Below are 70937 nucleotides of genomic sequence, written 5' to 3' on the forward strand. Positions count from 1 at the left end.
CGGCGAATATCTTTGAAACTCAACAAGTTTCTCAGAGACTTGGTAGATAATAGTGCATTATTTATTATAAATTTTGTTCCTCCAGGAAACAAAATTATAGCTCTTCCGGAGCCTTCTATCACATTGCCTGAGCCAATAATAGTGTTAACATATTCCTCTTTTGGCACAAGATGGGTAAAATATATATCACTTTTGAGAATAGTGTGTGAACTTGCACTATCCGCAAGGCATACATCTTCATTACATATCCTTGCCATTCTTCAAAAACAAATAATAATAAAATGAGTAGTATACATAGTTAAATTGAATACTTGATCAGAATTATTTTTCTAAGAAACACTGTACATAAAATAATGTCATATACTGAAATTTTATTTTAAAATTTGACACAATTAATAATTTCGAAATTCATAAATATTAATATTTCATTATTTATGTACATCACATTTGAAACTTAAATACATAGAAAATAAAACTTAACAATAAGTTCTTTACATTATTTATTTACATATATACTTCACAATCCCACATATTAAACTATTCCATCATTGATCAAATGACCAATATTTCCTTCAGGGTCCTCAAAGAAATCAGATACATCATAATGAGTGGTGGAGTTCTCAGCATCATTTGAAACAAAATTTGTTTCCTTTCCTTTGTCGTTCTTTTTCAAAGATGCCTGGTAAAGATCGACTAGGTGCCTTGGGGTACGACAGGTACGTGACCAATGGCCCTTTCCACCACAACGGAAACACTTCTCCTCGGTTGATTTATTCTGCCCGATATTCCTTTCTTTGTCCCACTTCTGGTGAGATCCTCTCTTTTGAACATAATTCTTTTTCCTTCCATAATTTTTCTTGTTATTAAAAGCTTGCCATTTACTTCTTCTGGGGTAATGATTTGTCGCATTTACTTCAGGAAATGGGGCGGCGCCAGCTGGGCGCGCTTCATGATTTTTTAATAACAACTCATTGTTGCGTTCAGCAACAAGTAGGCAAGAAATTAACTCAGAATATTTTTTAAACCCTTTCTCTCGATACTGCTGCTGCATGAGCACATTCGAGGCATGGAAGGTTGAGAAAGTTTTCTCCAACATATCATGATCAGTTATTTTTTCCCCACACAATTTCATTCGTGAGGTGATCCGAAACATTGCAGAATTATATTCATTTATAGATTTAAAATCTTGTAAACGCAAATGCGTCCATTCATATCGAGCCTGAGGAAGTATCACCGTTTTCTGATAATTATACCTTTCTTCAAGGTCTTTCCAAAGATCTGCAGGATCTTTTAATGTGAGATATTCATTTTTCAATCCCTCGTCAAGGTGACGACGGAGAAAAATCATGGCTTTAGCTTTATCCTTCTGGGATGCATTATTTTCAGCCTTAATGGTATCTCCAAGATCCATTGAATCAAGATGGATTTCAGCATCTAATATCCATGATAAATAATTGTTTCCAGATATATCAAGAGCATTGAATTCAAGATGAGAGAGCTTCGACATAATGAAAATTTGTTACCTGAGTCTTCCTAAAAATTTGATCAGAGTCTCGTGCTGATAACGTGTTGTGAAATAGAAGATATATATATATATATAATAAAGATGTATAAATAGAAGACTCTATTATTAATATAATTAGCTCAATAATTATTATATATATATAATAATATTATATGTTGTATTGTGTATATATATACAAAGATAAGAAAAAGTATTAAAAATAAAGAGAGAGAGATTTGCATTTGATACTATCTCAATATAATAAAGATAGTTAATATTGCTATTAATATTATATGTAAAGAGTAATAGAAAATAGAATTTAAAATACTTATAAAATAAAAGAAGAGAAAGAATTGTAATAGTAATATAAGGAGAAGGGTATTTGATTGCATAAAAGAGGATTGATTTATTTGTATGAAAAGGAAGGAAGAATAATATTTTTGTTCTGTTGTTATTGTTGTTTATTCCTTTTGCTCGTACATCCTTTTATAGGCATACAGAACTAGCTTTTTCAAACCTCATTAAATCCATTCTCTCTTGAGAATGATTCCTTCAATATTGAGAAGGTGAGTCTACGTGGTCATCCATATCACAACAGTTTCACATTTATTATGTAATTACGACTTTAATACAAACTCTCTCAACAATAAATAATTTTTATGAAATTTAATAATACATTTTCACTTATTTTATTTCGCAACCGTTTTTGGTTAGTTAATAAAATGTGAGATTCATTCTATATAAATGATTATATACATCACATTTAATAATAGAAAGCATACATTATTTTGGAATATATATTTAAAATATATTTTTTTTCTAATTTATATATGCTACTTGCTCACTCACCTATGTTAGCACTAAACACTTTAGAAAACTTTCTCTGGTAACGATGATCATCAAGAAAAAAGTATAGTGCTGCTAATTAATCATATTCTTCTTCTGCAAGTTCGTTCATTACCATATCTTTTAGGTAAATGTATTGTATTCTCTTTTTTCTTTCTTACAAAACATGCATGGAACTTTAATTTATTAACCATATTTAACTATAGTTCCTTCTTAATCTATATATCTGAAATTGATTATAATATATTTCCTATATATATTTTCTCTCAATCTTAACTTTTGTAGATGTTACATATATATATTTATGCAATCATGTTTGTGATCACTACTACTTAGAAATGATAAAATAATAAAAAAAAGTGCTGCTAATTGATTTTTCATGATTTAATTAAAAAACTCATTTAAGAAAGAAAATAAATAATTTGATATTTAATTGATGCTGTTTTGCTGCACATATATTATCATGATCTTAACACTTTGATTTTAATTGTTGGTGCACCTAAAAAGAAATTAAAGGTATTTTAATTTCCACTGAAGAAAGAAGAATCAATGGACTTCTTGAAGCTTTTCATTGTTGCATTAATGTCAGTTCTGAAGCTATTGTTGCTCACCTCTGTTGGAATATTCCTTGCACTTGATAGAATTGACATACTCAATGATATTGCTATGAAGCACTTAAATTCTGTAAGTTTCAATTCATTTTATTTTATTTTATTTTCCATTATTGTTAACCGTGTAATCAGGGACGGAGCTACATATAAAGAAAGGGGGGCAATCGCCCCCCTAATTTTAATTTTTTATATGTAAATTATATGTAAATTTCAGTTTAATTCTCCTTAAAATTTTGTTTTAATCTTATTTTATTGTGTAAATATTTTTGGCCCCTTCTAATATTTTATCTAGTTCCACTCTTGCGTGTAATGTAGTGTGACATGATTAGAAGTTGATGACTGAATTAAAGAATTATATAATTTTTTATGTTTTAGTGACGAAGATTTACTCATCACTTTCACTATTAGCTAGTTATTATATTTTTTAACTTGATAAGCTCTATAATTAGCAAGAGAAATAATAATTATATTTGACCATTATTTATTTTCATCCTTCCTTTAGAACTTAGTAACATATGTTAATCTTTCTTTTCTTTCTTTTCCTTTTGGGTAGAAGTAACATGTACTAATCTTAATATATATATATATATATATTTATTTATTTATTTTAACTCCTTTTTTCCTCTTTGTATAGTTGGTATTTTATGTCTTCACTCCAGCTCTTGTTTCAAGTAGCTTAGCAAAAACTATAACTCTAAGGAGCATGATTATGTTGTAAGCTTGTTTCTTTTCTATTTTTTTAATTGACATTTTTCTCCATTAATTAATTAATTACTTCATAAGCTTGTTGAATCATTGTTGTGTAGGTGGTTCATGCCACTAAACATTGTCATTACATATATTATTGGATCAGCACTTGGATGGTTACTTAACAAAATAAGCAGAGTTCCTCATCATCTTCAAGGAGTTGTGTTAGGGTGCTGCTCTGCAGGTAAGTTCATTTAGGTACTGTGTTTAGAAACTCTTCTCTCAATACAAAATTATTACTATATCTTATTATTATTATTATTTAAATTAACCAAACAATTATTAATAATTTATAGTTTAATTATTTTGTTGCTCATTTTAGTTTTACTAAATTTTCAATTAATTTCTTATACTTTTTTTTTCTTTTCAATTGGGTCTTTACACTGTTTTTTATTTTGTAATTACGTCATTTTCATGTCAAAAACGTTAAGATTAACAAAATATTTTTCTCAAAATACATGCGGTCAAAAATTTAGTTAGATTTTTAATTATGAATACATTCAATTTGTAAAGAAATATTTAGTTAATTTTAATATTTTTTATACTAAAAAGAATTTAATTATAAAATTAAAAATAATATAAAAATTTAATTATAAATTTGATAAAAACTATAAAGACCAATTGAATAATTAAATTTTAATTTTTATATATTATAATGATTATTAAAGGATATTTTAGTAAAAATAAAAGACTAAAAATAAGTTATTTTAAGATTATAAAAAATATATATTTTATAAATAGAGAAGATAAAAGTGTTATTTTTTTTTATTTCTGAATTTATGTTTTTTGAGAAGACAAAAATATTTTGTTGGTTATATACCTGTCTCACTAGATAGCTATTAGGTAGATATGTATTCATTATCTGTATAATTGTATTTCAAAAGCAACTTTCAAACCTACTTATTCAAAGTGGTAGTCCTCTTTTAAGTTATATACTTTCATTTATTAATTTTTTATGAGATCCACCACTTTTACAACTCATGTTTAAGGGTTTACCCTATGATGCACTGACATTGATAAGAATACAAGATATGACACGATACTAGTATGCATGCAGATATATGAATTTGAAGTTTTTATAAGACAAAAGAACACTATATATATATATATATAATATAAAATATTTTTTAGATAAATTGTAATGATGTTTTGATATTTTATTTATATTAAAATATAAATTAAATTTTTTATTATTTTAATATTTTTTAATTATTTAAAATATTTTTTATTTTAATAATTAATTATATATTATTTATAAATTCATTTTAAAAATACATATTAAGAATAAAGTTGAATACTGACACATGATAGTATTTAAATGTGTCTAAACACGTATTCGAAAAAATTTATTTTTTATTAAAATATGATTGAACACAAAAAAAACACGCATGTCGTATTTAAAATATGTCGGACATATAAAAACAGCAAATAAAAAAAAGTATCCGGCACTTCATAAGTTTTACCTCTTCAAAGATCATATTCCTTCAAAGAATTGTGACTATCTTTAAATTTTTATTTTCCTTTTAATTAACTCAGATGTAATAGGCTTTTCTCATTGGACACAACACATCTCAGTAGTATTATTCATATTTCATAGTATCTTATCATACATATTTTTATAGATATAAAAAAGAGTTTAATTTTAATAGAAATATAAAAAAATTATTGTATTTTAGATAATTTTTTAAAGTAGTAAATTTAAATATTAATTATTTTTTATATTGGAATAATATACAATTAGATATACGTATAAAACTATTTCTACAATTAGCGTATAAAAATTAAATTCTATAAAAAAATTATGCAAATAAAAGTAACCAACAAAGATTCTACCAACTTCTGATAACTCTTGTTTATAAATGTGTTTAATAAAAGTGTCTTTATGGATGTATCTTATAAAAGTGTCTTTTTTTTATAACTATATCTAATGAAAGTATCTTGATGTGTCTCCTTATACATATCAATGATAATTGTAATTAAAATATAATAATTAATTATTATTAATAATAAATTATCATATAGTATATTGGTACCCTATACTTTTCTCAATAATCACGTTTATGACCATTTAATGTTAATATCAGCAGGAAATATGGGAAATTTGTTGCTTATTATAGTTCCAGCAGTGTGCAAAGAAAATGGAAACTATTTTGGAGCAAATAAGGATGTTTGCTACAGAAATGGACTAGGATATGCTTCTTTGTCACAAGCAGTATGATGATTATGATACCAAACTTCAAAAATCATTTGGAAATTCTCATGATTATTATGATCACAAAATTTCTAAAGACATTAAACTTCTCCCTTTGTTTTTTTTTTAGGTAGGTAATATTTACTTGTGGTCTTACGTATACAACATTATCCGCATATATTCGAATAAGAACTCCACCGTGGCGCAAGTAGATGATTCCGAAGAAAATGAACTAGAAAACATTTCAAGATGTTCTAATGAACAATTGGTTAATGTTGAGAGCAAATCAGAGACTACTGATCAATTTGAAATAATGGAACATGCAATGCCTATTAGAGAAGCAAAGGTTTGCTTAATTAAATTTGAGTTATGTATTAGTAGTATCTATGATCTTACTTAAACAATTCTAAACTTTTAAACACAGGTAACAAGAATGGGAAATGTTATGAAACAAATGCAAATATTGGCCAAAAAGATCGATGTGAAGACACTATTATCACCTTCAACAATTGGATCGGTACGCCAACAATTATCTATATAATATACCAAGGTTTTAAAAACGAAATCGATCTTCGAATCAGCAGAGTTAGAGATTCAACTGAATATATAATAAACTAAGATTTTTATGTATGAAATTTATATTTTTTAGAAAAACATTTTTTGTATGTTATTATTTTAAATTAATTAAGACTAGTTTACTAACAACTAATTTTTATCCTGAATTAGACCAATCTGATAATCAGTTTTCGATTAATCAGGTTGAATATATCATAGAAATTTAGGGGTGTTCATGGATCGAATTCGATCCGCATATCCGCGATATTTATCTAAATCCGATCCGCATATCCGCGGTATTTATCTAAATCCGATCCGCAAGGCTATCGGATCGGATCGGATCAGATCCGCACACTATTTGGATCGGATTGCGGATTTAGTGTAGGTATCCGCATATCCACAAAAATAAAGAAATAAATAAGTAAATATTCTTTTTATGATTTATTTTAACCAATAATTATTATATATGTTGTATTATTTTAATTTATTATTTAAAAAAAGTATGTTTAATATTATTTTAAAAGTAAACATATTTAAAAACATAGAAAAAATAAATTTTATTGATATTTTTTTAATAAAAATAAATTTTTTAAAATATTTTTGTATTTTGCGGATATATCTGATATTCGATCCGATCCTATCCGCAAATGTGTGGATCGGATCCAAGCTTAAAAACTGCAGATATTGGATCCGATCCAATCCGATTATTTTAGTGCGGATCGGATCGAAGTTTTGGCCATATCCGATCCAATCTGATCCGCGTTCACCCTACGTAGAATGTCGTAATGTTGAATTTTAAGATAAAAATTATAACAATGTCATTCCTTAAAACTTCATTCTCATTGTTATTAACATAATGTCATAGAATCATGTTTTCTCTGTTTTTCTTCAACCTGAAAATGCAGATGGTTGGTTTGGTAATCGGTGTAGTCCCTCAATTTCGAAAAGTATTAGTCGGCGACGGCGCGGCTCTCCGGGTGGTTCAAGACTCTGTAACAATGCTGGGGTAAGATTTCTAAGCCCCACAAAATAAACGAATGAATTCATAAATAAATAAACAAACAAAGGTACTAGATATGATTTTAATGTAAATAACAATAATTGTTTGAAGTTAAAACCTATTGAATTGAAGTTCTAATCTAAGTTAAAATGATGATGGATGATTTTTCAGGGATGCACTCATTCCATCATTGACTTTGGTACTTGGTGCAAATCTTCTAAAGGGTATCATTACTAATTAAGCAATAATAACATGAATTTACTAACCAAAACTTTTTGAAAAATGAATAAAATGACATAAACTAAATGATCTTGGTTTCTTCTTTCAGGCTTAAAAGGACAAAGCATGAACCTTAAAATCATTGTTGGAATTGTTGTAGTGAAGTGTATTGCAGTTCCAGCAATAGGCATAGGCATCATCAAAGGCGCGACCCGATTCGGATTGATCAACCCGGATCCGTTGTATCAGTTTGTTTTGCTTCTTCAGTATGCTGTTCCACCTGCTGTAGCCATAAGTAAGTTCTTAAGAACTTTTAATCTTCTTAAAATGTATCATAGATTTTGATTTTCCAAGAATACACACACTTCTAAGTTCACATATGAAACACTCATGATTTCTTATCATACAAGTAACATTTGTTATATATATATATGGATATCCTAAATAAGCAATATTAATTATATGCAGCATTTTTATGTATATATTCTCTGTACACCTTTTATTTTAGTTTAATTAGTTTTACTAAATTTTCAATTAGGTTCCTATATTTTTTTTTCTTCTTTCAATTGGGTTCTTATACTGTTTTTAATTTTATAATTAAGTCATTCCTAGTATAAAAAATATTAGAGTTAATTTCGTAAATTGAAGGTATTCATAATTAAAAACATATCTAAATCGTTGACCGCATATATTTTGGGAGAAATATTCTGTTAATTTTAACGTTTTTTATATGAAAAATGATCTAATTACAAAATTAAAAGCAATATAAAGACCTAATTAAAAAGAAAAAAAGTATAAAAATTTAATTGAAAATTTAATAAAACTATAGAGACCAACAGAATAATTGAACCTTTTATTTTCAGTATCAAAAGTGACTAATAAAAAATAAAAGAAGATAAAAAATTTGTCTTTTATACTATAAAAGAAAAATATACGAGACATTTACAAAAACGGATACAAATATCATTTTTTAAACGATTTTAACAATGAAAAGAATCATCAATTTCCAGTTGCTTTTACATTATGGTTTGATCTTTTCATATTATTAACATAACAGTTATTTTCACAGGTTTCTAGTAAATCTAAGTTATCAAGAATTTTTGTTTCTTGGTTTGACAGATACTATGTATGTTTTTATGTGTGGCAGGCACAGTTACTCAATTATTTGGAGCTGGTGAGGGTGAATGCTCAGTAATAATGCTAGCAACTTATGCTTGTGCCACAGTTTTCCTTACTCTTTGGTCCACATTTTTTATGTGGCTTGTACTCTAAATTCTATTTTATTTTTCTATTCAACATTTTTCTTTACACTAGAAATTAAAAACATAATTATTAGAAGAGTATATCACTTTTTTATGTAACATTCCATATTAGAAATCATGTTATATTATTGGATGAAATAAAAAAAAATAGTTTGCTCAAAAGTCTATCTGTATAACCATCAAAAAGAGCTATATATGTAATTTTAACAATTTGATTCTAACAATAATAAACATCTAAATTTTGAATGTAAAAAAATGGTTCGGCTTTTATACTTTTTTAATTGTTTATTTGGTATCTAGAATTTTGTCTGAATTGACTCGAATATGGTCCAAATCCGACAACTAACTATAATGGAGGTGTCGGCGGTTCGAATCCCGCCTTATGCATGCAGCAGTCTATTGGTCAGCGGCAGACCCTTAAATAGAGTTCAGATCTGCGACGAATTAACCCTTAACCTGTCGTGTTTGGGGATACTGTAGGAAACAAAAAAAGAAAAAACTATAATGGATGAATCTCCTAACAAAAATTACTACATTTATAAAATCTCAAAATTATTTACCACTCAAACTAACTTCTCCTTAGTCTTCTATTTTTACACTAAACATAACCAATATTACAAAAAAAATACTAAAGAGTCATCCGAATTTATTATTTTTAATTATCAGTTAGCCATCAATTTTATTTAAGCAACTCCAAATTAGTCTTCTACTTTCACTGAACATAAACAATATTACAATTTACAATATATACAAAACAACACCAAGATATGAACCCTTCTTTTGAATAATATTATCACATAGATTATGAAATATATATATATATATATATAATATTATATGGACGTCCTTGCCCCCTAAGACAATATAATTGTTAATTTGTTATAATTAATTAACCAGCACGTTATATTTAGTTATTTACATACAAACACATATTAAAAAGAATGAAATTACACTATTAAGCAAAAAAGAGTTTAATATAAGTAGTAGGACTAGCACCTTTGAAGCTTCAAAAGTGTGTATATATAAGAGGGAAACCATGCAACTTTTTCCCAATATATAGGTACTTTCCTCTCCAAGATAAGCCCATATAAGTAGCATATGCAGCCGCAGCGAACATTTTAGGCTATTTTTCTTATCAAACATGTATATGTAAAAAAAATAGCTACTAATTAGTTATTATATAAAAATACGTATTTGATGTTTATAAATTTTTTTACACAATTATGCTATATATACACACAAAAATAATTGTTAAATTAGCCCCCATATAGAATATAACTTTAAATATAAAATACATATTAAAAATAAATTAAATAACACGTATGTTGATATACAATATATCGTAGCTAATTTAGTGGTTAATTCTTTACGTGTATATTGTAAGATTTTAAATTTTTAAAAATTAAATAATAAATTATTTGTGAATTATTATACTTAATTATAATTTTATTTTCAGAAAAATATTTTCGATTTTTTTCAAAGAAAAGTCAACAAGATTTTTAGTTAAAAACTTCTATTTATTATTATATATATAAAATTTGTCACAACATCTTTGTTATCAAAGTGGCGTAGTGAAAACGTGGTGGGTCCATAACCCACAGGTCCCAGGATCAAAACCTGGCTCTGATAGCATAAATTAGATAGTTTAACACATAATGTTTTAAATTTTTTTATTATACATTTAATTATTATATTATGATACTTTTATTATTTAAGTTGTTAATTATTTTGTTAAAAATTGTTTGAAAAAATATATATTCATTTAAAAAAATATATAATGACTAATTTTTAGCGTTTAGGAGTCATTTTCTATTTTTACTTTTTTGTCCAATGAAAAACTAAATTTTTCTTCAGAATTTATAAATCTATTTATGAAAAATAATGAATTGACTATTGAGAATAATTTATTTTTATATTTATTCAAGATATAATTAATATTTCATATATATTTTCAATTTATTTTAATTGATTAGTTCTCCAAAGTATAAGCAGATAGATTAACATATACACAACAGTAAAGAACAAGGTATGTTGCTTCACAAGCTATTCCATGCCAAGAATCATTCCTTCCTTAGCTTCAACTCCAAAAGTGAAGATTCAATCTCCCACTTCTTTATTTTCCCCACAAACCTTGATCTCTTCTATGTTTGAATTTATCAAAAATATTGCATACTTGATTGCCCTTTTAATTTGATCTAGGAATTCCCAAAATACAACATCATCATCATCATAAGGAACAACATGAGTTTCTTAGGAGGAATGAGATTTAAAGGTCATTCATCTATCTCTTTTAATTTCCTTTCATTTGTTTTACTTTCTTTAATTTGTTTTGTATAATAATACATGACACCTTGAAAACTTTATACATACAATTATATAATCTAAATCAGTGATAGATATTAAATGGTTTAATTATTCTGTAAATTTTTATAGTTTTACTAAATTTGTAATTAAGTTCTATATTTTTTTTAATTGGATACTGTTTTTAATATTATAATTAAATATTTTTTATGGTACAGAATATTTTTTTAAAAAATATATGATTAAAGATCTAATTATAGATATCTTTAATTTGTGAAAAAAAATATTCAATTAACTCTAATATTTTTTATACTAGAAAAATCTAATAATAAAATTAAAAGTAGTGTAGAGGCTAAATTAAAATAAAAAAATATAAGAATCTAATTAAAAATTTGATGAAATTATAAAAACTAACATAATAATTAAACCATATTAAATTATGAAAATACTAATCAATTTGCAAAGCATGCAACATATATATATCATAAATAATGGTTTTTTGTATTATATTATACACTAAATAATAATAAATATTAGTGCTTTTCAGAGTTGTCAACAAGCCAGATATTGAGTTTGATAACAGATAGATTCTATGACCAAATTGTTGAGAGAGATATCAAGGACTTCCCTGGATTCCACCTTGCAATTCTTGATATCTTCCGGTAATATATAATTAAGCATATATAATATATACCATGCATATGTAATTCTAATAATGAAGCTTAATCCTAAAATTATAATGCATGTACTATAGTTTTGAAATAATAATACACATTAATTTCTTTCCATTGCTTGTGTTGTTTTTGCCAAAAGTTTTTTAACCCCAGAAAAGTTTTCCTTTTTTTTTTTTTACATATTACCTATATATTTGGTTAGTTTAATTTTGTAAACTCGTATATCATATACTAATTAATTAAATTTGTACGCTTTTTTATATTATTATTCTAAACATTTTATTTTATTTTTTCAGCACTATCAACGCGGCCTTACCCGGTAAACACTATGATGTTCCTCCCCAGGACCTTGTAAAGGTTAGTTCTGATCTTAGGCCATTTGTATTAGAGAAAAAAAAAAAAACTGCCCGTATATATTAAAATTAATTACTATATATTTGTATATAAATATATATTAATTTAATTTATTTTTAATATATATTTTATAATAATAATTAATTTTAGAATACAACTAGTTTCGTTGAATAAAATAATTTAAAATGAAGAGTCCAATTTAGTAAAATGAAAAAGTACAGTGACCCGTTAATTAGTATTAAATTTGTAATATTAATGTTGCGTACCAAGAAAAGGGATGATCCTTTTATTTTGAATTTCTTGAATGAAACCTTCCTTAACTTTCACTTAGCTTTCACCGACTTAAAAAGAAATTACTTTTAGAATTTAATTTTAATAAACTCAATCGTTTTATATGCGCACTCAATTATACAACGTAATATTAGTAAAAATAACTACTTTTTATATTGACAATGTAAATAATTATAAAAAAATTTTAATTATTTTGTTGGTCTATATAGTTTCGCAAAATTTTTAATTAGATCCCTATACTTTTTTTCTTTTTAATTGAGCTCCTTGCACCAATTTTTTTAATTAGATCCCTATATTTTTTTTTATTTGGGTCTCTGTACCAATTTTTTTTTAGTTGGGCCCAGTCAATTACTATCAAAAGGGACTTAATTAAAAAAAAATTTAGTACAAATACACAATTAAAAAAAAAAAAGTATAAAGGCCTAATTAAAAATTTTGCAAAACTATAGAAAATAACAGAATAATTAAACTTTATAAAAAAAATTGTAATTATAAAACGTTTTATGATGTCAGTGCATTAAAATTAAATTCATTAATAAATAATAGAAATTATGGAACTTTTTTTTTCCAGGATTTGTTCGAGAGTTGGAATGCAAAAGCAAACGAAAAAGAAAGGAAGGAAGTATTGAGTTCATTCATGAAAAAGAATGTAAACATAAACAAAGTAGATGAGTCAATGATAATAACAGCAATAGTAGCACCACCAGCAGCCATGGTTGTGAAGAGAACAGGACAAACATTGCCACAACTAAAACTCATGAAATCAGTGCCTGATGTTGTTTTTGTTCCATCATTCACCGTTGTCGCACTCATTGCTGTCAAGATCGCTAGAATGTTGTTCATGAAAAAGACAATACCACCACTACCAACAAAGGAAGAACAACCTCAAGAGGAACATCATCGTCCATCTCCAACTAGTACACAAATCTCAACTAAACCACCTGCTGATGATAAATCTCATAATAATAATAATAATAATAATAATAATAAACATGCAACTGGCTATTATTGTGAAGAGTGTGGAATTGTGCATCACTGAGTTATTTTAACATTTGAATGTGTTCTTGGTGTTATGATTTCATGTTATGAAAGGATGAGGTATAGTTTCGTGTTACAAATGGAAGAGGGTTGTGATTATTTTAATCAAGTAAAAATATCTTTTATGTAATTAAGTGCATATGCTTAGGTAAATGAATCAAATATGTGTGTAATACGTTATTGAAAATATAGCTGTTTTTCATTTATATGAAATTAAATTTTTTAAAATTGATATTAAATAAACTATATTTTTATTATTGGAAAGAGATAAATTTAAAATTAGACTATCTGATTTTAATATTTTAATTTAAAAAATTCAAAAACGCAAATTATTTACCCAGTGAAAAATCAGTGCCTCCAATTTTAGAATTTGAGTGTGGGATAAAGCATCTTTAATCACCATGTTCAGGTGATACATTCCAAGCACCACTATCCTAAATAAAATTATCGGCTTTTAAAATGATATATGTAATAAAAAAACCAATAAATAAATAAATCCATTCACTTATTTAAAAAATTATTCTTTTGTTGTGAAATAAAATTAAAGATATATATATAATAGAGATGTATAAATAGAAGACTCTAATATTAAAATAATTAGCTCAATAATAATTTTTATATATATAATAATATTATATGTTGTAATGTATATATATATATACAAAGATAGAAAGAAGTATTAAAAATAAAAAGAGAGAGAATCGCATTTTACAATCTCAATATAATAAAGATGATTAATATTGCTATTAATATTATATGTAAAGAGTAATAGAAAATAGAATTTAAAATACTTATAAAATAAAAAAAGAGAAAGAATTGTAGTAGAAATATAAAGAGAAGAGTATTTGATTGCAGCATAAAAGAGAGAAGTAATTTTATTATTACTTGCTTGTGTATGAAAAGAAAGGGAGAATGGTATTTTTGTTGTGTTACATTCACGGAGGTTCACCTCCTATTTATAGGCTTATGGAAGGAAGATTGTCAACCTTCATTTATTTCATTCTCTTTTGAGAATGTAAACTTTATATAGGAAATGGGCATCCACGTCCCATTCCTATCACAACACTTCCCCTTGGATGACCATTTAGGATTATTGCCTCGTTAAAAGTTAAAACCTTACTAAAGAAAAACCCAGTGGGAAAAAAACCTTAGTGAAGGAAAAAGAGTACAATATTCTTTAGTGATAGGGACTGCCTCATTAAAAACCTTGTCAAGAAAAAGCCAATGGAAAAAACCTGACCAAGGGAAAAAGAGTACAGTCTCCCCCTCTTGTCGACATCAGTTGATGTCTCGAAATCGGCGCATCCCAATATCATGTACCAATCTTTCAAAGGAGGATTTTGGGAGTGACTTCGTGAATAAATCTGCCAGATTGTCACTTGAACGGATCTGTTGGACATCAATTGTCCCTTGATTTTGAAGGTCATGAGTGAAGAAGAATTTAGGAGAAATATGCTTTGTTCTATCACCTTTGATGTATCCACCCTTAAGTTGAGCAATGCATGCTGTATTATCTTCAAACAGGACAGTTGGAGCTATCTTATGATCAATCAGTCCACATGATGACAGAATATATTGAATTAGACTCCTCAGCCAAAAACACTCGCGACTAGCTTCATGAATCGCCAGTATTTCAGCATGATTAGAGGAGGTTGCTGCTATTGTCTGTTTTGTGGACCTCCATGATATAGCTGTACCACCATATGTGAATAGGTATCCTGTTTGAGACCTCCCTTTATGTGGATCAGACAGGTATCCGGCATCTGCATAGCCAACTAGTTGTGACTTGGATCCATAGGGATAAAGCAATCCCATATCAACCGTCCCATGAAGATATCGAAAGATTTGTTTGATTCCACTCCAATGTCTTCTGGTTGGAGAGGAACTATATCTTGCTAGTAAATTCACAGCAAATGATATATCGGGTCGCGTATTATTAGCAAGATACATTAGCGCTCCAATGGCACTAAGATATGGTACTTCAGGACCAAGGATATCTTCATTTTCTTCTTTAGGACGGAATTGATCCTTTTTCACATCCAAAGATCTTACGATCATTGGGGTACTTAATGGATGTGACTTATCCATATAAAATCTTTTCAAGATCTTTTCTGTGTATGTTGTTTGATGAATAAAGATCCCACTTTTTATATGCTCGATCTGCAGGCCGAGACAAAATTTAGTCTTTCCAAGATCTTTCATCTCAAACTCTTCTTTTAGAATTTTTATAATTGTTGGAATCTCTTCAGGAGTCCCAATGATATTTAAATCATCAACGTACTAAGCAATTATAACGAATCCAGATGCAGATTTCTTTATAAAAATACATGGACAGATATCATCATTCTTGAATCCGTTTTTGGCCAGATACTCAGTAAGACGATTATACCACATTCGTCCAGATTGCTTTAGACCATATAAAGATCTTTGCAATTTGACTGAGTATAACCCTTGCGAATATTCATTGGATGGTTTGGATATCTTTAGCCCTTCAGGGACTTTCATATAGACATCCTGATCTAATGAGCCGTACAAATAGGCTGTTACCACATCCATTAAATGCATATGCAATTTATGATATGCAGATAAACTGACCAAATAGCGCAATGTTATCGCATCCACTACAGGGGAATACGTTTCTTCATAATCTATACCGGGCCTTTGTGAAAAACCTTGTGCCACAAGTCGAGCTTTGTAGCGCACAACTTCATTTTTCTCATTTCGTTTTCTCACAAATACCCACTTATATCCAACAGGTTTTACATCTCCAGGTGTACGGACTACAGGTCCAAAGACTTCACGTTTTGTAAGTGAGTCTAATTCAGCCTTCATGGCTTCTTTCCATTTTGGCCAATCATTCCTTTGTCGACATTCTTCGACTGATCTTGGCTCAAGATCCTTTTTTTCATGCATGATATCTAATGCCACATTATATGCAAATATTTCATTGACAATTGTCTTATTTCGGTCCCATTTCTCTCATGTAAAGACATAATTTATCGAGATCTCGTCATTTTCACAATTTTCAGGTACCTGAACGTCTTCTGGCGTTATATCGGAATTTTGGACAACTGCCGGTGTCTTTACTATGTCTTTTTCAACAGGAATATTATTTACCTCTTTTCTCTTTCGAGGATTTTTATCTTTGGAACCGACAAGCCTGCCACGCTTCTGGCGTGTATTTGCTTCCGTGGCTATTTGTCCTACTGGGACATCAATTCGAATTGGGGCATTTTCCGCCCTGCCACGCTTCTGGCGTGAATTTGCTTCAGTGGCTACTTGTCCTATTGGGACGTCAATTCGAATTGAGGCATTTTCCGCTGGTATGTAAGATTTGGTTATCCTCTTTGTATCGGAAAATGCATCAGGCAATTCATTTGCTATTCTTTGCAAATGTATAATCTTTTGAACTTCCAGTTCACATTGCCCTGATCGAGGATCTAAATGCATCAACGATGATGCATTCCAATTAAGTTCCTTTTCAGGAAGCTTATTCTCTCTCCCTAATGTTGGAAATTTTGATTCATCAAAATGACAATCCGCAAATCGGGCTTTAAACACATCACCAGTTTGTATCTCAAGATACCTCACTATAGAGGGAGAATCATATCCAACATATATTCCTAATTTTCTTTGGGGTCCCATTTTGGTGCGATTAGGTGGTGCAATAGGAACATATATCGCACACCCAAATATTCTTAAATGGGAAACATTTGGCTGCTGGCCAAAAGCTAATTGCATAGGAGAGAATTGATGATAACTCGTTGGCCTCAAACGAATAAGTGCTGCGGCATGTAAAATAGCATGCCCCCAAACCGAGGTTGGGAGATTTGTTCTCATAAGCAAGGGTCTAGCAATTAATTGGAGGCGCTTAATAAGTGATTCTGCTAACCCATTTTGCGTGTGAACATAAGCTACTGGATGTTCAACACTTATTCCATTAGCCATACAATAAGCATCAAAAGCTTGGGAAGTAAATTCACCAGCATTATCAAGACGAATTGCTTTGATTGGATTTTCTGAAAATTGTGCTTTTAATCGAATAATTTGAGCCAATAATCTCGCAAACGCCAGGTTGCGAGAAGATAATAAGCACACATGTGACCATCTCGAAGATGCGTCTATTAAGACCATAAAATATCTAAAAGATCTACATGGTGGATGAATAGGTCCACATATATCACCTTGAATCCTTTCCAGGAATTCAGGAGACTCAAATCCAATCTTTACTGGTGATGGCCTTAAAATTAACTTTCCTTGAGAACATGCAGCACAACAAAATTCACTAGTTTTAAGAATCTTCTGATTCTTTAGTGAATGTCCATGAGAGTTTTCAATAATTCTTCTCATCATGATTGTTCCCGGATGACCCAATCGGTCGTGCCAAGTTATGAATTCATTTGGGCTAATAAACTTCTGGTTTACAGTGGCATGTGATTCAATTGCACTAATCTTGGTATAATACAACCCAAATGAAAGTGAGGGTAATTTTTCTAATATAACTTTCTTATTTGAATCATGAGTTGTGATACATAAATACTCATGATTTCCCTCATTCATCGTCTCAACATTATATCCATTTCGGCGAATATCTTTGAAACTCAACAAGTTCCTCAGAGACTTGGTAGATAATAGTGCATTATTTATTATAAATTTTATTCCTCCAGGAAACAAAATTATAGCTCTTCCGGAGCCTTCTATCACATTGCCTGAGCCAATAATAGTGTTAACATATTCCTCTTTTGGCACAAGATGGGTAAAATATATATCACTTTTGAGAATAGTGTGCGAACTTGCACTATCCGCAAGGCATATATCTTCATTACATATCCTTGCCATTCTTCAAAAACAAATAATAATAAAATGAGTAGTATGCACAGTTAAATTGAATACTTGATCAGAATTATTTTTCTAAGAAACACTGTACATAAAATAATGTCATATACTAAAATTTTATTTTAAAATTTGACACATTTAATGATTTCAAAATTTATATTAATATTTCATTATTTATGTACATCACATTTGAAACTTAAATACATAGAAAATAAAACTTAACAATAAATTTTTTTTACATTATTTATTTACATAGATACTTCACAATTTCACATATTAAACTATTCTATCATTGATCAAATGACCAATATTTCCTTCAGGGTCCTCAAAGAAATCAGATACATCATAATGAGTGGTGGAGTTCTCAGCATCATTTGAAACAAAATTTGTTTCCTTTCCTTTGTCGTTCTTTTTCAAAGATGCCTGGTAAAGATTGACTAGGTGCCTTGGGGTACGACAGGTACGTGACCAATGGCCCTTTCCACCACAGCGGAAACACTTTTCCTCGGTTGATTTATTCTGCCCGATATTCCTTTCTTTGTCCCACTTCTGGTGAGATCCTCTCTTTTGAACATAATTCTTTTTCCTTCCATAATTTTTCTTGTTATTAAAAGCTTGCCATTTACCTCTTCTGGGGTAACGATTTGCCGCATTTACTTCAGGAAATGGGGCGGCACCAGCTGGGCGCGCTTCATGATTTTTCAATAACAACTCATTGTTGCGTTCGGCAATAAGAAGGCAAGAAATTAACTCAGAATATTTCTTAAACCCTTTCTCTCGATACTGCTGCTGCAGGAGCACATTCGAGGCATGGAAGGTTGAGAAAGTTTTCTCCAACATATCATGATCAGTTATTTTTTCCCCACACAATTTCATTCGTGAGGTGATTCGAAACATTGCAGAATTATATTCATTTATAGATTTAAAATCTTGTAAACGCAAATGCGTCCATTCATATCGGGCCTGAGGAAGTATCACCGTTTTCTGATGATTATACCTTTCTTCAAGGTCTTTCCAAAAATCTGCAGGATCTTTTAATGTAAGATATTCATTTTTCAATCCTTCGTCAAGATGACGACGGAGAAAAATCATGGCTTTGGCTTTATCCTTCTGGTATGCATTATTTTCAGCCTTAATGATATCTCCAAGATCCATTGAATCAAGATGGATTTCAGCATCTAGTATCCATGATAAATAATTGTTTCCAGATATATCAAGAGCATTGAATTCAAGATGAGAGAGCTTCGACATAATGAAAATTTGTTACCTGAGTCTTCCTAAAAATTTGATCAGAGTCTCGTGCTGATAACATGTTGTGAAATAAAAGATATATATATAATAGAGATGTATAAATAGAAGACTCTAGTATTAAAATAATTAGCTCAATAATAATTTATATATATATAATAATATTATATGTTGTAATGTATATATATATACAAAGATAGAAAGAAGTATTAAAAATAAAGAGAGAGAATCGCATTTTACAATCTCAATATAATAAAGATGATTAATATTGCTATTAATATTATATGTAAAGAGTAATAGAAAATAGAATTTAAAATACTTATAAAATAAAAAAAAGAGAAAGAATTGTAGTAGAAATATAAGGAGAAGAGTATTTGATTGCAGCATAAAAGAAAGAAGTAATTTTATTATTACTTGCTTGTGTATGAAAAGAAAGGGAGAATAGTATTTTTGTTGTGTTACATTCACGGAGGTTCACCTCCTATTTATAGGCTTATGGAAGAAAGATTGTCAACCTTCATTTATTTCATTCTTTTTGAGAATGTAAACTTTATATAGGAAATGGGTATCCACTTCCCATCCTTATCACAACATCTTTTACATATTTTTATTATTATTATTTTTTATATATATCAATACCATGATTCATTTATTATCATCAACTATCCACCATCGTTGCCGGCTACTGTCACGTCATCACCAATCATCACAAATTTTAAATCTTATATCATAAATTATGAACTTTAAATTATAAATTTTAAATTATAAACTATAAATTCTCTAAATTCTAAATAATTAATCTTAAATTATATACCATAATCAATTTGACCATATTTTATTTTTACATATTATTTTTACTTAAATTTTGTATTTTTATTTTTTAATTTTAAATTTTTGTTATATTCATTTCTTTTCAATTATTTACTAATTTTTAAATTAATTGACTAAATTAATATTTGTATTGACTCCCTCAAATCTTTTCAAAATCAAAATATCCATAAACTTGTGCATATAGACAGCACTTGTTTCTGTTTTCAACAGTAAACTATAAAGGGCGCAACCACCCTCTTAACTAACACACACGCAAACGATGTCGAAACAGCAACGGTTCCTTTGGACCGCCGCCGAAAGAAAATGCCTTTACATTCTCCAACGGAACACTACCACCTTCTCCACACTCCTCCAAATCCACGCTTTCATTCTCCGACATTCCCTCCACCACAACCTCAACCTCCTCGCCAAGTTCATCACCACCTGCTCCTCCCTCGCCGCTGCCACCGCCTCCCTTTCCCGCCGCCATGCCATAGTCCACCTCGCTCGCCGTTTCTTCGACCACACACCCCACAACCGCGACGAGTTCCTATTCAACACAATGATCAGTACCCACTTTGCAATTCGCCAACTTCTTGAGCCTTTCGCTCTCTATAGGGACTTTGCTAGAACCAGAGGTCTTGGATTTGAACCCGGTGGATATACTTTCACCGCAATGGTGAAGGGTTGCACCGCGTGTTCGGCGAAGAAGGAGGGGGTACAGGTTCATGCGGTTGTTGCGAAGAATGGGTTTTGCTTGGACTTGTATGTGGCTACTGCGTTGGTTGATATGTATGTGAAATTTGGGGTTTTAGGAAGTGCTAGGAAGGTGTTTGATGAAATGTCTGAGAGGAGTGTGGTTTCGTGGACTGCAGTTATTGCTGGATATGTGAGGTGTGGGGATATGAGTGAGGCTAGGAAGCTTTTTTATGAGATGCCTGAGAAAGATTCTGCAGCTGTTAATGTGATGATTGATGGGTATGTGAAGTTGGGCTGTATGGATTTGGCTAAGGATTTGTTTGAAAAGATGGGTGATAAGAATGTGATTTCTTGGACTAGTATGATTTCTGGTTATTGCCATAATGGTGATGTTGAGTCAGCTAGATTGATGTTTGATCTCATGCCGGATAAGAATTTGTTCACTTGGAACGCGATGATTGGGGGGTATTGCTGGAACAAGCGTCCCCATGAGGCATTGAGGTTGTTTCATGAGATGCAGTCGAGTGCAGTGGTGGAACCGAATGAAGTGACACTGGTAAGCATTCTTCCTGCTATTGCTGATTTGGGTGCTTTGGATTTGGGTGGCTGGGTTCATAAGTTTGCCCAAAGGAGGAATCTTGATAGATATGCTAATGTCCGCACTGCCCTCATCGATATGTATGCAAAATGCGGTGAGATCACAAAGGCAAAATTGCTTTTCATGGGGATGCCTGAGAAGGAAACATCTTCCTGGAATGCTTTGATTAATGGTTTTGCAGTTAATGGATGTGCAAAGGAAGCATTGGAGGCATTTGAAATGATGATGCACGAAGGTTTTGAACCAAACAAGATAACTATGATCGGCGTGTTATCTGCTTGCAGCCATTGTGGTTTGGTGGAGGATGGAAGAAAATGGTTCAAAGCAATGGAGAAATTCGGACTAACACCTCAGATTGAGCATTACGGTTGTATGGTTGATCTTCTAGGGAGGTCCGGATGCTTGGACGAGGCTGAGAAATTGATTCGTACCATGCCTTACGATGCAAATGAGATAATATTGAGTTCTTTTCTGTTTGCTTGTGGTTACTTTAACGATGTTACAAGGGCTGAGAGAGTGCTACAGGAGGCGGTGAAGTCGGGGAAGTGGTGTGTTGGAGACTATGTGATGATGAGAAATTTGTATGCAACAGAGCAAAGATGGAGAGATGTGGAGGATGTTAAACAAAGGATGAAGAAGGGAGGATCATACAAAGAGGTTGCCTGCAGTGTCATTGAAGTTGATGGTGGCTTTAGAGAGTTTATAGCTGGTAATAATTATTTGCATTCACATGTAGAAGATATTCAGTTAACCTTGGTGCAATTATGGACACACATGAAAACTGAAATGACCTATTGAAATTTGAGATATGCTTTAGAGAACTAAAAGGAGGGGAGGTGAAAATGGAAGTAAAGAATTGAAAATGTTACAGGACAAATAGTCCATTAAGTTGAGAACTGTAGCTCCTAATTTAACCAGGTTAAAGATTTGAAGAAAGCACAAGCACACATGAAATTTAATTGGAATATTATTTCTAAAGCTTGAGCTATTAACAACTATGTTATGTCCTGCCAAGTCTTGTTAAGTGACCACTGGCCAGATATGACCATTCCCATGGTAGAGTTGCGACAAAATTTTTTGGTGACTAGAGAGTTTTGACAAATGAATGGTGTCAAGTATTTTCTGCAAGGAATTATTTGGTTCTGTTGAAAATTATGTTAATAGACAGATTCTTTTGGGGTGAAGACGAGGACAACGACTATAAGGATGCATTTGTTTCTGAGAACAGGACAGGACAGGATAAGACACTGAGAACAGGACAAGACAAGACACTAATGGATAGAGACACAATTTTGTGTTCTTGTATTCTGTTTGGTGATAAACTAGAAGAAATTATGAAAATCTAATTTATTCTCATTTTTTTTCCTTCAAAAAATTTGAGATGAAAAATATAATAATAAAAAAATATAATTATGAAAAATTAACAAAAATAATGAAAAAATAATGAAAAATAAGTTGTATCCCCTATTAGTCTCTCCGTGTTATTTCTGTCAGGATGGACACAAAATACACTAATTCAGTGTCTCTGGATACACCGTCTCTGTCCATGTCTCCTTTGTCAAACATGATTTTGTGTCTCTATGTTCATGTCTTAGTGTCCTGTCTCTGTAAACAAACGCAACCTAAGAGTATAGGGAATTCAATTTGATATCTTTGTATAAAGAAAAATATTTTGTCCACTTACTCTGTCTTCTGACTTATGTGCTGAGTTGATGCACATCTCTTTACTATTGGATAAGATGTAATCTTCATCTTATGCAAATTTCATATTGTCTAATAATAAAGAGATACATATTCACTGAATGTTACAAAAAGCTAAAAATAATATATAAAATAACACTCTGTAGAAAAATTATGATAATATTTTGCCTCGTTTTGGGTTCTGCAAATTTAGGGGAAATTTTAGATATCTAAATGCAACATACTAACCATCATCAAAAGGATTGATAGAGTTTGATTCTTCTAGAGTATAGAAACCTGAACAGTGCAAGTTTGATATGTGATAATCCACTCTTTCGGTTTTATCACAATGCTTTGGTAAATTTTATGGCCCACCGTATTCTATTAAATGTCATTGTCACTGCTTAAATAGTAAACCATACTTCATTGGGAGAATTACTAACAGCAGCAATGCAACATTGGAAGTTCAAACCAGGTGACATGGTCTCAACTCAAACAATATAAAGACATGCAGTGATATAATAAATGACATGATGTTGAATGCATAGAAGCATAGAGCAAAATGAGGGGGAAAAAAAACTTCATTGCAGAATAGAATATACTATATAGGACTCGCATATGATGAGTCATACACCTCATCTCTTGAAAAAGAATTCTCCAATAAATTAAAATAAAAGCTTCCTATCAAGAATATGGTAAGCTACACAAGTAATCATCCTGCAACCATTTCTTGAATTATGAAAAAGCATGTATAAACAAGAGCAGAATTTACATTGGAAGATTTCAGTCTTTTGTGCAAAATTTTTTGAGAAATTCCCAGTTCCTCTATCTGCATTGCAAAACAATATTTTTGCAGATTCAGCTCAACCGAACTATTTCCGGCTCCTGCTCTTTGAGCCGGATTTCTTCTGCTTTCTCCTTTTGTTCCTAGGGGAACTTGACTTTGACGTAGAACATGCTTTCAGAGCAGATTTCCCATTATTTACAGTATTCCCAGTAGCTGAGTCAGGTTCTGAAACCTGAGCCAGGGAAACGGATTTCTGTTCCTCATCTTGTCCCTTGGTTTTCCCCCCAAGCCGCTTTCTAGCAATTACAAGATCATACAACTTTTCATTAGCTGCCCGATCTTGTATAAGAACTTCATCATCGCCCTACATTCAAGAAAACAAGTTACTATTATAGTTCTTGTTAACTCACAATTTCAAAATAGAATTAATGTAGTATAGAGTTACAGAGATTACCATAACAAACATTCCAATATATAGCACAGCAGGTACATTGCAGCCAAAGAATATTCACATGTAAACATTATACTATATGCGAGCATTTAAAATAGTGATAATAATCTTACAAACCATAACCAAGGAAATCCATTTGGGGAAAAACAATAAAAAAAAAAAAAAGAGAAGGTTCTATGCTTCAATATTCCATTATAAACTGGATAACAAGCTGAGAACAATGTTAAACTCGATGATAAAATTTATATGACATCTCAATTATTGTTAACTTACTTCATGATGGTGGTATAACAGATCAGAGAACATCGTTATAAGTTTTTAACGTTAGCCAATGCAGTTGTTCATGACTAACATTTCACACGTTCACGACCAACATAAACTAAAATTTCATACGAAAATAAAAACTCACACTTTCCTGCAGACCCTCAACATGAGGCTGATTGGTTGTTTCGATAAATGGAGTTATCCCTTCACGAGTTGATGTATTTCCAGGCATAAGTACATCTTCCACGTGTAACTCAGATTTAATCTGAGAAGAACCATGAACAACACCAACTGGGAATATGTTTTCACTACCAGCAAAAGAAGCAACTTTACGATCCAAACTTTTAAGTCCATCAGAGGGCCCAACCATGCTCAGTTGAGTTACAGAACAGAACTTTCCTGGATTTTCACTAACCACATTGTCAATCCGAGTTCTCAATTTCTGAACTTGTAACTCTACTGTTGCGATCTTTTGAAATATGTCATCCAATGATTTATCAATATCTTCACGATCTATGGAATACCACATGTCACTAAATATGGACTCCTCAATGTTATCATCATTACCTCCTGATATCATTGACACAACATAAATTGAAAATTTATAATCTCACACATCATGGAATTAATTAATCAAAACTTATTTCATAATAATGTCATATAATAATTTCTTAATACACAGAGGAAACCCGTATATGTAATTCCTTCACATTGTTTGACTCACTTTAATGGTGAGATAGATTTGCTATTTACAGTTGTTTGATTCACTTTAATGGTGAGATAGATTTTGCTATTTACAGTTTTTTTTTAAAAAAAAGGCACTATGTATAATAATACTGCAACTCACTTATGGAAACACAACGAAGATCTTCCATACAAGAACCATCAGGGAGATCTTTGTTCTCTGGAAAATGAAAAAATAGGGAGAAAAAATTATATAATTATAGAAGAGAAAAACATTGAGCAAAATAAATCAAGCAGAAAATGCATACCATAGTAGGAGAATATATTATGATTAGATACATAAGATGATAAATCAGATTCTTCAGCTCGCTTCCTTTTCTTCCTCCTCATAACTTTATTCCTATGAATGCCAGTAGATATAGGTATTGACTTGACATCAAAACCATCTACTGCATACTTTGAAAACTCAAGCTGTTTCTTATAATTGTATGATGCAAGTTCTCTTTGATATTTAACTTCCTGGGAATGAAGCTTTCTCATTTGCAATTCTAGCCACTTACAGCGCCACATAAGAGGGCGAATGAAGCTCCTCCAATGACTCGTAACCTTTTTCTTTCTGAATGTTTAATACTTAAGAGTGTAAGTTCAAACTTGTTATTGCAAGACACATGAGCAATTGACATTCTTAAAAAAAAAAAAAAAACTGCAATTAACACACCAGAAACATACCTTATTAGAAGTGGTTCTCCCCAATCATCACCCATCGGTGATTCCATTTCATCATCACTCAGTCCTGAGCTGGAGTCAATCTCTTCACAAGATCCTGTGTCACCAAAAGAACTGGAACTGGAAAGCTCAGTGTCATTGCAATCCTCCGAGGCATCTTCAACCACCTTACCAGAATTCATGCCACCAATCCCAATTATATTAACTTGTATGTCCTCCTCATTTCCAATGGTCATAGGAGTTTGTTCAATTCTTTTTCCAGGATGCAGAACCACATTTTGTTCAGATACTGAAGATGTGGTGACAGGTATAGCTACACTCTCCTTACTGACTGCAGCTTGTACTTCTTGTAGAGCAGCTTCTTCATGCTTGCCATTTACATTCTCTGTAGGTATAACTATATTCTCCTTACTATCCACAACTTGAATCTCTAGTGGAACAGCTTCTTCTGACTTTCCATTAACATTCTGCATAGGCATAGTTATGTTCTCCTTACTATCCACAACTTGTATCTCTCGTGGAACAGCTTCTTCTGACTTTCCATTAACATTCTGCGTAGGTATAGTTACGCTTTCCTTACTAATCAAAACTTGTACTTCTTTTGGAGCAGCTTCTCCTAACTTGACATTCACATTCACATTCTGCACTAAGTCCAGGCTCATCTTTCCGTCATGCAATCCTCCTCGCTCTTCAGATACCAAGCAATGAGAATTTGTAATTGGAGCTGGAGGCATTCAGAAAATGCTGCTTTCTGTTTTCCCGTGTCTCAAATTCAACTACAGAAAATGCTGCTTTCTGTTTTCCCGTGTCTCAAAATGATTTATTCAATGTTTCCTTCACATCATCTTAAAAGGGAAAAATATTTTAAAAATTGAGATATTTTGCAACCATGAATTTTAAAAAATAAAAAATAAACAGGGGAAAAAAAAAGAAAAACAGTGTCCTATTTTTTTTTTTTTTTTTGAAACAAAAGGCACCCTTATGAACCCCTCCCCAACTTCTGAAAAGGAAAAAAAAAAAAAAACCCCGCCCCATAAACAGAGCAAGCAAGCAAGCGCACACAGCCATATACATACTCTTAAAAAATTTCAAATGAATATACATAACAAAAAATAATCCATGAAGGGGACCCAAAAAAATTTTCAACACAATGCATTAATTAAAGAGACAGACAGAGAAGAAGAAGAAGAATAAGGATAAGAAGAAGCACTTACTAAATATCTGTGAGTTTTCCAAAAAAATTTCCTCGGTGAAGCGGGATTCTTGCTCAACGTGCCACTAATTTCTCAGTCCTTAAGCTTCCGCTTTGATTCTGAGCTATAAACAAAAAATTAAAAGGAAATTGTAAAAACGTACTGTCTGAGTCTGAATTATAATATTAAGAAGAACAGAACAGCACCGATATAACATTTGATTAAAAAATTACTAAAATTGTTAAATTATACTTTTGATTCTATTCATAGAACGCATTGTGCAACGGTGACGATGATGCAGTGGTTGATTTTTGCTTTCTAAATTTCAAGAATATAAATTCATAACCATCAAAACACGAAATTGAGGAAGAATCGTGCGAGTTTTGTGGGAAAGAAAAAAAAAACAGAACCTTTGGAGCTTGATGATCATATGCCACATCACACATCGTAGGGCATGAAGGTTCTTCTTCTTCACTCTGTCACCGTCAACAGAAGAGAGTGACGTAAGCGTTTTTCTCTGATGAGCGATGACTGATCCTTCTTGCCATTGAATATGGCTTCAATTGTGAAACTGCCACTTACTTGCTCCCCAATTTTATGTGCATTTTATTTATTATTTATTTATTGTATTTTTTTATTTTTTTTTATTTTTTTATTTTTGACTGTGGGCTATGTTACATTCTCCAACCTTACCGAACACCTTCTCAATGAAGCCAGAAGCCAGAAGCCAGAAGCCAGAAGCCAGAAGCCCCACTATATTTGTGGCCCAAACTGTTAAAAATAAAGTAGCACCAGTAATTTAACTCTAAATCAGATGAAATTTAAATATTTTTTATTATATTAAATAATTTTATAATTTAAATCATGTTATTGATTTTATTTTTTCGTTTGATAATATAATTCGACCACAATCCTTTCAAGAATTTTATTATACTCTTCACTCTTTTTATCAAGTTATATAAAGAGAGATTCAAACTTAAAACTTCTATTAAAAAAAAGTAAAGTATATTTTTTATTCTTAAAGTTTGATAAAAGTTTTAAAAATATCCTAAGTTTTATTTTATTTTAATTTTGCCCCAAAAATTTTCGATTTGCATCAAATATATCCCTGACGGCTAATTTTTTAAAAAATTTAAGATCGATTCAACAACAATTTCATAAGAACAACCCTTCGGCACAAGCAAATCAAACATAATTTTCATGCATTATTGTTATATTGGTCTTAAATTTTTTGAAAATTTAGCCTCCGATAGTATATTTGATGCAAATCGAAAACTTTTAAGACAAAATTGAAGCAAAATAAAACTTAGGAGTATTTTTAAAATTTTTACCAAACTTCGAAGACAAAAAATATACTTTACCCTTAAAAAAAAATATCATTTGAACTACAGCTTATTTATTTATTATTAACAGCATTATATAATTAAAATAATATATTATTTTTTATTAATATATAATCAATAATATTTTAAAATATAAACTACAAATATAATAATAAATTGGTTAATATAAATTAAAATTAGTAAATTATTAATATTTAATTTTCTTTTATTATTATTCGCTCAAAAAATTCCAAAAATTAAAATTCTAAAAAATTTTAGTCAAAATAATAATAGAAATAATATTACATGACGAGTAAATATTATAATTTTTTATCAATATTTAGTCAATAATAATTTATTATTATAAAAAAAATTTACACAAAAAATTATATAATTTATATTTATATTTTTTAAAATTTATATATATTAATAAAATTTATTTATTAAAAATAATTTAATATTTATAATAATCAAATAATAACAAAAAATATTAAAAATTACTTGTCCGCAGAGTTTCTCTAATAATAAATAAGCAATATAATAAAAGTTAAAAATGTCGTTAATAGCGGGGGAAGAAAAAGGGAGGTCCCACCAATGCGGAAGAGTTAGAGGAACATATTTCGAGCTGAGCTGCTTACTGCTTATAATCAACGTCAAATCCAATCCCACATTTCTGATTTCTCTCATTTCTTCTTCTCTTTATATTAATAATCATTCTACTTGCTAGCTGTTCTTGTTCTTCTTGTCGTTTGATTTTTATAATTAATTATGATGGGCAACCCAGGCGTACTTCCTGTGCTCTTCTTCTTTATCGCATTCAATCTCACTGTAGCTCATTCCCTTCCATTCATCGTCTTGCATGGTAAGTTCTTTTTCTTTCATCAACTTCACTTTTTAATCTTCTCCATCTCAATTATTTTATCTTTTCATCTTTGTCCTCAGCTTTACACTAATTTCGATTAATTTTTCTGTTGACTTCCTTTCTTTTGCTGAGAATTTTGTTAGGCTTCTCAATTGCTTCTTTGATGTTTGACTATTTTTTATTCTTTCTCTGTGTTTACTTAGTTTTCAATGGATTTTAGTCAACTTAGCTTCTTTTTTAAAACAAAAAATAGAAATCTTGGTTTATGATGGTTGCTTTTGTTGAAATCCATGATGAGTTGATGAGAATTGACTAAGGTAGGGTTCTTATTAGAAGATTAGGAATCTGGGAAGAAAAGGTAAAAAGTGTTATCACTATGTGATGGCATGCTACTAGGAAAAGCCTCTGATTAAAGATAAGAAACTATGCATTGAAAGAGAGGTTTTCTAATTAAAGTAATGGTAAGAAACACGGTAACTAAAGGAGCATGTCTGTCAATCCAAAAATGGTGGGGTTACTGTGTTGAAATGAGTTGCTGAATTGGAAATTCCCAATAGGACTTGATATCATGTGGTGTCAGTGCTGCAGTGTTACCTATCTTCTGGCAGGATCATAAAAAAGTGAAACTGTGGCTGTAATTTTGATCATACTGTGATTAGTGATTATAGTGATAAGACCATCATATTTCCCTTACAAGTGGCCATTTTGCCATAATTGATTATATTTCATGAGCAATTTAGACTAGTTCCAAGAGCTAATCCCAATATTAGGTGGCTCTTGATACCTAACACAATTTCATAGTCAATGCATATCATAACGCTTCCAAGGATAGCAGGAACAAATAAACCAATAAGTGTGATGTTACATAGTTGATTTAGTACTAGGTCAGTTTCCTTGGCGAGTTGACTGATTTTTATCTTTTAACTCTACGGTTTCATTGGGTAATTGTCATGGACCAACTGTCCTGCAGTCATGGCATGTAGGTGCTTGGTTGCACAAGGCGTTTTTCAGTTTAGGGCTTGGACCTATTGGATAAGTATTTAAATTGGTGTTGTTACACATGTAAGACATTGATGTTGTGTTTGAACTGTGTGTCAGGCATTGGAGATAGATGCAAGAATCATGGAATCGGAAACTTTGTTAAAGAACTAAGTGAATGGTCTGGAGCACAAGGATACTGCTTGTATGTTAATGCTAAATTTCTTGATCTTTATTATGGTCATATTTAAGCATTATATTTTCTGTTTGGTCGTAACTCATAAGTACTTCTCTAAGGGCCAAGTAATCATGGTCCTTATGTGCCACGGCCCACGGGTCTGCCATTATGAAAAATCTTTTTCAGTATGCCTAAAAATAATTGAGATAGAGGTTTCTGCAGATGTTTATCAACTTTTTTTTCCACCTAAGAAATGGATATTTTGCATGCTCAAACACAAACATTAAACTAGAGATGTAATGGATTCTTAATTAGCTATATGTACTTCATCTATCTGTAGAGAAATTGGAAATGGATCATGGGATTCTTGGACCATGCCCCTATTAAAACAGGTGACTCTTGATAGAATTCTTCCATTTTACAAACATTTGTAATCTGGCAATTTAATGACCTTATATTTTCTCTCTTTTCTTGCAGACATCTGTTGCCTGTGAGAAGGTGGTGAAGTTGTTTGGTAATTATCTGTCTCAGTAATTTTATCATGATTGGTTTTCAAATAAACATTTTTTTTGTCTATAGGTAAAGAAGATGAAAGAGCTTAGACAGGGTTACAACATTGTTGGACTTTCTCAGGTGAATGACTAGTGCTATGAAACCATCTTACCATTGACTATGCAATGGTTTCTTGTGTTGATATTTACTTTGATATCAATGTTGTAACTTTGTTGTTTTGTCGTGAAAACTTTGAAAAGACCCATGTCTTGGAAGATGCCATATTTTAATTGTATTTGCGTAACATTTAAATCTTGCAAGAATATAAATATTCACACACGCACGCACGCGCGCACACACACACACACAGGGCTCTAGTTCCGGATATTTTTTTTCGTTTTCCAATTCTACATGCAATATGGGGCTAGCTGGCCAAGATTGTCATGGACATAGTCATCAATATATGCGGCCTTAGAATTGGTAACAACAACATTGGTGGCAACTAAACCTTAGTCCCCATAATTAAATCTACTGCCTGATGTTGACCTAATAATCTTAGTGTGACATGAAGTTGTTACATAAATACTTCTGAACCTGATATTTCTTCCTTTGTGTTTTTCCGTGGTTTTCCTATATTGAATACATACTGGTTCTTTTGGTTCTCAGGGAAACTTGATCGGTAGAGGGCTTATTGAATTTTGTGAGGGAGGACCTCCTGTAAGAACTAACTTAAGAAGACATTTTGATATTCATTTCAATGGGCGATTTGTATCAACATTTCAATGTATTATACACTCTTTTTTTCATGTGATACAGGTAAAGAACTTTGTATCCCTTGGAGGTCCACATGCTGGCACTGCTTCTGTTCCATTGTGTGGAGTATGTGCTTGTTCTTGTGCTTAGAAATTCTTTGCTATTCCTTTATTTATCTTTTTTCAAGGGTGCATACACTTTGTAGAGAGCCTGTTCCACTACTTTACATAAATTATTTACTTTCTATATAGAAATGAAGACACTAATGTAATGTGCTTTTTCATTAAAAAGTGTAATAAACAAATTTACTGACTAGACACATAAAAACAGTTGCAAAATTATTTTTTTTACGGCATCAATATTGTAACAAATCAAGAAATTGCAAGTCTAGATATGCACACTCAAGGATTATGCATGCTTCCATGCATGCAGCTCTACCAACTTGCGGAGGAAGTTTGGCCTAATGCTGTGAATAGTTCTAGTCTAACAATTGGAACTTGAGTTCTATTGAGAAAAAGGCTTTCAAACAATTAAGCTCAATTATCTTAATCTTGTAAATGACAGTGTTGGGCTAACATTATGGTGTGTGTGTGTGTGTTTCCCTTTTTTTTTTTTTTGGCCAGTCTGAGTTTGTATGCACTCTTGTGGATAGTATCATCAAACTTGAGGTCTACAGCAAATTTGTGCAGGTTTTGAAGATTACTTTTCATTCTTGTTACTTTTTGGAGATGAAAAGTTTGGTTATCTAACTACCACTTCTGCTTCAAAAATCAAAATAGTTCCCTTCTGAAATTGGTTCCTGAAAACAAATAGCTTACTTCTCTTGTTTGTTTATCTGATGAGTCGATGTAGCAACATCTTGCTCCAAGTGGCTATGTTAAAATACCAACAGTGAGTATTAACATCTCCTTTTTCTTAAATGCTTCTTTTTGCATGTTATTTTTCTGCTTTTTCAATCTTAAAGTATTACAACCATTTATATGCTGCAGATCTTCGGATACAATTCTTTGCACTGCATCACGTTATATATTATGCAGTCTTATCCTGAATTGTGTTGATTGCATTCATTTTACCATAGTATCATCTAATATGTTTCCTTTCTGACACATCATGTTTAATTTGGTACACTTCAATGGTCAATGACTTACAAATAGAATGATTGAAAACATATTCTGTTCTTGTTTCTTTTATCAGGATATTTCTGACTATATTGAAGGCTGCAATTTTCTTCCAAAGCTTAATAATGAAATAAGTACTGAAAGGAATTCCACATACAAGCAACGATTTGCTAGCTTACAAAATTTAGTACTCATCATGGTGTGTTATCCAAACTATGTATTCTTCCTCTGAGCTATCATTAACATAGGGGTTATCCAATTTGCAACTGTGTCAATTTGACTGATCAGTTTTGCTGTCTTATCTGAATGGAAACCAGTTTGAGCAGGATACAATTTTAATACCAAAAGAAACAGCCTGGTTTGGTTACTATCCAGATGGGGCATTTCATCCTGTTTTGGCACCACAGCAGGTAATTTAAGCATTCCATATCTGTAGATTGTTATTGCAAGTGTTCCATAGCCAAATTTGTAGATGCTTTACTTCCTTCGATGGCTTTATGTGTAAATCTCTGCTTCCACCACTGTGAATGTTCTGGTACATATGCAGCATTAGTATGGAGATCACATTGATGGGGAAATGTACTTCGTGTGTTTTAACATGTAAAACAAAGTAATTAAAATGTTGAAGAAACAGCTTCTTGGATATAGGCATTTTGCATGTGTATCTTAAGAAAGGTTTAGGGTTTAGAACTTGGGAACAATTTGATGGCTGACCCCACCTAAAAGGATGAACCTTAGTAGTATGTAATATAAGGAAACATTTAAATCTGCCTGCAAGTTCAGTTGAATTGTATGGATAGTATAGGATTTTGCTACTAAGGTAGAAACTTTATTGAAAAACTAGAAATTTTAAGTTTTTAATGCATTCAATAAAGCTTTTTTCCCATTAGAATTATCAGAGGCATTTGAGAAAAAAAGATGATGCAGCAATGTTGTTTATATTTTACATAAGTAGTTTCTAATGAAATGGTTTTGTTTAAGGGAATTGCCAACATTCAAAGGGATGGCATGTTATATTATATTGGTTAATCTGCTTGGTCTTTGCACCATTTTTTGTTGTCGGTATCTGTGAAGGGTGTCTCATCCTGTTTTGTCTTCTCTATCCTGATAAAATTTCTTTTTCTATCAAAAAGGGTTTCTAATGACATGGTTATTTGATTGCATAAAATTGTTATCTATTTATCATGGTATAATTTTCACCACTTCACTTCCTTTTTGATGCATGCTACCAACCCAATTTTATCATTTCACAAATATTGGTGATATCAGTTTTCATATTCAGACATGTGATTTTCTTTATACAGACTAAGCTCTATATTGAAGACTGGATTGGCTTAAGAACTCTAGATGAAGCTGGGAAAGTTAAATTCATTAGTGTGTCAGGGGATCATCTTGGAATCTCAAGCAATGACATGAAAACTTACATAGTGCCATATTTGGAAGACCATAAATCAACAGTTTCAAGGCCAAAAATTGAAGAATCTTTATTTCATGTTTGGATTTCTTCCATCCGGATTTCTCTATTGAAGATGGTTGGGCTGAATCAAGACTTGAAATTATTCTTGAATTAACAGAAAACAAAAAGGGGTAAGTAAAAAAATGAAATAGCTATTAATCAGTGGATTGCAGTGCAAAACAATACTATATTTCTATCCTTATTACATGATATTTTGTAATTTTTCCTATTGTATTGTCAGTATTGATTATTATTCCAGAACTCTATTTTTCTGGCCTTGAATGCAAATTTGATCTCAAGTGAATATTTCTTTGTTGTATAATGAAGTAATTTACACTGTTATCTCTTATTTGTTTTATTATTTATTTCAGTTTTATCATTATTTTAGTATTCAGAGTTCAAACTGGTATATCTCCCCCCCGCCCTTTTTTCTTAATATATTTTATGGCAACCAACTTTCCCACTATGCCAATGTTCAGTATTTAAATGGCGTATGAACTTTGATTAAAAGATTAATTCGATTAAGTCCTGCCCGCATTTAATAAATATAGAAGAATTCATGAGTTTTATTTCATTTTTTTTTTATCTAATATCAAGATTGATAAATTATTTTGGCAATTTGTACGTAAAAACTTATATTCAAATGAGAAAAAATATAATGACACGAAAATACTATCAAGTATCATATTAAAATATGTATTTATGAACACTAATATATGTGCTTGATTAATTGATTTGCTTTATATATAAGTGATAAATCAAGGATTTTATATATATGCGTATGGTCATAAAACGATGGAAAAAAAAACTTGCATCGTATTTTCAAAACCTTTTCATTGTTGTCAAACTCTCGAGGTAATTCGCAAACTACGAATTTACGAGTTTAGATATGGAATCGAGTTGACTCGGGCATAGACTCTATCCTGAGTAAATTCGGCTAGACTTAGTCAAATTCGGACAAACTCGTGAGTCTAGACCGAGTTAGCGAATTTGTGTTTTTTTTTTTTCATTTTTACTCAAAAAAGTGTCATTTTGAAACTAAAAAAACACTTTTTTTATTAGGGTTACGATAACACTCCCAAATAATGAAAGAAAACTTACTCACAACTCACTCATCTGCGTCGTTTCTCTCAAGTCTCACTTTCTCCATGTTCTGCCGCAGTCGCCGTTCCTCGTCGAGCTGCCGTTGTTCATCTGCGTGGCTGCGTCTGCTATCTCTACTCTGATTTGCGCCATTGTCTTTGTGAATTTTTCCTGTGTTGCCCTCTGCTTTGCATTTCTTCACATCTCCACTATCCGCAACTCCATCGTGCTATCACCGTTCACGATTTCGACTACTTCTCCTACAGTCTTATCGCTGCTCTGGTTTGCATCGTTGTGAAATCCATGACTATTTGTCGCCGCCATCGTTTCGTGCTGCTGCTGCACCCTCACCACCGCTGCCTGCTGTACCCTTGTCTTCGATTTGCTATTGCTGGAACTTTGCCCCTTCTTTTCTTCTGTATCCTCTATTTTTTGTATGTCTTTTGCCCTTTCTTTGATCCTTTGCTTCTTGATTTAGTTTTTTTTTTTTTTTTGCTTTTTTAATTTTATTGCTTCTAATTTTAGCCTATTGCTTATCGTTTATATTAGATGGCCAGATGGTTCATCCATTCATGGCTGATTAGTAATTAATTATTTTTATTAGAGTTAATTTGATTATTTGATATTGTTCAATGTTCAATTAAAGATTTAGTATTACAGATTTAGAATTTTTAATTTTGTGTGTTCTATGTTGTATTTGTATAAGAATAATTATAGAGGATTTGAATGTGTATTTTAAAGTATTTGTTATAATGTATACTATTATTTTAATTTATTATGTGCTTTAAGATTGATATTATTAATTTTGAAGAGTTAGAATTGAGTATATATATATAACAGGTGAACCCATACAAGTCTACGAATTAACTCGCGAGTCAAGTCTAGGTCAGCTCCACGAATTTACTTAGACTCTTTTGCAGCTTAACATAGCCATTTGTCATTAATCCAATTTAAATAGTTTATTTACCTATAGTTTAATGGAAAAACAATACACACGAGTCTGAAATTATAATGAAATAAAAAACAATAGAATGATATTTAACTAAAAGTACAAAAATCTTTCAGAAGCATGCATTAAGATTACTAACACGTTATATTTTTTTATAAGAATGCAAAATTACTTTATTACCGTTTATAAATTATAAAGAGAAATAATTCTAATTTTAAATCTAACTAAACATATTTTTCTAATATAAATTCAAGTGAAATAGATTTTAGGCCAGCATTCCCTAATTTTAAAACCCAGACTTGTAACAACTTCATAACTATGAATTATTTGTGCTTTAATTTGTAAACTTTTATACTTTGAAACCTTCAATATATCATAGAATGGAAACTAAAGTATCATTTAATATAATTAATTAAATACTAACTACTACAAATAAAACTAGAGTGAGACCCGCACAATACACGGAGAGGTAGATTATTTATACTATATAGTATATTTTAATAAATGTTATATTAAAAATATTTTAGAGAACATATTATAAATAGATTTTGAATTTATTTATTTTTAAAAAAGACATAGGTTATTTATATTAGAATTATATAAAACTGCATTTTCATTTTTTTCATTTTTCGATTTGCATTAATGGCTACACTTTGTCTTTTCTTGTAGTTTTTTTGTTTGTAAATTATTAAAAAAAATAAATGAATGAGAATGAAAAATATATAAAAATATTATATTAAATTTAAGAAAATTTTGACAATTAGTATGAGAGATTAAGAAATGAATAGTAGTAAGAGTCTTAATATGCATAAGTTGTAGAATATTTGAATATTTGTAACTGAAATTTTTTATAATTATTATTATTAGTACTTGATGTTTCAATTGAATAATAATAGATAAGAGTTTTTTGTTTTAATTTTTTAAAAACGTTTTACTAAATAGTGATTGGTTGATTGGTTGATTTTCATCTTTTACCAAGTCATTAGAATTGCTGATGTGGCATCATTAGTAAAGAAATGATGACTTAAACTCATTGTGAAGAGAGTTGGTATCAGCTTTTATATATTATATATATTAAATTTAAGAAATTTTTGACAATTAGTATGAGAGATTAAAAAATGAAGAGTAGTAAGAGTCTTAATATGTATAAGTTGTAGAATTTGAATATTTGTAACTGAAATTTTTTATAATTATTATTATTGACACTTTTAATGTATGTTTATTGCATTTAATTAGTACTTGATGTTTTAATGTTTCAATTAAATAATAATAGATAAGAGTTTTTTGTTTTAATTTTTTTAAAACATTTTACTAATACTAAATAGTGATTAGTTGATTTTCATTTTTGCCAAGTCATTAGAATTGCTGTTGTGGCATCATTAACAAAGAAAAGACTGCTTAAACTCATTGTGAAAAGAGTTGGTATCAGCTTTTATATATTATAAATAGATAGATAAATAGATAGATGTGCAAAAGATAAAATTTGGAGTTTGTAGTTACTTTGTCAATGCATTAAATGTCATCAAATCTTCATAAAAATTAAAAGAAGATTATAAAAATCTTAGAATGTGTTTAGTTTTGCGTTTTTATTTTATGTTTTTATTTTTAGTATGTTTATTTTAAAACGCAAACCAAACGCACTCCTAGTTTTAAGCCAAAATATTGGTATGGTTGGATTTTTGGTAAGCAAAAGATGTATCTTTTTATACTTTGTTGTAATAAAGGTTTAGTTTAATATTTGATTTTTGTTATAAAGTAAATTATATGTTACTATCCAAAATTAGAAACTTCTTATGTTGACTTGGTATATAACAAAACTATTCCCAGCATTACTTTCGGAGAGTTATGAGAAAATACATTAATCTCTATCACATGGCATCAAAGTTCTTCCTCCCACTACACTTGAATCAGGAAAAATATTTCTCCATTTAGGTGATTCTGGAACATATATTTTCCATCACTTAGGTAAGAAAATAATTGATTACTTTGTTTCTTCAATTATGTTCACAGTTTTTCTTTTTATGCTAAACTATGTTCTTACTTGATAAATGTTAAATGCTAAAGAAAATTCAATGTAGAAAGCTCACAACATAACCAAGTTTCATAGATTCTTTTAATTGAAATATTGATTTTGTTGAGATGCAGTTATCATGGAACCCTATAAAGGACAAGGCGGCATTCAGATGCTGCTAACTGCTGAACAAGAAGCACAACATATTGTTTCCAATGCAAGAAACTGTAAGATAAAAAAAATAAATAATAAAAAGTAAAAAGGGCATTTTTTATATCTTATTATAATTTTTAACAATATGAAATGAATGAATGTTGTTTTTAACTTCTTAGTGAGGAATAAAAGATTGAAGCAGGCAAAAGAAGAGGCTGAGAGGGAGGCAGCACAATATAGAGCTCAAATGGAAGAAGAATACCAAAAGTCAATCTCAGAGGTACTCAAAATATGACTATTGTGGTCTTAATTACCATTATGATATTTTGAAGATATTACCACAATACCAAGATTACAGTGATATGTTTCATTTTACAATCATTGTACAAAAAATTAATCATTCGTATAGAATAATATTAGAATATAAAATACATATTAAGATGAGCTAAATAATATATATATTTATATAGAAATATATAGCGACTGATTTCTTACGTGGACATAGCAATTTTAGAGATATGTTATGATATGTTATGATAACTATCATTATGCTAACTAGGATGGCTATACAATTTTGGAAATTAAAATATTTTTTTAATATTTGAAAATATTTTTTAATTTAAAAAATAAAAGTAAAAAGTGTTGCATTTGTGATTACATAACAGAATTTCTTTACTTGTATTTAGACAACTGGGAGCTCTGGATCCAATGTAAGAAAGCTTGAGGAAGAGACAGATGCAAAGATAAGAAATATAAAAAGATCAGCTTCAAAGGTCTCTTCAGAAATTGTTGATATGATGCTCAAGTATATTTCAAATGTTAAAGTGTAATTTCCCAAGGTTAGTCACTAACTACTCTTTCAACCATTTGATTAAGAGCTCATAGTGAATATGGGAAAATAAAATGAATCATGTTTAGTTTTAGAAAGCATTTTCTCTTGTTAATAAATTCGAACACAATGTGGTTTTAAGTTTTAACTTCTATATTTTGTTTTCATCACATCACTTTATCTTTTCCCAAAATTACATAATACAAGTTAATAATAACTGTCATATTTAGAATAAATAGTCACAACAATAGCATGATGATCATACTGTTTAGTTTTGAGATAAAAAAAAAAAAGAAAATCAACTTTAAGTAGTTAAAATAGTCAATTTTTTTATTATAAAATTATTTTTGTAATACTCATTTTTCAGAGGATTTAGAATTTAAAAAATTGACTTATGTTGGCTAAAAAAAATTGATTTCTTAGTTGAACTCCTCTCAGATATCTCTTTTTCAACTATTGTGTTGTGTTGTGTTGTAATTTCAGAAAAACTGCTGAAGAAAGATAACATAAGGAGTCATCACCAACAATAAAAGAGGCAAAGTCTGGAATGATCATTTGCTATTTTTCACCCTGGTTGCCATTATGTAAAGCCTTTGCCATGAAGCTCCTGCCTTGAACACTTTAACACTTGCAAAGTGGAAAAAAAAAAAAAAAAAGGCATTTTTATTTTCAATCATATTTAATACATTCCATGCTTAGTATAATATTTTCACACTCTATCATTACTCTTTATAAACAATTTATAATGAAAACACAATGATCTTATTTCGTTCTTATATATAGCACCAATTAAAATACTGTTATTATTGTTGTTCAACTTTAAACAATTGAGAGGAGCCGACAGCATCAAATAAAAGTTCTTCATTACAGTGCCAGAAAAAAATTCTTCATTCAATCTCCATTATTATCCTTCATAACCACCTTTAGGGGCAACAAATACTAGTTCATTAATTATCGAATCAAATATTAATTTCATTATTTAATACCTGAATATTTTAACCATGAATTCAAATCAATTTTAATATCTTACAAGTGTATTGCATCAAGTCCTAATAGTAATCTTTAAGAGTCTAAGATTTGACACAATCTCTATATCAATGCAAAACATAACACCAGACAAAAAATGAAATTTATTTATGTTTTTAATGCACATATTCCAAACTGATTATGATTTTTTCTAAAGGTGAAACAATATCAAGTTGTTATAACTTAAGACAAACCACTAAATGTTATTCAAGAAGAGGTTGGGCAAAATTATTCAAACCATTTGAATAATTTCCAAATACATGGAATTTTCAATGCATCAATTTATTGAAAACAATATGCATTTTGAGATGGAGAAACTAGATTGAAGGTGCCAAACCCAAAAGGTGATATCATTAATGCATTCCATTAAAATAAATTGAACCTAACCTTTCATAAAATACTTCAAAAAAGTTCTAAATTTATAATTATACAGAACATGTCAGGATAATAATAATACAAAAGGGCCCAGGAAAAAAAAAGGAAAAAACATAACCGCTAAAATTTATATCATTTTTCCTATCTGATGCAGTCATGCAACCATGGTGTAAAAAAGATTGATACAAAAGGGGAAGAAATACATCTCAAATAAAGAACTGTTTTTGACTAAGCAGTTCCAAGGGACTTAAAAGATAGATGAACCTGCAATTTAGGTCTTTTTTTTGCTTCACTTACATCAAATTCAGATTCAGCCAGCTAGCAGTGTTCTCATGGCATTGTTGAGCAGTTCGTATACATGTGAGAAACACCAGAGAAGTCCAATTTTACTTTGAGGAGGATTTTGTAACAGAATAGATGAATTTGATCTACGCTGTATGCTCAATTTGGTGATACTCAAGGTTGCGAAGAACTATTCTGGCAAAGATTTTCGCTTCGAGTGGAGCTGTGGCAGCAGCAGCCGCGCCACGAAGAACTCTTGCTGCTCCTGCATTCTGCATGAGGCTGGCATGGTGAATGGCGTGTCTTCCCCCAGGAATTGTAAACTGCAATCGAAAAAAAGTACAATTTCGTCAAAAATCAGAAATCAAAATAACTTGAAATACAGATAATATCAAAGTGTTGACTGTCGATTTGCGCTGAGTATGGGACTTATGAGGGTGTTTCAGTTACCTGGAGAAGAGCAAATGCTGCACAAGTCTTGAGTATAGATGATGGATTCCGCAGCATGGTGACAAATCTTCCGATTTCAGCACCACTAAATAACCAAAAAATAAAAATAAAAATTAATAAGTTAGATATCCCAAGCATGAAAGAAGTTAAATTTGCATGCAGTTTTGCATTATAAAAGGGTAAATTACACTAACCTCCCAAGGTTTGTCAATACTACAAAACAAACCCTTGATATGTCAAGATGTCATGTTTTTCAAGATATAAATGCTATCAATTTTAGTTCACATAAATTTTAGGGAAGATTTTACAAATAGAAGGGTGTCTATGTAATATGACCTACTCTCAAGGGATGTTATTGTAATTTATCCTTGAAAAGAGAATGCTGGTAGGAAAGAGAGAAAAACCTGCATCTCAGATGTCCTGCTTCCTGTATTCGAGCGCCTTCAGTAACCTGGGATAATGCTGCGGGAGCCGATGATGCTGCAGCAGCTGTGAATGCTTGTGGATCCGAAAACATAAGGACAAAGGTTTCAATGTTTTTTAAGGCCATCCTTCTTGCCCCATCCAAGCTCACGCTCTTAGAAATACCTTCCGAACCCGTGCCTACTAAAGCAAACTCATCCATTCTGCAAAATGCACCATCATCTCAGATAAGATACACAAAGGGGTTTCTTGTATCCAAGTTAATAGGTTAAATAATTGGTTGTAACAGTAAAGAATACGTTACATTCACTTCACATATTTGTTCAACTAACAAAGGTAGGAGGAGAAAAGCCATGGCTACCGGTAACATATTAGTTCGGCATCTTTGTAATTGTAACTTAAAACGAAACTACAACTAGATGTAGATACCGATTGATGGAAGAGTACTAAACAATCATCTACTGACCTGATTATTCATATACTGGCATTTCCTCCATAATTGGATGAACACTTTGTTAACATGGGCAAAATTCAATTAACATAAACAAATAGATAGACAACAAATACCAATATTCCAACATTGATTCTGTATCTCGTTTGACTAGTCAAATAAACAATATATTTCTGCAATCAACCACTTGAAACGTGAACAGAAAACGACATTCACATGGAAAGGAAAGAATGGGAGCATTCCACTCCTATCAAACAAAGGAGACGGGAAAGGGGGAATAATCAAATTACCTTCCATCGAACATGTAAGCCAATGCCAAGGCAGCCATGAACCGTGCCATCTTCGAAACTGATGAAGAACACAGATCCACAAGTGCAGAAACTCCTCCTTCCTCTACTATTCGTAAAGCATTACCAGGGTTGAAAGCAAGATTCCACAGTGCTCCTGCGGCAGTTTCATGAACATCCTGAAAGCAGAAGTGGCATGGATTTGATCATGATTTTACATATATAAAAAAAAAGTCGTAAAAGCATATAAAATGTTTGACATTGATAATCAAGGAAATAAATTACCTCTGCTTCAGACCTTGCAAGAGCAATCAAAGGTGCAACACCACCTTCACGTCCAATGGCAATGCTAAAAGCAAAGACGACCAGTAATTAAGGTAAGCATAATGTAGCGTGGAGATAATGAAACAATGGAATAACCACATGAGCACTTTTATAGATGCTACATCTAAATGAATTTCAATTTGTTCCAATCCCGTAGATGTTATTCAAAATCAGTGATGGAGGACAAAGAAAGATGTAACAGTTACAGTTTTTAAGAGTGAAACAAATGTAATAAAGCTTGCATGGTAGATTTAGAATCAGATAGTTATGAAATATAAGGCAATAAGTCAACAAAGTATATTAAAAGTGGCAAACATCATATTCCAAGATGCATGAATTTATTATGTATCTCATTGTGAGGATTTTGATTTCAACTATGAATGAGACAGGATTATAAATTCGAGCTTACGAAAGCAGGTAGATGATTCCAATACCCTCAATATTTTCTATTAAAAAAAAAAAAAAGAAACTGAGGGATAATGGAGAATAATTTAGAAAGGACCACAAAAAATTTCTCTGGAACAACAGAGCATGAAGGATAAAAATAGGTTATAACTTTCTTAAAGAATGTCTTAAGAATCAAGATTCAAGATATCAATACTATCAGGATAAAATTATAAATAGAACTCTTTCATTACCTATTGGCCTCGGAGACTGATAATCCCCAGAGAGCACCAGCAGCCCTTTCTTGAAGTCCAGGAGAGGCATTAGAACAAGATTGCGCAAGAGCAACCTACATAAACCACAACGTTGAAGCATCAAAATATTAGAACTTTTATTTTTTTAGGGATAGAAGAAGAGTATCACTGCAACAGAGAGGAGAGTAATACAAGGAAACAGCAGATAAGAAATCCTCTATACAAGTGAAAAAATACGATCAAAAGAAGTGAAACTTTCTAATCCCTCAACATGTCTGAGGAAAGTCCTCTAAAAAGATCATGAGTGAAAAGGTGAGCTCTACAAATAGATGCCAAATGTCAAATCATATCACATAAAACTTGCATGTCCGAAAAAAAACTTGCATGTCCGAAAATTTATCATCGAAGGTTGCATGAATTGCACTCCAACCAAATATTTCAAAACAACACAACATTTTAGCCACCGAAAAAGTAATGATATGGCAAAAATAAGTCAAAAGGGACCCATAAATTTTCATTTTTTATTTTCAAAAACATGATTTTATTCATCTCAAAAGCCACCGATAATTAACTTGAAAACTGGTTGACAAACTTGATCAACAATCTAGACAAATATTAATAAACAATGCATACTCACAACGTCCCCAAATATTCGATTAGCTTCAATTTTCCATTAAGTTGTCAAAATCAATTGAAAATTCACTGATATTATATAAAGTATCATAATTAATTCAGATAAATTCAAAATTTGAGTCACAAAAGACAATCTTCATCCAATAAAATTTCTTGACATAAATTTTCATCAATTATGGATGATGGAAACCACCTTTTCAAATGATTTGGTAAATTGTGGGGAAACAAAAGGTAATACCATTAAAAGATTACTATTTGAAAAGAAATACAATACTAACCTACGTGGAAGCCCATGTTCTCATTAAAAATGGAAATAGAATTCCAGACCCCAGTGATTAAGCAACAATGAGTAAAATTTAAAAAGAAACAATGTTGAAATAGTTATTTTTTCAACTTCGGGGTAACAAAAAAAGGGCATTGAATCTTCTTTCTTTGAAGCATTCAGCAGGTTTCAGAACTTTATCTGAAAAAAGAAAATTTCTCTATTGTTTGATAAGTAGGTCAAATCGCAGTGTCCCAGCAACAATACAGTAATTTGGTTCTGTTAGCTTTGCCTAAAAAGTTCAATATATATTTGTAGGTAAATCATGACACTTCAGTTGAAGCATACATAAGCAATGTATCGATGTCCCATGCGTAGTCTTCCTCAAAATAAATTTCAAATTTCATTTTGTTGCAACAGGAAAACTCTATCTTACAATGCATATTAATAACTACCACTATAAGGCATTCCGTGTTGCCTTCTACCTAAGTACTTGAAACAAGAAAACAAAAAACAGATTGATGCTTAATTATTCTATTAATTTCAGTATTTCCGTATGTTCCGAGACCATCAAAATGCTTTGAATTATCATCTATAACATGAAAATGTGATAAGATCCTGCAATTTACTTAGTAAGTCTGACATTATGTAAGTGTATACCAAAATGGCATTTATAATCATTTGAGCAGCCCTACACCTTTGAGCTAGCTTTGTGGGTGAAATTAGGTGGGTATAAGTCTATCATTCTATCCTACAATCAAAATTAGGCCATTCACAAATATCCAATCCTACAGGTTTTGTGATCCACAAGTGTCTTCAGTCTTGGACAACCCTCCCTCTGGCCTAAGTTCTAAGGTGGAGTTACACATTACACATAGATCTCAAGAGTATACTGTATTAAATTACATTGCAATTAAAGCTATTAGCAGCGAAAGGCAGTAATAAAATAAATTTGTGTCGCTCTTTGGTGTATTTGGTTGAAAAGGAATTTTGGGATTTTCAATGATTCCTTCTCAACTATTGATTTCATTTAAAATAGGACTACCTTTTTGGCCTCAGAACATGGTCTATTCAAGGGATTGGTATGCATTATTAGTTAATACATGGTCATGACTCATGTCGGTTAGGTTTGAGCTATATATTATGTATTTGTGCATTATGAGAGGGTGTCTCATCCTCTTCTATACATTCTTCACTATTTTAACAAAATTTCATTTTCTATTAAAAATTAGAGATATACACTTGACAACAAGAGCATTCTCTATAGCTGCAGAGGTGTCTAAAGCCTTCTATAGATTGCCTATTCAATCCAAGATTTAAACCCAGCAAATAACCCAACATGATGTGGCCACCCCTCTGAGTTGATGCGTCTCAATCTGGAATCTCAGATTGCTAGATTAATTCTGTCATTACAGCCATCATTGATATTTGGAAACTCCATTGATAGTTGCATGTCTTTTCTCCTTCCTAGTAATGCAATTCTCCAAAGGCTTGTTCAGGCTGACAACCGTTCTAGCTTCCTCGATTAATATTCAGACACACCTTAAGTTCCTCGCTAATCTTCAATGGAGATTAGTTTGTATTATTAAGGGTTTAATTGTAACAAGCTTTAAAGCTTAGTAAGCTTTAGCTTCAGGGGGAGTGTTGGAATAAAGAAGATATCATATAATATCTCTACCATATGGATTAAGAGTGGTACTGCTATAAATAGGGATTAGGATATTGTATATTGGAAAACATCAGATTATAAACATATCAATATATTTATAGTCATTATTCTCTCTTTTCCTCCTCTCCAATCTAGTCCCACAATCTTAACAGAAAATATTAAGCTAAACAAGGAACAACACATACCAAAGCCTGAACTCCACCAGCTGCTGCGATGGCTTCCCTGTTTCTATCATCAAATGACAAATTCCAAAGGGCACCAGCAGCTTCTTGCCTGTAATAATATAGACACGGAAAAAACTTCTTATTAAGAGAGGAATGGATTTAGCTTTTTCTCCGCAAACTCTTTACACATTTAAAAAAAAAAAGAGCACCCTGGTGCACATGCATCCTGTGATAACGCAGGGTCCGGGGGAAGGAGCGCACCCAGGGTGCAATATACGCAGCCTAACCTGATAATTACATGAGAGAGAGAGAGAGAGAGAGAGAGAGAGAGAGAGAGAGAGAGAGAGAGAGAGAGAGGCTTCCCCACAATGTGGGGCACTCAAGCTGATTGGCCAATTAATTCATGGCAAAATATTTAAAAGTAGTAATTATAAAGCTATTAAATAACCTTTTCTTCTATTAAGGGAGAGACTGCAGCTCTTAGTTCTATAAGGCAAAGATGCAAATTTCAAGTTTGCAGTGGCATTAAAATTAACCCTCGACAACATTTTCTATTAAGTTAAGCAAAATTTCCATTTAGATTGATTTACAAACGAAATGCTTTTCTTGCATTCTATCTCTACCACTCCTTCCTTTTTCCATTTAATCCCGTTTTCACCAAACAATGTACAATAACACAGATTTCAGGAACTATTAGAAGATTACCTGACGCCCTCATGTGGAGATCGTGTAAGTTGAACAAGTGCCTCAAGAGCACCTGCTTCTTGTCCAACAGCAGCATTGTTACTATTGCTATCTCCATGAGCAGCTAAATTAGCCAATGCACGAGCAGCCTAACATGTATAAGAAGCAACATTAATTATTGAACCCCAATTTTATCATATTCCCCTATATGGAAAGGATAAGAATTGACAAAACATACAACCGAAGAATCAATATTTATTTAGTGTTCATCTTGGCTTATATTACCAAGACAAATGGCATAGAGAATGGCATAAAGCACCCCTTAACTAGATTGATCATCATTACTGTTTGTCAGATCCTTACTAAGACATCCTATCCTTGTTTTGCAATTTGCTCGTGACCATTGACCAGAATAAGCACCATTTAAAACACAATTAGATTACTAATTAAAAAAAAATACCATAAGTTCCAAGCTTTATTTGGTAGGCATAATATACCTAATAAAGTAGTTTCAACAATTTTGGCAATTGATAGGCGATGCCCAAAAAATAGAAAGTACTAAGTAGTACCTGCTCTTGCACGCCCTCAAATTTGCAGTTACGAGCAAGCATCACTAAAGCATGCACACCACCTGCCAATGCAACCTCTGTACTACACTTGTCATCAGCCGCTAAATTAGCCAATGCACCGGCTGCACGTTCCTGGAAAGGCAAAATTAAGTTATCAACCAACTGCTATATGCAATCATAAAATAGCAACCTCTATTGCTATAAATTAGAAGATAATATGAAAAGCAGTTAACATGCTCATAATCATAAAATTAAATAAACATACCAAAACTCCATCTCCACTAGAGGACCATTTGAATATAAGATCCACTAAAGCTTTTATTCCACCTGCTTCCGCAATGGCACCCTGTGATGGAAGCCTCATTCAGTTTTCACATTAAGCTTTAAGCATTAAATTAAAAAAATGAGAAAGCAAATCATATTCAGAATCCAACCTTGTGCTCTTCTCCTACAGAGAGATTCCACAACCCTCCAGCAGCCTCTTCAGCCACCAGCTTGTTCATTGACCTAGCCAAACCAGCGAGAATCTCAATCCCACCCTCTTCAGCAACAGCTTTGGCCACATTGGCATTGACAGACAAATTTGCAATTGCCTACAAATGTAGACCGTTTGGAGATATAAGTACAAACACATCGGTTATGCATGTATCAATTAATCTTGCATCAGATGCAAGTAAAAACTACTAGAACTGTTCAAAAGGATCATCTGTACACAAAAGGGACCAGTGACTACCTTAGCTGCCTCAGATTGAAGCCCTTCCCTCCAAGATTTTGCTAAGCCAAGAAGGAGCCTTATGCCACCATCTCGCATAACTGCTTCAGCCCTTCCACAATCTATGCTAGCATTTTCATCATCAATCACGACAAAAGTTGCAAGGCCCGTAGCTGCCCTCTCTTGAACATCCTCTTGAGAACTCTGCATTAGACTAAGTAAGAGTGCTCCGCCTTGTTCAACCCAGAAATTATCAAGACCCTGTTGAGGGCTCTCAGCAGATCTCAGTAGTGTATGGGACAGCATCCATTCAAGCCAAGGTATAATTTCATTAAGGTCCTTATCATTATTCTTCGAACTCCTCCAGTCCAAAAAGACATTCTTTCCTTTCTTTGTACTATCAAAAAATAAAGAAGCTAGTCCTTCAAAAATATTGGTAAAAAGGGAAATTAATAACTTGTTTTTATATTTACTAGCGGAGAAGCTAGTGTCTTCTTCGAGGATTGGACAATTCAAAGCACACAAAACCCTCAAGCTATGCGATAAGGATAACAACCTTGCAACAGCAGATGGACTAATATCAGTTCTCGAAACATCTAATCCAATCAGGTTAGGAAGCTTATGCCAAAGATGGGAAACAACACCCCACTTCATACTTGATGTGCCCGCAACAGAAAGGAAATGAACCGACATCACATTCCCCAATGCAAGCTCATCAACATTCAAACAATCAATGAACCCAATATCAGTCAACTTTGGACAATGCTTAGCCAATGCATTAATAGCATCTGCATTTACATCTCTGATACCTGAAAGCCTAAGTTTACTAAGTCTAGGACAGCAATGAGCTATTGCCTTAATAGCATCACTACTTATTCTCTCGCAGAAATCAGGTCCAAGCTGAAGACTCTCAAGTAACTCATGCCGGGCAGCAATCACCGAAAGAGTTGCATCAGTAATTTTCCTGCAATAGTCACCACTTAACTCACACAAGTTCCTAGCTCGAAGATGGATTATGGCATCAGCAGACTCTGCCCCACGAAACCTTAGCTTCTGAAGATGCACACACCTCGGAGCAAGTGAAGATGCCATATTAGCATCAAACCTGTGGGAACGAAGATCCAACGTGTTCCACAAACACTGCGAGCTGCCAAGAGTCCTCCATGTCCTACAAGTCGACGATAAGCTAGCACGGTCCCTATAACTCAGACATGACAACAGCTGAATCACTGTATCATCAGGTAAGCTCCTCCAATCAACCGTCCCTGGCAGTTCCAAATCCAAAACCTCATCTCGAATCTCAGGACAACTTGAAGCTACAACATCATTCCCTTTGCTTTTCCTTGCCACCTTCCTCCTCACTCTTCGACTCATCTCAAACCAAGAAAATCACAGCAACATAGACACCAACAACACCTTCAAATCCAAAAAACAAATCTCAAAAACCAGTAGAGAGAACAATTCACAAACACATCATCAGCATCAAACACTAAAAGCCAAATCCAACAACCATTGAACAAAACACAAATCAACCTTACCACCTAGAAAACCCTAGTAACCTCCATCAAAGTGACCAAATTGCAACACATAACACAAACCATCAAGTAAAAACCCCACAGCAGCAAAAACAACACAACTCCAGATTAAAACAAAGAAAATCCAGAATCTATATCATAGAAACAACACCAAAAAAATGCTCTTTTTTATTGTTGTACCAAACCTGTGAGCTGAGGCTCAGGCTATGCGGTCATCGTTGGAGCTTGGAAACAGAAATCAGATGCATTTGAAGGGATTTACGATGAACCCCAGAAAGGGGGAAAGAGCAGTGAGAGAAAATGAAACTAAGCTTAAATAGGGTGTCAGAAAGAGAATTGAGAAAGGGAAAACGCAAAGACCCTGAAGAAAAGGATTGTGGGGTTATGTATGTTGGAGAGTTGTGAGAGAAGAATAGGGATTTTGAGAAAGAGAGAGAGAAAGAGAGACGTAGCAGAGACGAGAAGAGAATTACAGCATTGAAGGGAAAGAGAGAGAGAAAGAAAGAGAGAGGAGAAAGATTGATGGTTTGGGAGAAGAGAACCAACAACGCTGTGAAACTCCAGCTCATATAATCGGCATCTTGTGTTACATATATATATCATCATAATTTGTATTTGATTTTTATATAAGATTTAAGTAGGATTAAAAAAATATTTATAAAATATCCATTAAACAAATTTATTTTTATTTTTGATATGAAATTATTTTTTTGTCATGTGAATTCTTTTTTTAATTGGTAAGACTTGTAAATTGATATATAGTTGATTAATTGTTTGTATTTTGTGCTATTGTGGTGATATTTAATTGCATATTTATGTAAAACATTGGCTAATTTTTTGGATATGACACCTAGTTTGGTGTAACGCTGAGTTAGGGATGTTTTACATTGTTGTGACGGCAGTTAGTTGATGGAAAGAAATCGGACGGTCCGATTTTTTGAAGGTGAGAGGGGATACAAATCGAACCGTCTGATTTGTGTTGGGTAGACATTTTGTTTGCAAAGAAATTGAACCCACCAATTTCTAGGCTGCAGGAATAAATTTTTGTTGGACAATGAAATCGGATCCACCGATTTCTCGCAAAAAAAAATTGGCAGGGTCGTGCCACTAATCTGACTGTCCAATTTAAGTTTTCAAAAAAAAATTGAACCATTAGGAAAGCGGTCGGATGGTTCGATTTCAGTTTTATATATACCAACTCCATAACCGAGCTATCCACTTCATCTTCTTCTTCTCACACTCTTCTCTTCAAGTCTCTGAAGCTTGTCTCTGCTCTTTCTCTTTTTCTCTATTATCATGGATGATAGAGTGATGTTAAAAGTGTATTATCATGGTCAAATTTTATTACAAACATATGAAGGATTGAAATTGTATGTGAAAATTCATTAAATATTATAATTCCATTCACATTGTTATTTGAAGAATTAAAAGGTGTGATTTGTGAGAAGATGGATTCTCAAATATATAGGAGAATGTCGTGTATTCAGTACAGATATCCTATATCTGTATTTGGCGGGTTCGTTCAATTTCAAACGAAATACGTGATCAATGAAGCGAGCATGCAAGAAATGTTTTCAGTGTATCTTGAAAGTCGGTCCCGAATATCGTTCATCAAACTGTATATTGAGTTCGAGCAATCTGCAGCGGACCGAGATATTGAATTAGAAGATTACAACAGTGATAGCGAGAAAGAGTTTGAAAGTAACTATGAGGTCGTTGATCCGGATGTAGATGAAGATCAAAGCTGACGATGCTATGGCGGCAGATGTGGCAGATGTGGCAAATGCACTAGCAAACCAGTAGCCGTTTGAGGAGCCGACTTTCATGCCGTCATTGAATTTGGAGGTCATGCATGCACCGGAGTTTCCTCAATATATAAATGCAGGTATGTAATCATTTTAAACTATGATTTATACATAGGTTTTGAGTTTGAGACAAATATTTAAGGCAACGGTAAATAGGTAAAATATAGCATATGATTAGTAATTGTTTAGTTTTTAATTATCAAGTAAACATGTATGTTGAGGAATTTAGTATTTCGCATTTTTGTGTGATTATTAATTTATTAAATAGTATTTAATGACCCAATTAATTAATTTATTAACTTTTGCATGATTTATTCTTGATATATGGATCATAGATAGATTTTATTAATGAGACATGTATTTAAGAATTATTTATGAAAATATAAATTTTGATGCGTGATTGCAGCAGAGCTTCCTATTATGACGGATGGTGAATTTACCGTTGGAATAAAATTAGTTCTAGGGAGGCAATAATTAAAGTGATGAAAGATTATACCATCTGTAGAGGTGTAGATTATTGGGTGCATGAGTCAGAACCGACGACATTCTATGCTAAATGTACCCAGTACGGCGCAGATTGTGATTAGCTGATCAGGGTTAGCAAAATGTCTAGAAAGTACTATTGGGAGATAAGGAGGTACAATGGTGTTCACACCTGTACTAGGGCCACCATTTCTCAAGATCATTTGAAGCTGGATTCCATCACAATTGTAGAAGCAATAAAGCCATTGGTAGAAGTTGACTCATCTATAAAGGTGAAATTAGTGATTGCAGAAGTACAGTCGAAGGTTAACTACACCATAAGTTATCGCGAAACATGGTTGGCAAAACAGAAGGTAGTGGAGTCAATTTTTGGAGGTTGGAAAGTTTCGTACGAAGCTTTGCCCATATGGTTTGATTCCATGTGTCACAAGGAGCCATCAGCAGTCGTTCATTTTGAAACAATGCCTGCATACTAGGGAGATAACTTGGTTCCTAATTTTCGTGTACCACATCGAGTCTTTTGGAGTTATTACCCTTGTGTTAGAGTATTCAGACATTGCAAGTCAATAATGCAGGTAGACAGAACTCATTTGTATGAAAAATATAAGGGCTGATTGTTGGTTGCAGTTTCACAGGATGGCAATAACAACATCGTGCCTATTGCATTGCGATAGTGGAGGGAGAGACATGTAAGGCTTGGCACTTTTTTCTTAATAACTTGTGACAACATGTCATGACACGTGATGATGTGGGCCTTATTTCCGATCAGGACGAATCCATCAGGTCAGCTATTGCTCGTAGTAACGGATCTTGGTCTCCTCCCAGAGTATTCCACATGTTTTATAACAGACACATAGAGTCAAACTTCTTGAGGAAGTTCAAGGCTCCGTATCTGCAGAAGCTTATCGTCAATATTGGTATCATAGTTACTATTATAGTTATTCTTAAACCCAGATATTAATTATGAATGTTTTTTATAGTTAGTCCTTTTTTATTGACAGGATATTCGAGGACATTTCGCGAGTACGAGACGCATTATCAGCGTTGACACGAGCGGGGTGAGGCTTATACCAACTGGTTGGATCGGATTCTACGTGAGCAGTATGCTTTGGCATTTGATGGGGGATACAGGTGGGGTCATATGACCACTAATCTAGTGGAATGCATTAACTCGGTACTGAAAGGGGCGCGCAATCTTCCAGGCACTGCACTTGTTAAGGCAAGATTTTACAAAGCTTAATGAATTGTTCACCCGAAAAAGAGCCGAGGTTGAGGCTCGTATTAATGCAGGACATGTGTTCTCTGAGCTTGTGACCTCCAAATTGCATGCAAATCAGCGGACAGCGGGTAACATCCAAGTTAGTTGCTTTGACATACAGAATGAGGTATTCAAAGTGCATGAGTGTCCTAATGGTGTGGAGTATGCAATGGACCTATGTCGACAACGGTGTGACTGTGGTGAATTCAGGTAGACCGGCTTCCGTGTTGACATGTGTTTGCTTGTTATGCAAATCAATGATTGGATTGGCAACTGTATGTTCATGATGTTTACAAAATGGACCAAGTTCGAAGAGTGTACAGAGCTAGGTTTAGGCCACTAGGAAATCCCACAACATGGTCTGTTTATCATGGACTTCGATTCGTAGGTAATCTATTCCTCAGACAAGTATCCAAATATCAGCCAAGGATGACCCATTTCTTAAATGAGATGGACACTCGGATGTTGCGTGATCCTAAGCGATGTAAGCAATGCGGGGTCGAGGGCTACAGCCGTAGCAGATGTCGTCATGTTATTGCATTTCGTTTGTGACGTTATTGTATGACTTTGACATTTTTATATATTGACATAAAGTGAACGCTGACGTACAGTGAAGTAGCATAGTTAATGACATAAGAGGAATTAACATAGTCATCGTCATAGTTCAACAAACCGGATACAATAAACAACAAACACATTCTAAGTAAGGAAGTCCAATACACACATCATTTTCTCATCGCCCATTTGACATTTTTGTATAATTTTTTGCATTTCTTTGCAACCCTATTAAAAGCGGATAGGGGTATATCGATTAGCTCTCCGACGTGGGGCATCAGCTCTAAGGTTGTATCATTTTCCTTTTTCGCTTGTGGTTGTACCTATGAAAATATTCACACATTCAATAACCAACTAATCAAATCAAACTAACAAGAAAATTACTTTACCAACTAACTAGAAAATTACTTCACCAACCAACCAATAAACTACTTTACCAACTAACAAGGAAATTATTTTACCAGTCTAACCAATAAATTACTTTACCTCCACTAGGCGCTGGACCATCATCTGGATCATCATCGTCGTCATCATTAGCATCATTTGCATCCTCATCCTTGTCCTCATCCTCATCCTCGTCCGAATAGTCAACCAGATAATCATTAGCCTCATCATCAACTTCCTAGTTGCTCTCATGAATTAGACCCATCGGAATACGACGTGAGTTCCCGCTCTGTATGATCCCCCTTGTGGCATCATCACTCCTACTCGAGTCAACAGAAAGTCTACCTCCGGAATTGCCATAGGAAGTGCGAGGTCGAAATCTCGTATCCAATGTCAACCTACTTGGAGCAATACCACTCGGGTGCGCCCTCTGGTCGGTGGAAATGTCTCCGTAATTACATGGTAATGAGTAACCTGGCACAGGAGCCATGAATCCAAGCAGTTGGCTAAACGAATCATGTTCCCCTGATTCTTGATGCGAGACATTCCAATACTGTTGATGTAATAGGACGATGGTGTAAAATAATCCGCATAATGCATGTCAAGAATATATGGTGTGAATTGCTCAGGCTCTTGCTGTGCTTGTGTCTGTGGCGGTGGCGGTGGCAGTTGTGGTGGCAATGGTGGTGGCGGTGGTTGATCTTGTTGATTCTTTTGATTATAAATAGAATTACCCTCCTGATTCTCTTGCAATATGAGATCTGACAGATGCAAGTGGGCACCATATGTACCTCGGTACCAATGCATGTAAATATCTAGAGGATGTTGTGAGGGCACCAGGTGCTCGACAAGAACACGACTATACCGATTCGTCCAATGCATAACCAAAAATGAGTGGGTTCCAAACCAATCATGATTCTGGGCTCCTGTCTGAACTTCACCGTATGCTTCACCTAGATCACGCTCTTGATGAGGAACGCCCTGGGTAAAACCAAATTGTCTCCTCAGTCTATCAGATGCATGCCACTCAATACATTCAAAAGATATAAGCGGAATTGTGACACTCCATATAATCGAATGCTGACGGATGTCAAAAAGAATCACGTCTGGATCAATGCGACCAATTGCATAAACCTCCCAAACAAATTGTACACGTTATGCAAGTAAAGGAGGATTACACACCAAATAATAATATGGCTAAACAAAAATAGATACTCATTTATTACAACATACATGTCCTTCTTGCAAATCATCCAATGCTCTCCTCAAGTGAACAAGACTACGAAATCTATAAGGCCAATCAGCACGCTCCTGGTTACGCCACCTGACATCAGACAATTTGTTAATTAACTTTTATCAATCAAATTTAAAATGCAGCGTGCTACAATTTTTCAAAGTAGATAGTAATTATATTTACCTGTTTGCAATCGGAAAGAGTCGAGGATTGCCAAGAATCGGCACAAAAAATGGTAGGCAGATCCATGCCCAGGTAAGAAAAAGTGTCAGTAGACCATCAATCTCCTTACAGTCGATACAAGTTACCCTACACAACGCTCTATACAGGTGTGCCAGGCATACCGATTCCAAACTAAATTGTATGATCCCAGCAAAGTTATAGAAAAACGGCAGAAACTTTCAGTGCACCGCTGCCCCAGACTTATCTCCAAACATAATGGTCCCAAATAATAACATTATATGGCACTTCACGTACCTCTGAATGTGAATATCGTCAGCCAATACTAAACGATATTTCAGTCCTCGAAACCATGTCAACTTGATGAAGCTTCCTCTACAGTCTATCTTCCTATGTCCAACACCAAACTGATCCAAGCATTCAGCCTCTAACGCCTCATAACTAGTGAGTGTCGGTCCTGTAACTGGCAGACCATTCGTCGGAAGACAAAGAATTATCACCACGTCCTCCAAGGTTACAACACACTCACTAACCGGAAAATGGAATATGTGAATCTCAGGGCGCCATCTCTCAATCAGAGGATTAACCAATACCAACTGATATTAGACAACTCCAATATGGGAAACGTGATAAAAGTCAGTCTTCCGTAAATGTCCCTCCACAATTTGATTATACGAATTCGATGGCATGTAGTGGTCACATTGCAACACCCGTAAACCCTACAAAACATAGCCATAGACCATATTAAACAAATATAACCTTATTTAATTAACAAATTAAATTTAACAGAATCAAATTTTTACTATCACATAACTAATAAAACATAATTATGTTAACAACTATATTATTAACTACTCAAAATACACTAACTCTATTTTACAAAAAATTTACATCTATATTTTTTACAATCTAATAGTTATCAATAAGTCTTAAACGAATCTTAAATATAAATCTAATTATTTTTAGATACATTAAAATTACATATTCTAATGTCTAAAACCAAATTATTTTATAATAATAACTCCTATTCCTTATTTTCTATTTATATAGCACTAATAATAATAATAATAATAATAATAATAATACATTAATTAAGTAACTATTATATTCTATTCTAATATTTACACTTCCAACATAACAAATAATCTCAAATAATTATTCTATTCTATTCTAACAACACACAATAATAAATCATCCTTTATTAAATATCTATACTATACTCATAATAAAAAAAATTAATTCAATAATTTTTATATATCTTCTATATTATACTCATAATAATTATTTTATTATCATACGTACCTAGATCTTTATAAAACATATTACTACAATAAATTTATTATTAACAATTAATACTAATTAATTATATTAATAACAACTTATAATAATTAATTTATTATCACACGTATAATTTTAAAAAAAATTATTACTATAATAAATTTATTAATAACAATTAATGTTAATTATTTTATTATCATACCTACTAATAAAAATTATTACTACAATCTATTAATAACAATAACTAATTTATTACTATAACTAATTATTACTAATTTTATTATCATACCTACACTAATATCTAACATTATTACTATAATTTATTGCTACTAATTTCTAACATTATCACTATTATTTTAATTAAATCAAAATATTTAAAAATTATTACTATATTAATCTCTAATATTATCACCATAATAAACTATTAATCTCTAACATTATCACTATTATTTTAATTAAATCAAAATATTTAAAAATTATTACTACACTAATTTCTAACATTATCACTATAATAAACTACTAATCTCTAACATTATCACTATTATTTTAATTAAATTAAAATATTTAAAAATAAAAATTTACATAATTAGGATAATCAAGATAATTAGTAAAGTGGAGTTCCAGATGATTGACGTCTTTTATTCTCCTTCTTCTTGGCATTGTTGAAGGTTAGTGGTCAATTTTTTCCTTCAAATGTCCGATTTCATCAATGGAGAGTAAAAGTGAAGGTGGAGTTGGAGAATGAAGGAGAGTTAGAACGAAAGTGAAAGGAGGGGCTAGGGTATACAAATGGGAGTGTATACAAGCAGGAGGGGCTGGAATGCATATATGTTTGACGCGTGGATGGGGGTGCGCAAATCGAACGGTCCGATTTGTGTATCTGCCAAGCCTCTAATCGGATCGTCTGATTACTGTGCTCCAAATCAGACCGTCCGATTTCTTGATCACAGTTGTCACACCCTCGTGAAGCCCCTACACTCCCATAGCCCAATTATATATACTCCATGTTTCTCCCAATATCAAAATTAAAAAAAAAAAGTGTAAAACATCCTCCAATTCATTATTAGCACAACAAATATTTCATTTTGATATAAATATAATAAATCGTAGAAGTTCAAATAAAAAAATAAATACCTAAATTGATCTCTAAGAAATTTTAAATTGAACATTTTAAATTTTCACAAATATTTATCCTCTGTGTTTGGTTCTGATAATAAGATAAAATAAGATATTGAGAATAATACACAAAAAATAAAGATACAAAAATTAGTATTTTTATATTTTATATAGTGATAAATTTAAACAAATTATGAAAGTTCAATTTATTTTTACTTTTTCTATACAAAAAATTTAGGAGGAAGATATATGATGATAAAAAAATATAATTATGAAAATTTGATAAAAATAATGAAAGAAAAAATAAAAAATAAGTTGTGTCGCTTATTAGTATTTTTGTGTTTTATTATTATTATTATTATTAAGAAGGACACAAAATATATTAATTCTGTATCTCTTAATATAATGTTTCTATTTATATCTTATCTGTCAAATATGATTTTGTATCTTTGAGTCTTGTTTCAATGTCCCGCGCCTATAAACAAACACAGCTTAAAAGTTCTCAAAAATTACTTCCGTTGAACACATTGATCTCTGTGCCGTTATAAAAGGGACTAATTTGTCGTTTTATAAGCTAGTTATTTTATAATAAAATTTGTTAAAAATTTATTTGTCCAATATGCATATTAAAAACTTGATTGAAAATGATAAATGGACTAACCTATCGGACAAAAATAATTCTTAAAAATTTTTAAAAAATAAAAATTTATTAAAAATTAAAATGTTCAATCTAAAATTTATTAAGTACCAATTTAAGTGTTTACTAAAAAAAAAAGTTACATAATTTTAAATAAAGGCAACCTTCTATGAATTATCATTCAACTAGTTCGAAGAAAAAAGGTACAAAGACCTAATTTCAAATCATGACTTACTTTGATCAAAGAATTTATCACTCCATTCAATTTTTAGTATATTGGCTACTTATAACACAGTGTTTAATCTACTTATTGCTAGACACGATCATGAATAAGATAAAATAGGTTTAAATTCCACCCTAATTTTATTCAAAAATTTAAACTTATTAATTTGAACCTTATTTGCATTTAAAATCTTTCAACCCAACTCTATCATATTCAACCCGTAAAAACTAATTTAACTTCACTCAAACACAATATTTAGTCTTTTTATATTTGATAACATCAAATATTATTCAATAATGATTAGCAAATTGAATTACTATATATCTTAATAATACTAAGTATTTATATAAAAAAACAAAAAAATGAATTCAAATATTAAGTGTTTATTTATGCATATTCATATCATATATTGAGGGTTTGACTGAATTGGGTACTTGTGTGGATTGTATTGGCAACCTTATTCATTGCTTAAATATTCAATTAAAATTCAAAAATTAACTAATATTTTTTGAAAAAAAATAAAAAAAAAATTAAAATCACTACTCCATGATGAATAAAATTAATAAAATATCTGTAAACCAAAGCTTCATGATATTTATCATCTTATTTATTTTCTTTATTATTACACCTTCTAATCATTATTCTTATTTTCTTTCCACTTAGCTCCCTAATTTTATTTTCTCTCCCAATTCATTCCTCCTTTAATTCATTCCGTTTTATATGTATGTATTATTATTATTATGTGTGGTCCAGCATTGGAAACATATAAAACACACACAGAACACTGAAGAGCATGAGGGAGTACGTAAGGAGTACCTAATTAACAAGAAAGCATGAGGGAGCGATCAAGCATAGCGAAAGACCCCAGAGTCTGGAATCGGGGAGGAGTACGTTCGGCTTGAACGAGATTCATTCAGTGTTTTCGTGGACAGTTTACCAGCGGATATCTCGAAACGCGAGTTGTTTGGGTTATTCTCTTGGACGGGACGGATCAACGACATATACCTCTCAAGAAAGACGAGAAATGGGAAGATCTACCTATTTGCCTTCATACGATATACTACGAAGGGAGGAGCGCTGAAGGCTATTGCTGAAATGAATCACATGCTGTTAAGGGGGAAAGAGCTTTATGTAGGGGAGGCTAAGTATAGGAGGGATGCTTCTAAGGGACGAAGAGTGGCAGAGGTGGTGGCGGAGGGAAGGCCACACCACCGCCAGGCTGAGGTCAATAACGCGATAAGGGAGCACACAGTTGGGATCTAGCCATCTCCAAACATGGTGCAGGGGGCACGGCCGAGTGCTCTAGATATTGCAACACATGCCATAGAGGAGGATTCCAAGAAAATGGGGGCAATGTTGCTGAAAGCCTCTGTTGCCAAGACCAGTCTCGAATGGCTGCAAAGGAGTGTGATTGGGAGTACTGTGAGACCAATTGACTTCAGACTATTGAATGAACTCAGCAGTAAAGCTTGGCCTCACGTTGTTAAAATCTGTGAGCTGGGGAGGTATAAGGCCTTGCTGATATTTGAGAGTACAAAGAGTGCGGAGGAGGCGTTGGAGGGTTGTGGGGATGGCTGCTGGCAGTTTTTCCATAGTATGTGCCGTTGGAATGATCAGGAATGGAGTGTGAGGAGAAGAGTGTGGATTGAGTGTTCTGGCGTTCCACTACATGCCTGGTCCGAGGATACTTTTCGTGCGATTGGTAGCCAGTGGGGTGAGGTTGTGGCTTGTGCTAACGTTACAGCCCCAAGTTTGTCGCTCCGGGCTGGTCGCATGCTGATCGATACCTGGAGGGTGGCATCTATCTCGGAAAAGTTTTATTTAACTGTAGGGTCGACGGAGTTTGAGGTAATTGCTGAGGAACTTGGCAGTGATGAACATGGCTCTTTGGAGGGGGTGGTGGTGACTGATGTGATGCCAGGGGTTGCTGGGAGCATGGAGGGCATTAGCGGTACTCGAAATCCGATGAAGAGGGGGTGGCCGGGTCCGGCGGCTGAGGAGGTAGCCTTGCCGCATAGGATGGAAGGGGATCCGGAGGGCAGAAGCGTAATTACGGCCGATATTTTGGATGAATGGAGCAACGGTTCTTTGAATTCAAATTCTATAACGGCCAAGAATACGGTTGCTGAGCTCAGGGGAGGAAGTGCTGAGATTGAAGAAGATGCGTCAGAGAGGACTCAGTCGTGGGACTTTGATGCGGACCGGGTGGTTGCTGTGGGAGAAATCACAAGCCAGATTTGTTTGGGCTCTAATAGCTCTAAGGCCCAGCTTGTTTACTCTAAGCCAAAGGGGGCAATGTTGGGCTTGACTTCCCGAGGCCCATCTACTCCTCATGCTGGTTCCGTAAAGGGGATGCGGATTGGGCCTGTTGTGAAGCGGGTTGTGGGTAATGCGGAGGGAGGATCTCAATCGGGTAGGTATGTGAGTGGTGATCCGTTTACATTGGGCGATGAGGCTGGGGAAGGATACCATGGCGGCGTGGTCAGGTGTGATGCGGGGAGGAGAAGAGACGCAGATCGGGGCTTCGCCTTGGTGAGTACGACGTTGACTGTGGAGGCGGATGATCACCCTGGGTCACCGCACATGATAATGGGGATGGGTGGCGTGTGCAAGGCTGTTGACGTCGCGGGTGAGGTTGCTGAGGCGAGTCTGGGGGAACGGGGGTTGAGCGGGGCACCGGTGAGGGAGGTAGGCAGTGCTCTCGCGGGAGGGATGGTGCTGATGATGCCGCGGCTGGTGGAGGGAGGAGGGGCAGTGATGTCGTTGGGGGGAATCCAGGTCGTGCAGGGGATGGCACTGGTTCTTTTGAGGTCAGCGGCAAGGGAGTGTCGTGCTCTCCGTTGGAAGGGGATGGGGCTAGCTTGGGAGATGAGTTGGCAGAGGGCAGGGACAGTGGCTGTCAGGGAGAGTTAGATACTGGTGTTCAGGGGAGAGTTTCAGCGGGTGTGCAAGGGGCCCCTTCTGATGCAGTGAGCGAAGCTGAGACAGAAACATCAGAGAATAAATGGACAGCTGATATGCAAGAAAACCAAGAAGTCTGGAAGCTTGCAGTAGAATCTGGAGCGGTGCAGTATGATGAGGAAGATGACATCATGGCCATTCTACAGGCACAGAATGAGTTAATTGCGCAGAAGAAAAAACAGGCTAAGCGAAAGGAGAAAGCACGGAGGAGTCGACCGAAGAATCGGAAAAAGGTGTGTATAAGTGCTATACAATGATTTTTAGTTCTTGGAATATTAGGGGGTTGAAGGGGGTTGGTAAACTAAGTATGATTAAGAACTTTCGGAGAAAGTTTAATGTGCATATGCTAGGGTTGATAGAGACTAAGACAGAGATGGTGACAAATTTTGATATAGCGCAACTGTGGGGAAATGGCGCAGTTAAATGGGAGTTAGTTGGTTCGGTTGGTGCTGCGGGGGGACTGGTATTAATGTGGGACGACATGGTGTTTCGGATGAACAACTGTTATAAAGGGGCTCGCTGGATATGCTTGGAAGGTGTGCTGCTAAAAACTAACTTTCCCTGTGCTTTCTGTCTAGTTTATGGGCCACATGAAAGGGCGGAAAAACTCATTATGTGGGAAGAGTTGAGCTTCCTATCTGGGTTATGCCAAGTACCGTTCTGTTATATGGGGGATTTTAACGAGGTAACTCATGTAGAAGAGAGAAAGGGTGCTACCTCTTTAACAGTGTCCGCAGAAGAGTTTAAATCGTGGATACAGGATATGGAGTTAGTGGACTTGGCAATAACTGATCGCTTATTCACCTGGTTCAGAGGGCAATCATGTAGCCGCATTGATAGGGGACTGGTTAGTTTAGAGTGGCTAGAAGAGTTTCCTGATACAAGACTGAGAGGGGGACCTAGAGGGTTATCAGACCATTGCCCAATGATCTTGGAGGTTACCCGGATTAGCGGGGGACCAAGACCGTTTCGGAGCTTGGATTCGTGGTTTACCCATGATGGGTTCTTGAGAATGGTGAAGGAGGAGTGGAGGAACTTGGGGGAGGGACAGTTCATTGATAAACTAAAGGCTCTGACGACTCCGCTGAGCAGATGGCATAGAGCCAATTTTGGGAATATGGACCAAAGGATTACACATCTGGAGGATGAAATTAAGAAAGTAGATGACATGGTAAGTACTGGCACGGCTGATGGGACTATTGAAGCAAGAAGGAGAGCGTTGGTAAGCTTCTGTAGAAAATGGTATATCAGGAAGGAGCTTCATTGGAAGCAAATGTCCAGATCGCGGCACGTGAAGGAAATGGATAAAAATACCCGCTACTTCCACAATCTAGCCTCAGCACGAAGAAGGTCGAATATGATTGATTCCTTAATGGTTAATGGGAGGTAGATAAGGAACCAGGCGAGGATCAAGACGGCTATTCGGGGCTTCTATAAGGAGTTGTACCACCAGGAGACATCGCCAGTGATTGGATTCAGGGACGGGCTTGTAAAGCAGATCAACGAGGAAGAGGCACTGGAGCTAGAGATGCTGCCAACTGTTGAAGAAATAAAGGAGGCAGTGTGGGATTGTGAGTCAACAAAGGCGCCAGGTAGTGATGGTACAACATGAACTTCATAAAAAAATGCTGGGATGACTTAGGAAGGGAGTTCACTGATGCGGTGCTAGGCTTCTTCCTTTCGGCTACACTTCCTAGAGACTCGAATGTTACGTGGGTTACGCTGGTGCCAAAGTTTACTGGAGCCAGAGAAATAAAGGACCTCAGGCCGATTAGTATGGTGGGGTGTGTTTATAAGGTCATATCCAAGGTGTTGGTTAGGAGGATGCGAAAGGTAATGCCGGGGTTGGTAGGAGAGACTCAGAGCGCCTTCGTTAAGGGCAGGAAAATCCATGATGGGGCCTTGATCGCCTGTGAAACAGTGCACTGGCTAAAAACACGAAAAAAGAGCGCCGCAATAATAAAGCTGGACTTCCAAAAGGCTTATGATAGAGTCAAGTGGGGCTTTGTGGATATTGTCTTGCAGAAGATGGGGTTTGGCCAGAGGTGGAGAGGTTGGATAAAGGAGTGTGTCACCACTGCATCTATGTCATTGCTTGTCAATGGATCACCTTCAAAGCCTTTCAAAATGGAACGGGGTCTACGGCAAGGTGACCCGTTGTCCCCATTTCTGTTCGTGTTAGTTGTGGATGTTTTGCATCGAATGATTGGAGAGGCGGTGAGGAATGGCCGTATAACTCCGTTACTGCTTGGTAGAGATAATATTGAGTTGTCTCACTTGTAGTTTGCAGATGATACTATTCTTTTCTGTCCGCCTGATGAGGGGACCATCAGGAATTATCATCGGCTACTCAGATGCTTCGAGCTCATGTCGGGATTGGCCATTAATTTTGAAAAGTCCAGCCTTATACCGGTCAGCTGTGAGAGGATGTGGGTCCGGAGGATGTGTCGATTACTGGGTTGTAAAGAGGCTTCATTACCAGTCAGATATCTGGGCATTCCCCTAGGAGCAAATCCGAGACTGGTTAAGACATGGAAACCGGTGATTGATAAGGTGGAAGACAAACTGAGTTTGTGGAAAGCAAAAACTCTTAACAAAGCAGGTAAGCTGGTCCTAATTAAGGCGGTTCTTAGTAGCTTGCCGATTTACTACCTCAGTTTATATAAGATGCCAAAGACAGTGGCAGAGAAGCTGATTTCCCTGCAACGACGGTTCCTGTGGAGTACTGAGGATGGGAGATACGGGGTACCGCTCGTGAAGTGGGAAGTGGTTATGGCTCCAAAGAAGGCAGGTGGGTTGGGAGTTGGGGATGCGGTGATTCGAAATACTGCATTGCTGTTTAAGTGGTGGTGGAGGTTCTCGAAAGAAGACTGTCCCTTATGGAAGAAAGTGGTGTGCTCTTGTAATAATATGCATCCTGCAAGAATGGTGGGAGGACAGCCTACTCCCACGCGAGAGGGTCCTTGGAAGGATATATGCCAGCTACAAGTTAGTAAGCCGGGGCTGAGAGATCAGATGATTAGTGGGTTGTCGATGGAGTTAGGGAATGGCAGAACAATCCGATTCTGGGAGGATAGATGGCTACCGGCTGGAGTATTGAAAGATATGTTTCCTAGGCTTTTCTCGGTCTCAACTCTTCATGAATCTGTGATAGCAGACTGTGGCTTTTGGGATGGGCTAGTGTGGATTTGGAGTTTCCAGTGGAGGAGAGAGTTGTTCCAGTGGGAGTTGGACTTAGTACACCAGCTTCATGAGATCTTACAGTCATTCAAGCTTACAAATGGGAGGGAAGATAGTGTGGTATGGAAATTTGATAAAACAAGTGACTACTCAACAAAATCCTTTGTGCGAGTGATGCAGGAGGAAGTCCTACCGGAGGAGGTTACCAGCTATAGCTTCACTAGTGCTGTTTGGAAAGGATTTGTCCCCCCGAGGGTTGAACTCATTTCTTGGTTTGCGTTAGTCGGAAGGGTCAACACAAAGGATCGACTGTGCAGATTACGGATTATTGACCAGCAGGACAATAGGTGTCTTCTCTGTGGTAAGCCTGTGAAAACCGCGTATCATCTGTTTCTTAGTTGTGAGATTACATGGCAGGTGTGGTGTGCTTGGCTAATGGCCTTTCAACAAAGGTGGAGCTTTCCGGGTACTTTGAAGGAACATTTTGAGAGTTGGACGAGCTTTCTAGGAAGGAAGGTAGATAGAAAGAGATGGTTCACTGGATTCTTTGCTGTTATCTGGACAATTTGGCTAGAAAGGAATGACAGGCTCTTCCGAAATAAGAGTTCAAGAGTAGGGGACATTATTAACAGATCGTTTACGTTCTACGAAGAATGGAGTGGTGCTGAGCCCTTTGGGTGTTGATGGCCGGGTCACAGTGTCTAGGAGTTGTATGTTATCTTGTTTTATTCTTACTATAACTTTGCTATCTGCTCCACTCTGCTGTGTTGAGCTCCCTTTGATTCAAAAAAAAATATACATGAGAAGTTCTACAACTAAATCTCAACTAAAATAGATATTAATAAACTATATTAGACAAGGAGACGACGTAAAAACTTTAAGGCAAAACTATACACCCAACGCCCTTTCTCATCTTTAGGTGGCTTTTACTTTACTCGCTGGAGCTGAATTTTTTCAAGAAGCTCTATCCGTATTTAATTTTAATCAACCCACTAGGGGTGGTTTCCAAATAATCTCCTGCACTTAATGATTGTTGGCTAACACTCCCTCCTCCCCGAAGGTCCTTATCTCAGCTACTAGATTGTTACTCTGGTGTAGTTGGGCTCTTAACGAAGGATTGCTATTAGAATGCACATAACTGTTTCTGAATTTCCAAATGTGCCGAGCAGTAACCATGAATACATCTCTCTAATTCTGTCTTTGTCCACTACCAAGCTTTTCTAGAGATTTAGATTGATCTAATTTTTAATGTCTAAGCTAAAAAAAAAGTATTCATTATCCGTAAATTAATAAAATTCATCCACACTTGAGAGGCTCGTGGGCAATTCCAAATAACATGAAAGGGGTTTCCAAGCCTCCATTACAGTCAAGGCAATCAGTATTAGCACCTTAACCCTAACTAACTTTTCTCAAGGCTGTTATGATACTATTATGATTTAGCTACCAAATAAAGACCTTGATATTAAACTCCACACTTTATCTTCCTGAAAAATATGATTGACTAAGAGATGATAAGCATTCTTCACCAAAAATTCTTCTTTGGAATTCAACTTCTGATAGAGATGATTGTTTCCCTCCTCAGGCAAAGAGGCCATAAATTTATCAATCTTCTCCATCGCATGATCAAGCAATAAATAGTTAAAGGCCATAATATTGTTAATGTTGCAAGTGTAAGGAGTGTATGAAGTTAGTCTCACATCAAAGAAAGCAAGGAAGATTGAAGAGTTTATAAGATGAGACACCTATTAATTTACTACCTTAAGGTTTTGAGTTGGATGTGGTGTCTTCTCATCTTATGTTATCTCATTTGATTCCTCCCCGAAATCTCCTCGGTGGTCGAGAGCTCCCCACGGGGGCCCAACAAGTGGTATCAGAGCCGATGATTTAATCAGCCTAGTTTCAGGAGTATTCAAGGTGAAGTATCGAAAGTCTTCCCGGCAAAAGGTGGTCCAGGGCGGTGTGTCCCGCGGTGTTTTACAGCGGTGTGATGGATGAATACTCGTGGTGGAGGAGTTAGAAAGAGGGGGAGTTGATGCTTGATGTGGAGGCTCACACTTGAGGGGCGGAGACCCATTAATTTACTACCATAAGGTTTTGAGTTGGATGTGGTGTCTTCTCATCTTATGTTATCTCACTTGATTCATCTCCGAAATCTCTCCGGTGGTCGAGAGCTCCCAACGGCGACCCAACAGATATTCCATCTCTCATTCTCTGTGACATAGTCTCCCATCGTTTTCATCAAATATTCTAGCTCAATCATTAGATTCTTCAAACATAAGTCCTGATCCAACTATTTATCAGTCCAAAAATTAATGCTTTTTTCATCTCCCATTATATACCCCACATTCTCAACAATGATACTCCAAATAGATAATTGTCTCTTTCAAAGAGGTGAATTTTTCGATTTTCATACAAGATTCCAAAGAATGTTGTGATTTCTTCTGTATATCTCCAATAAAATCTAAGCCCAAAGAGCATCATTGTGGCAAATTAGGCTCCTTCCTCTCTTGATAATAAAAGCCTCATTGAATTTTTTTAACTCTCTTAAGCCTTATCCCTCCCTCATTTCTTAGGAACGACAAACTTCTTCCAACCAATGAGATGAATTTTCCTTTCCAAATTCGAATATCCCCGAATATAATTTTTTTTGGAATTTTTCAATCAACATGCAAATTCTTTTAGGCATCTTGAGATATTGCATAGGATATAAAGCCATCGATCCAATGACCCATTGAGCTAAAGTGATCCTCGCCATGGACAAGCATTTGGATTTCCATCTTGCAATTTAGAGTTAGTGCGTTTCACAATATAGTTGAAATTCTCATTCCTAAACCTTTTTTCCTGAATGATCGCTCTCAAATAGGCATTGATAAATCTAGTTTGCAAAATCAGAACAGTTCTGAGCACTTGCAGGTGTTCCACCTTTCTTCTCTCTCGGGTGAGCTATAACGTTAAAATCTCCCACCATCGTCCAAAAACCACTCATGGAGTTTGAAAATTTAGCATCTTCTCCATTGCCGCTTTTCTCTCATGCTCCCTAGAACTTCCATACACAATCGTCAATACACAGGCCTCTCTTCTATGCTCTTTAACTTTAAGATAAATAAATTGATCATAGATTTAAATGGGCCTTAGACCAATATCTTCTCTATTCCACATGACCCAAATTTCGCTACTAATCTCCCTTATTTCCACCAAAATAGAATTTTTAAACTTCAAATTATTTATAACTCTCTGTGCATTATTACCACTATATTTAGTCTCTTGCAAAGCAACAATATCAGGTTCATGAATTTTCAAATATGTTTTACAGAATCTACTGAAAGAAAGTCTAGCAACCTTTCTAACATTCTATGAGAAAATAATCATTAAAATCTAATGATAAAAATCCTAAACTTGGATTACATTACCTCCCTCATGAAGATCTAGACATATATCACCAACTTTCTTTGATCCTGAGCCCAAATTCTCATCGCTTGTCCTCTATCCTATTAGGTCTATTTGCTTCCAAGGGCCCAAGTTTTGTGGAACTATGTCTGGAGGCTTCGGGTCCGCATTACCCCCACTCACAATCATTCCCTCCATTTCTTTCTCATAATCCCCACTTTCCTCCATCACCTGTGTATCCTCACTAATCCCCCTTTCAATTATTGGAACTTTCAACTTTTTTTCTTTATTGTCTCTCCCTTACTACATGCAAAATAATTCATCTTGATACCTCCATAATTATCTACATGTGTCTCTAGCACATGGGTTACAGTAATTTGTGAATTGCATGTGTCTGCACTCTCCACTATCATCTTACCATGTTTTCTCCTCATTTGACTACTAGTAAGGAAGCTTCTTTTTTCCATCATGTCCTCGCTACTATTTATTTGATCATTCATCGTATGGTTCTTTTGGGGAGCGTTTCCCTTACTTCCCTGAAGCACGTTGAATCTTGATCCATTTTCTCATGGCTATTTTTCTCTACGTTCTCCTTTCTCGAATTTACCTTTCTACCCCTTCTAAATTTCTACACTGTCATCCATTATATTTTTCTGGAGTCTAACTTCTTCTTCAAAATCCCGTACCTAATCCTTCTTCCCAACAACTTAACGATTAGGGTAAGATTCCAGAACTTATTCAGTTTATTCTGCTCTGCCTTATTCAAAATGAAATTAGGGCATCTATCCTCATCTCAGATGATCTTTCTCCTCGGTAGTAGACGTCTGTCCTTCCACACCTCACTTCCTAGTGGTTTCTCTTCTATTTGAATATTCATATTTAGACTCTTCATCTGAGCTCTCACCGTTCTCCATCAGCTCCTCCTCATCCTCAGAGTCTGACTCAGATAAAGTCAGGTCCTTTCATGATACTCACATATGATTTTTTCACTATCAGAGCTTCTTGACTATGTTCATTCCCCTCTATTGTTCTCTTTGTTGCTGGGTGTGCATAAAAACATTCCTCTTGAGCAGGATGTCTACTTTTTTCGCAGAGGGTTGAACCTCCCCTCCTTCTCCACCATCACCAGATGACGACGACGCCATACTAATATCTTACGTACACAACAACTAGGGGTGGCAAACGGGCCTTAATCCGCCGAGCCGGCCCGCGTAACCCGCCAAAAAAAGCAGGCTGGGCTGGAAATTTGGGACCGCCGAAAGACAAAAGCCCGCCTAACCCAAACCGTTTAAACCGTGGGCTTTTGCGGGGCGAGGCGGGCTTCCCCAGCGGGCTGAAGTTTTTTTTTTTTTGCTGAACCCATTAGGCCATTACCCATGAACCTAGACCCACCCGACCCGACCCGACCCAATCCCCATTCCCCACCCAGCGAAACGGCTGAAAGCCTGAAACCCTAAATTGAATCCCCACTCCCTAATCCCTAATTCCAGATTTGCAGCTGCCTCACTCTCACGTCTCACTCCTCTCAGTTCCTCGGCAGTACTCAAACACTCAGTCGTCTCGTCTCCAGTCTCCTCGACGGCTCTCAGCCTCTCACTCGGTTCCTCAGTCTCAGTTCCTCAGTTCCTCACCGTCAGTTCCTCAGTTCCTCACTCGGTTATCCTCAGCTCCTCACCGTCACTCTCAGTCTCTCACTTTCATCGTCCATCGACCTCAGCTCGAACTTCAGAGTTCCATCCTCACCCATGACGGTCGCTGAGTCGGAGTCAGTTCCTCACTGTCGATCTTCGGTCGTCGTGGCCTACTGAGTTATAGTCACCGCTGCTGCTCCGTCTGGCCGTCGTCGCTGCTGCCTGCTGGTCTCGGTCCTGGCTCCTGGGTCTTGTGAGTCGTGACTTGTCCTCTGACTCTGCTGGTCTCGTTCTCGGTCACGGCTGCTCCACGCTCTGGGTCTTGTGTTTTGGGCTGTTTTGTGCTCTGATCCTTCAAGGTCTCCACTCTCCACAACTCTAACCTTTG

At 33.9% G+C, this 70937-nt stretch overlaps 7 protein-coding genes across 12 annotated transcripts; 5 read left to right on the top strand and 2 right to left on the bottom strand.

Annotated features, from left to right (window-relative positions):
* Window positions 1–2348: 2348 nt before the first annotated feature.
* On the top strand, window positions 2349–9097 carry LOC112740667 (protein PIN-LIKES 3). 3 transcript variants are annotated; one of them, XM_025789266.2, is made up of 11 exons: window positions 2349–2477; window positions 2858–3034; window positions 3596–3675; window positions 3768–3892; window positions 5793–5920; window positions 6030–6245; window positions 6324–6416; window positions 7360–7460; window positions 7626–7678; window positions 7783–7968; window positions 8821–9097. In XM_025789266.2, exons 2-11 carry the CDS (start codon window positions 2900–2902, stop codon window positions 8943–8945), a joined length of 1242 nt encoding a protein of 413 aa, XP_025645051.1. In that variant the 5' UTR covers window positions 2349–2477; window positions 2858–2899; the 3' UTR covers window positions 8946–9097. The 3 variants fall into 3 exon arrangements, with proteins under 3 accessions (XP_025645051.1, XP_025645052.1, XP_072071250.1); XM_025789267.2 differs by having other exon boundaries at window positions 5796–5920; XM_072215149.1 differs by having other exon boundaries at window positions 2369–2477; window positions 2888–3034.
* Window positions 9098–11066: 1969 nt separating this feature from the next.
* Window positions 11067–13821, top strand: LOC112740668 (uncharacterized). Its single transcript, XM_025789268.3, has 4 exons — window positions 11067–11207; window positions 11784–11898; window positions 12207–12267; window positions 13127–13821. Exons 1-4 carry the CDS (start codon window positions 11177–11179, stop codon window positions 13592–13594), a joined length of 675 nt encoding a protein of 224 aa, XP_025645053.1. The 5' UTR covers window positions 11067–11176; the 3' UTR covers window positions 13595–13821.
* A 6946-nt stretch (window positions 13822–20767) lies between these two features.
* On the top strand, window positions 20768–22582 carry LOC112744414 (pentatricopeptide repeat-containing protein At2g44880). Its single transcript, XM_025794033.2, has one exon. The coding sequence runs from the start codon at window positions 20768–20770 to the stop codon at window positions 22580–22582; it is 1815 nt and encodes a 604-aa protein (XP_025649818.1).
* A 1445-nt stretch (window positions 22583–24027) lies between these two features.
* Window positions 24028–28284, bottom strand: LOC112744415 (uncharacterized). 3 transcript variants are annotated; one of them, XM_025794035.3, is made up of 7 exons: window positions 27980–28284; window positions 27591–27688; window positions 26380–27221; window positions 25959–26266; window positions 25814–25870; window positions 25112–25536; window positions 24028–24615 (listed from the first exon to the last, which is right to left on the bottom strand). In XM_025794035.3, the coding sequence occupies exons 3-7, from the start codon at window positions 27108–27110 to the stop codon at window positions 24337–24339; spliced, it is 1800 nt and encodes a 599-aa protein (XP_025649820.1). In that variant the 5' UTR covers window positions 27111–27221; window positions 27591–27688; window positions 27980–28284; the 3' UTR covers window positions 24028–24336. The 3 variants fall into 3 exon arrangements, with proteins under 3 accessions (XP_025649820.1, XP_025649819.1, XP_025649821.1); XM_025794034.3 differs by having other exon boundaries at window positions 27591–27693; window positions 27980–28162; XM_025794036.3 differs by having other exon boundaries at window positions 27591–27693; window positions 27822–28010.
* Window positions 28285–29446: 1162 nt separating this feature from the next.
* LOC112744417 (uncharacterized) lies at window positions 29447–35077 on the top strand. The gene is made up of 12 exons (XM_025794037.3): window positions 29447–29753; window positions 30852–30936; window positions 31250–31301; window positions 31387–31407; window positions 31489–31542; window positions 32068–32118; window positions 32218–32280; window positions 32778–32843; window positions 33007–33045; window positions 33349–33471; window positions 33590–33682; window positions 34577–35077. The coding sequence occupies exons 1-12, from the start codon at window positions 29660–29662 to the stop codon at window positions 34841–34843; spliced, it is 1008 nt and encodes a 335-aa protein (XP_025649822.1). The 5' UTR covers window positions 29447–29659; the 3' UTR covers window positions 34844–35077.
* A 3832-nt stretch (window positions 35078–38909) lies between these two features.
* On the top strand, window positions 38910–39754 carry LOC112740669 (V-type proton ATPase subunit G-like). The gene is made up of 3 exons (XM_025789269.2): window positions 38910–38998; window positions 39104–39204; window positions 39611–39754. Exons 1-3 carry the CDS (start codon window positions 38911–38913, stop codon window positions 39752–39754), a joined length of 333 nt encoding a protein of 110 aa, XP_025645054.1. The 5' UTR covers window position 38910.
* A 1391-nt stretch (window positions 39755–41145) lies between these two features.
* Window positions 41146–50825, bottom strand: LOC112744418 (protein ARABIDILLO 1). 2 transcript variants are annotated; one of them, XM_025794039.3, is made up of 13 exons: window positions 50423–50825; window positions 48724–50118; window positions 48425–48583; window positions 48256–48336; window positions 47991–48122; window positions 47443–47570; window positions 46759–46846; window positions 44010–44104; window positions 43333–43396; window positions 43051–43226; window positions 42291–42512; window positions 41887–41971; window positions 41146–41759 (listed from the first exon to the last, which is right to left on the bottom strand). In XM_025794039.3, exons 2-13 carry the CDS (start codon window positions 50074–50076, stop codon window positions 41583–41585), a joined length of 2760 nt encoding a protein of 919 aa, XP_025649824.1. In that variant the 5' UTR covers window positions 50077–50118; window positions 50423–50825; the 3' UTR covers window positions 41146–41582. The 2 variants fall into 2 exon arrangements, with proteins under 2 accessions (XP_025649824.1, XP_072071251.1); XM_072215150.1 differs by having other exon boundaries at window positions 50418–50806.
* Between the last annotated feature and the right edge of the window lie 20112 nt (window positions 50826–70937).

The sequence above is a fragment of the Arachis hypogaea genome, chromosome 14, assembly GCF_003086295.3.
Source record: "Arachis hypogaea cultivar Tifrunner chromosome 14, arahy.Tifrunner.gnm2.J5K5, whole genome shotgun sequence".
NCBI classification, from domain to species: Eukaryota; Viridiplantae; Streptophyta; class Magnoliopsida; order Fabales; family Fabaceae; genus Arachis; species Arachis hypogaea.

Coding starts and splice junctions, on each gene's coding strand:
- LOC112744418 (XM_025794039.3), bottom strand. CDS start 50,076: ATGAGTCGAAGAGTGAGGAGGAAGGTGGCAAGGAAAAGCAAAGGGAAT. Junction 43,227..43,332: donor TTGCAAGGTCTGAAGCAGAG/GTAATTTATTTC, acceptor TTCTGCTTTCAG/GATGTTCATGAAACTGCCGC. Junction 41,760..41,886: donor CAGCATTTGCTCTTCTCCAG/GTAACTGAAACA, acceptor TTTCGATTGCAG/TTTACAATTCCTGGGGGAAG.
- LOC112744414 (XM_025794033.2), top strand. CDS start 20,768: ATGTCGAAACAGCAACGGTTCCTTTGGACCGCCGCCGAAAGAAAATGC.
- LOC112744417 (XM_025794037.3), top strand. CDS start 29,660: ATGATGGGCAACCCAGGCGTACTTCCTGTGCTCTTCTTCTTTATCGCA. Junction 30,937..31,249: donor GGAGCACAAGGATACTGCTT/GTATGTTAATGC, acceptor ATCTATCTGTAG/AGAAATTGGAAATGGATCAT. Junction 32,844..33,006: donor TCTACAGCAAATTTGTGCAG/GTTTTGAAGATT, acceptor GAGTCGATGTAG/CAACATCTTGCTCCAAGTGG.
- LOC112740669 (XM_025789269.2), top strand. CDS start 38,911: ATGGAACCCTATAAAGGACAAGGCGGCATTCAGATGCTGCTAACTGCT. Junction 38,999..39,103: donor TGTTTCCAATGCAAGAAACT/GTAAGATAAAAA, acceptor TTAACTTCTTAG/TGAGGAATAAAAGATTGAAG. Junction 39,205..39,610: donor ACCAAAAGTCAATCTCAGAG/GTACTCAAAATA, acceptor ACTTGTATTTAG/ACAACTGGGAGCTCTGGATC.
- LOC112740667 (XM_025789266.2), top strand. CDS start 2,900: ATGGACTTCTTGAAGCTTTTCATTGTTGCATTAATGTCAGTTCTGAAG. Junction 5,921..6,029: donor ATGCTTCTTTGTCACAAGCA/GTATGATGATTA, acceptor TTTTTTTTTTAG/GTAGGTAATATTTACTTGTG. Junction 7,679..7,782: donor TGGTGCAAATCTTCTAAAGG/GTATCATTACTA, acceptor TTCTTCTTTCAG/GCTTAAAAGGACAAAGCATG.
- LOC112744415 (XM_025794035.3), bottom strand. CDS start 27,110: ATGCCTCCAGCTCCAATTACAAATTCTCATTGCTTGGTATCTGAAGAG. Junction 25,537..25,813: donor TCTTCGTTGTGTTTCCATAA/GTGAGTTGCAGT, acceptor CAATGATATCAG/GAGGTAATGATGATAACATT. Junction 24,616..25,111: donor TTGAGGGTCTGCAGGAAAGT/GTGAGTTTTTAT, acceptor TCTTGAATGTAG/GGCGATGATGAAGTTCTTAT.
- LOC112740668 (XM_025789268.3), top strand. CDS start 11,177: ATGAGTTTCTTAGGAGGAATGAGATTTAAAG. Junction 11,208..11,783: donor AGGAGGAATGAGATTTAAAG/GTCATTCATCTA, acceptor AGTGCTTTTCAG/AGTTGTCAACAAGCCAGATA. Junction 11,899..12,206: donor GCAATTCTTGATATCTTCCG/GTAATATATAAT, acceptor TTATTTTTTCAG/CACTATCAACGCGGCCTTAC.